Below are 70,473 nucleotides of genomic sequence, written 5' to 3'. Positions count from 1 at the left end.
GAGAGGTACTGGAGGGGAGCTGGGGAATTCCTGTCCCCTGGCCTCATCTGGCTGGTGGATGGAGGTGGGAAGCTGTTAGATGGGTAGTGACCTCTGGTTGTTGTCTGCTTATTGAGGAGAAAGTTCTTCCCTGAGAGAGTCATTGGACACTGGAATGGGCTGCCCGGGGAGGTGGTGGAGTCGCCGTCCCTGGGGCACTTCAAGGCAAGGTTGGACATGGCACTTGGTGCCATGGTCTAGCCTTGAGCTCTGTGGTAAAGGGTTGGACTTGATGATCTGTGAGGTCTCTTCCAACCCTGATGATACTGTGATACTGTGATACTGTGAACATAGTTGCTTTACAGGACCCTGAAATGACAAAACCTCTGGCACTACTACAATGCCCTCAGTCTTCCAGTATCTCTTGGCTCATGATGCCCATGGCCAGGGAGAAATCATAGCAGCATGATGCACATGTGAGCACTCCTGGGACAAGCCAGGAGAGTCTCTGAGCCAAAAATAGGTGATGGATTTGGGGTCACATGCAAATTCTTCCTGGACAGGTGCCCAGGAGAGAGGTGGGGACCAGGGCCATGCCATAGCTCCCCTTTGCCCCCAGAGACACTGTGGCTTAGCAGGACCTCAGGATCCTTTCCCACTCTGTGATGGCACCCTAGGAGTCTTCCCAGGAAAGCCACAGCATCCAAACCACATGCCCCTTGCCAACCTCCTGTGTGGGAGCAACTCCTACCACCCTCTGCTGGCACTGTCCCTGGAGGTCTTCAAGAAGAGACTGGATGAGGCACTTGGTGCCATGGTCTAGTTGAATGGATAGGGCTGGGGGATAGGTTGGACTGGATGATCTTGGAGGTCTCCTTCAACCTGGTTGATTCTGTGATTCTATGATTCTATGATGTATCTGGAGGGTAATGGGTCCTGGCTGGGGTGGTCCTTTCTCCTTTTGGGGCCCTTTGCTTTCCTGAGGATGCAGTAGAATCATAGTCATAGAATCACAGTCTCACAGTATCATCAGGGTTGGAAGAGACCTCATAGATCATCAAGTCCAACCCTTTAGCACAGAGCTCAAGGCCAGACCATGGCACCAAGTGCCACGTCCAGTCCTGCCTTGAACAGCTCCAGGGACGGCGACTCCACCACCTCCCCGGGCAGCCCATTCCAGTGTCCAATGACTCTCTCAGGGAAGAACTTTCTCCTCACCTCCAGCCTAAATCTCCCCTGGCACAGCCTGAGGCTGTGTCCTCTTGTTCTGGTGCTGGCCACCTGAGAGAAGAGAGCAACCTCCTCCTGGTCACAACCTCCCCTCAGGTAGTTGTAGACAGCAATAAGGTCTCCCCTGAGCCTCCTCTTCTCCAGGCTAACCAATCCCAGCTCCCTCAGCCTCTCCTCGTAGGGCTGTGCTCAAGGCCTCTCCCCAGTCTCGTTGCCCTTCTCTGGACACGCTCAGGCATCTCAATGTCCCTCCTAAACTGGGGGGCCCAGAACTGAACACAGTACTCAAGGTGTGGTCTAAGCAGTGCAGAGTACAGGGGCAGAATGACCTCCCTGCTCCTGCTGGCCACACCATTCCTGATGCAGGGGCTGGAAGGGACCTGGAAAGCTCATCCAGGCCAACCCCCCTGCCAGAGCAGGATCTCTTACACCAGATCACACAGGATCGTGTCCAGGAGGGTTTTGAATATCTCCAGAGAGGGAAACTCCACAACTGCCCTGGGCAGCCTGTGCCAGTGCTCTGTCACCCTCACAGGTAACAAATCCTCCTCAGTAGGAAGGTTAAGATCACAGACAGGACACTGTGTGAGATTCTGTGAGGTCATTTAAGATCTTCAGGGGCTATTTCAGTGGTTGAGATGATGATTGCATTAATTATTACTCTAGTATCTTAAATAATTAATAACCATAATTAATTGTACGAACCCAAGAGAGGCAGAAACAACTTTTGTGGTGGCTGCAACCTCTCCCTCCTCCCCTGAGCACTGCTCCCCCCAGAAGTTCTCTGTGGTGTTTTGTTTTCCCTGAGTGCTTAAGTGACTGGAGCAATGTGGGGTTTCCTCCATGTCCCCATGGGGCTCCTCCTTCTCTGCTCTAATGCTAACCCTGCAGCAGCTGTTAGTGCCCACAAACAAACCCAGATCCCCGGTACCTGGGATGAGTTAAGGTTTATATAATCCTGTGAAGATCTGAGAGCTGAAAAAGCCTTTCACTGTGCTCTGCATGAATCATTTAAAAGGAGCCTAACTGATGGGGTTTTTTTTTTGCATGTGAGTGTGGTTGTTTTCTCCCCCACCCCCCCACTCCTCATTGGCACAGAGAATCACAGAGTGTTAAAGGTTAGAAGAGACCTTGAAAGATCATCCAGCCCAACCTGCCCTGCCAGAGCAGGATCATCTAGACTAAGTCACACAGGAGTGCATCCAGGTGGGTGTTGTATGTCTCCAGAGGAGACTCCACAGCCTCTCTGGGCAGCCTGCTCCATGGCTCTATCACCCTCACAGTCAACAAGGGTTTCTTTATGTTCATGTGGAACCTCCTCTGCTCCAGCTTGCACCCACTGCCCCTCATTTTATCATTGGACTTTTCTGAGCAGAGCCTGGCTCCATCCTCCTGACACTGCCCTGCATATCTTGACAAACATGAATGTGGTCACCCCTCAGGCTTCTCTGCTCCAAGCTATGGAGCACCAGCAAATGCCTGAACAACTACCTGCAGGGAGGCTGTAGCCAGGTGGGGTTGGGCTCTGCTGCCAGGCAACCAGCAATAGAACAAGGGGACACAGCCTGAAGCTGTGCCAGGGCAGGTCCAGGCTGGATGTTGTTAGGAAGTTGTTGTCAGAGAGAGTGATTGGCATTGGAATGGGCTGCCCAGGGAGGTGGTGGAGTGGCTGTGCCTGGAGGTGTTGCAGCCAAGCCTGGCTGGAGCACTTAATGCCATGGTCTGGTTGCTTGGCCAGGGCTGGGTGCTAGGTTGGGCTGGCTGAGCCTGGAGGTCTCTTCCGACCTGGTTGATTCCCTGATTCTCCCTCAGCCTTCCTCAGCAGGGAGATGTTTCACTGCCTTCAGCATCTCTGTGGCTCTGCACTAGACTCTCTCAAGCAGTTCTCTGAGGTCCTTCTTGAACTGAGGAACTCAGAAACAAGACATAATATTCCAGATGCAGCCTCACCAGAGCAGAGCGAGAGGAAAACCTTCCTCCGCCTACTAACCACACTCCCAACACACCCCAGGCTGGCAGGAGTCCAGCTGCTGTTGGCTATAGCTGGTGTGCTCAACACCAGCCAAGCCATTGCTAAAGCCAAATGATTTCTGAACGTTCACAATGCTCTGGTGATGCCCTCATGCAACTCATGCAGTGTGCTGGTAGTAAAGAATCTACAACCTACATCACCAGATCCTCTTCCACCAGGCTGCTTTCCAGCCACTCTGCCCCAAGCCTGTAGTGTTGCTTGGGGTTGTGACCAAAATGCAGGTCCCCACTCCTGGTCTTATAAAATCTCATTCTCTTGACCTCAGGCCATCATTTGAAGCAGTCTACATCTCTCTGCAGGGCCTTCCTACCCTCAAGCAGGTCAACACTCCTGTTCAGTTTAGTGTCATCTGCAAGCTTGCTGATGGTGCCCTCGATGCACATAAATAACAAGTATATTAAACAGAACTGAGCCCTGGGGGACACCACTTGTGACCAGCTGCCAGTTGGACTTAACTCCCTTTATCAGAGCTCTTTGGGCCTGGCCAAGCAGCCAGTTTTTTTAACCCAGCAAAGAGTCCATCTGGCCATGCCATGGGCTGCAGAAGTTCTTGAGGAGAATGCTGTAAGGAGATATTTGGATCAGAAACAGAAGCTGAGAAAAGACAGAGACTTGCTCAGGCCTATAGATAGCAATGCTCTGAGTAATTAATGTCCCAAACCTGTCTGCTTGAAAGCATCTTTGCTGCAATGGCTGAGGCAGGTGTTCCTGCAGTAGCTGTGTGCTCTCATGCCTTCTGATCCCAGCCCAAGGAACTGCAGTTAAGGAAACCAAAGCTGGCTTTTTCTCCTGCCCTTTTTTAATGCCCCAGATGTCTGCTGTGGTACCACCTTGCTCCTTGGTGGATGGTTTGTGCCTGTGCAGTGGCAGCCTTCACCTGGGTGGAATCAGTAAGCCCTGGCATGCAGGGGCTGGTATAGCTCTTTGTACCCCGGGGGAACAGATGGCACTGCTTGACAAATGCAGGCTGTCCCCCCCCTTCCCTGCTCTTTGCTGCTGCAAATTGAGGCCTTAAAAAGGATTGATAGGGCTAACAACAACCTCATCTAGGCTGACTCTTTGGGGATTAATGACTAGTCGCTGAGGAAAGGTTTAATGGTCCAAAGAGATCAGCAGTCTCAAGCCAGTTTATTAATCAGCTGGGGCTAAGGCTTAATGGCTCAACTTGCATGGGGGTAGAGGAAGCAAGGGGTGGCAGTGATCCATCTCTTCACAGAAACAAACCAAACCAAGCAAGGAGATACCTGGAATCCAGCACAGAAACTCACTGGGACTAAGATTTAGCAAGGAAATGCAAAGAGGAAAGGGAGTGATGGACTTGTTCCATTTAGGCTTGACACACTGCAACTCACCTCACTTCCTCCTGTTGCTGTGGCTCCTGAGCAAGCCCACAAGCTTCCATCCAGCTCTGTCTCTAGCCACTAGACACTGCTATGATGTGGCCTGGACATTTGGGGACTATTATTGGAAGAGAAAATTTCTTTCTAACACCTTGTTCAGAGACCAGGATTCTGCCCTGGAGCATGAAACCTGAGTCTCTTATTATTTCTAATGCAGCAACTCAGTGTGCAGAAGCTGTTCCTTATTCATATAAATGTCTAATCCTGCCCTGATTCCTCCTGAGCTGTTGCATTTGCTTTGATTACTTTTTCCAGTGATAGCTAAACCAAATTTTGCAGTATAATAATCTACTTGTTAAACGCATCAGTCTCTGAGATGAGGAGAGGAGGTGCTCAGCAGGTCCTGCTATGGACATTGTCCCATCTTAGAGCTCAGGGCTGTGTCCTGGCTGTCCCACAATGTTAGATGGAGGCATGTTAGAGGCCATTTGCCTGGAGGAGGGAGGGTAGTGCTATTCCTGGACTACCTAACGTGGGATCTCAATACCTGAGCCTAATTACTTGCTTTTTGATTTAGACTCTTTGGGGGTAACCTATAGGAGGAGGTCTGAAGACAGCATAAAGATGCAGTCGTATCTCCTGGGGCCCAGTGTCATAGAATCATAGAATCAACCAGGTTGGAAGAGACCTCCAAGATCATCCAGTCCAACCTAGCACCCAGCCCTAGCCAGTCAACCAGACCATGGCACTAAGTGCCTCATCCAGGCTTTTCTTGAACACCCCCAGGGACAGTGCCTCCACCACCTCCCTGGGCAGCCCATTCCAATGCCAATCACTCTCTCTGTGAAGGACTTCTTCCTAACATCCAGCCTAGACCTACCCTGGCACAACTTGAGACTGTGTCCCCTTGTTCTATTGCTGGGTGCCTGGGAGAAGAGACCAACCCCACCTGGCTACAATGCCCCTTCAGTAGTTGTAGACAGTAATAAGATCACCCCTGAGCCTTCTCTTCTGCAGGCTAAACAGGCCCAGCTCCCTCAGCCTCTCCTCATAGGATTTGTGTTCCAGGCCCCTCACCAGCCTTGTTGCCCTTCTCTGGACACCTTCCAGCACCTCAACATCCTTCCTGAGTTGAGGGGCCCAGAACTGGACACAGCACTCAAGGTGTGGCCTGAGCAGTGCTGAGTACAGGGGCAGAATAACCTCCCTTGTCCTACTGGCCACACTGTTCCTGATGCAGGCCAGGATGCCATTGGCTCTCTTGGCCACCTGGGCACACTGCTGCCTCATCTTCAGCTACTATCTATCAGTACCCCCAGGTCCCTTTCCTCCTGGCTGCTCTCAGCCACTCAGTCCCCAGCCTGTAGTGCTGCTTGGGGTTGTTGTGGCCCAAGTGCAGAACCCTGCCCTTGGCCTTGTTAAATCTCATCCCATTGGCCTCTGCCCACCCATCCATCCTGTCAGTGAGCAATAGGATCACTGGGGAAGGAGACCTGCTCCTAAGTACCAGAGGAGCTCTTTTCAGCTGCCTCCATGCAGTGGGATTGGGTAGGAGGCACTGGCATATTCTGGGCAGGCTAGGGTGTGTGTTTGTGTGTGTGGTCTTGTGGAACAGATAGAATGAGCAACCTCCTGTGTCTGTAAATCACTTAATAAAGATGCCACTTTGCAAGGGCTGTGGCCTAAGTTTAATGAATCAGAGAGGAAAAAGGAGGTAACAGGCACAGAGGCAAGCTGAATTCATGGAATTTCTGTTCTGGAGTGCTGTGCCCAGGTCTCACTGCTTTTTATCCTTCTTTATTCCAGTCAAAGGGAATATGTGGACTCAGTTTTCTGCACTTTTGCATCCCCAGAGTTCCACACTAGATGCTTCTGTTGCTTCAGCTAATGGAGGATGAAAACAGATGTGTTGCATGCTGTGAGCTGTGGTACTATAAGATCAGTCGAAACTTGTTGATGAGACTTTGTGGCACATGGAAGAACTTTATGCCACCAGTTCAGCTTCAGAGGTGACAGTTCTGGATGATCTTCCTCTTTATGACTATAGAGACTCATGCTGTTGAGTGTGATAATGATGTTGGCAAGCCAGCACAAGGACCTACCACTGAAATGAATCCAACACAAAATCTGCTGCGTTCTGGCTCTTGAAGGCTGAAAGCTGTAGTAACTGGGAGAGCTCTAGGAATCCTTTTTATAAGGTAACTGCTTTATGTGAGCCTGAAGTCTCAGTGCACCAGTTGGAAGTGGAAGAGCAATGCCAAGCAGAAAGCCAGGCTGGGCAGTGAGTGGCTGGAGAACAGCTCTGTGGAGAGGGACCTAGGGGTGCTGGTGGACAAGAAGCTTAACATGAGCCAGCAGTGTGCACTTGCAGCTCAGAGAGCCAAGCAGAGTCTGGGCTGCAGCAGCAGCAGTGTGGCCAGCAGGGCCAGGGAGGGGATTCTGCCCCTCTGCTCTGCTCTGCTGAGACCCCACCTGGAGTGCTGCATCCAGCTCTGGAGCCCCTGGGACAAGAGGGCTGTGGAGATGCTGGAGAGTGTCCAGAGCAGGGCCAGGAGGATGCTCAGAGGCTGCAGCAGCTCTGCTGTGAGCACAGACTGAAAGAGTTGGGGCTGTGCAGGCTGCAGCAGAGGAGGCTCCCAGGTGACCTTCTTGTGGCCTTCCAGCATCTGAAGGGGGTCTACAGAAAAGCTGGGAAGGGACTTTTGAGGCTCTCAGGGAGTGCCAGGACTGGGGGAAATGGAGCAAAGCTGGAGGTGGGTAGGTTCAGAGTGGACGTGAGGAGGAAGTTGTTGAGCAGGAGAGTGGTGAGAGGCTGGAATGGGTTGCCCAGGGAGGGGGTTGAGGCCCCATGGCTGGAGGTGTTTAAGGCCAGGCTGGCTGAGGCTGTGTGCAGCCTGCTCTAGGGTAGGGTGTCCCTGGGCATGGCAGGGGGCTTGGAACTGGCTGCTCCCTGTGGTCCCTTCCAGCCCTGACTGATTTTATGATTCTAGCTTCCACACATGAAGCATGCTGACCCTGACAGGACCTCCCTTGGCCCAAACACTGAAGTTCCCTGGGAGATGAAGAACACAATGAGGAAGCTATGTTAGAAATATGCTGAACAATGTTTCAACTTGCCAAGTTTCTCCTTAATATAAATGTATGCACTGGTGCTGAATTTGAATACAGGTCCTAACCACTGTGGAACTGTTGGACACCTGTGGTCCACGTGGAATGGTGGCCCTGTAACCTCTAAATCCAGGGACACGTGTTAATGGCTTATCTGAAGTCTCTGTAGCAAACATTTCAGTCTCTTCAGGCAGGGTGAAGCAGGTGGCTTTGGGAGTATCAATGCACATCAAATGAAACTTAACTTGGGGACGGGCACCCAGGAGATCCAGTGGCATCCTGGGCTGGCTCAAGAGCAGTGTGGGCAGCAGGACAAGAGAGGTTATTCTTCCCCTGTACTCAGCACTGGTCAGGCCACCCCTGGAGTGCTGTGTGCAGTTCTGAGCCCCTCAATTCAAGAAAGAGGTTGAGGTGCTGGAAGGTGTCCAGAGAAGGGCAACAAAGCTGGTGAGGGGCCTGGAGCACAGCCCTGTGAGGAGAGGCTGAGGGAGCTGGGGGTGTGCAGCCTGGAGAAGAGGAGGCTCAGGGCAGAGCTCATTGCTGGCTAGAACTACCTGCAGGGAGGCTGTAGCCAGGTGGGGTTGGGCTCTGCTGCCAGGCAACCAGCAATAGAACAAGGGGACACAGTCTCAAGTTGTGCCAGGGCAGGTCTAGGCTGGATGTTGTTAGGAAGTTGTTGTCAGAGAGAGTGATTGGCACTGGAATGGGCTGCCCAGGGAGGTGGTGGAGTGGCCGTGGCTGGAGGTGTTGCAGCCAAGCCTGGCTGGGGCACTTAGTGCCATGGTCTGGTTGGCTGGGCAGGGCTGGGTGCTAGGTTGGCCTGGATGATCTTGGAGGTCTCTTCCAACCTGGTTTCTTCAATGGTTCTGTATGAATCATTCTGGCTCACTGTGCACTGATCACAACTCTTTCTGTGTTCTTTTTGGTGATTCTACTTGTTTGCTTTAGTTGGATTGATGCTGGTGTTTGGTTTTGTTGGTTTGGTTCAGGGTTCTTTCTGAGGTGGGGAGGATGTCCTATTGGACCATATGGCAAATGTTTGGAGAAAGGCACAGGCTGAGGGAGCTGAGGTTGTTCAGCCTGGAAGAGAAGACTCTGGGGAGAAATAACAGCAGCCTTGCAGTAACTGAAGAGAGCCTATAGGAAGGCTGCAGAGGGACTGTTTGCAAAGGTCTGCAGTGATAGGATGGGAGGCAATACTTTGAAATGAGAGGAGACTTAGATTGGATATTAGGGAGCAAGTTCTGCAGGGTGCTGCACTTTGGCCACAACAACCCCATGCAGAGATACAGGCTGGGGTCAGAGTGGCTGGAGAGCAGCCAGACAGAGAGGGATCTGGGGGTGCTGATTGATACCTGCCTGAACATGAGCCAGCAGTGTGCCCAGGTGGCCAAGAGAGCCAGTGGCTTCCTGGCCTGCATCAGGAATGGTGTGGCCAGCAGGAGCAGGGAGGTCATTCTGCCCCTGTACTCTGCACTGCTTAGACCACACCTTGAGTGCTGTGTTCAGTTCTGGGCCCCCCAGTTTAGGCGGGACATTGAGATGCTTGAGCGTGTCCAGAGAAGGGCAACGAGGCTGGGGAGAGGCCTTGAGCACAGCCCTACGAGGAGAGGCTGAGGGAGCTGGGATTGGTTAGCCTGGAGAAGAGGAGGCTCAGGGCAGACCTTATTGCTGTCTACAACTACCTGAGGGGAGGTTGTGGTCAGGAGGAGGTTGCTCTCTTCTCTCAGGTGGCCAGCACCAGAACAAGAGGACACAGCCTCAGGCTATGCCAGGGGAGATTTAGGCTGGAGGTGAGGAGAAAGTTCTTCACTGAGAGAGTCATTGGACACTGGAATGGGCTGCCCGGGGAGGTGGTGGAGTCGCCGTCCCTGGAGCTGTTCAAGGCAGGACTGGACGTGGCACTTGGTGCCATGGTCTGGCCTTGAGCTCTGTGCTAAAGGGTTGGACTTGATGATCTATGAGGTCTCTTCCAACCCTGATGATACTGTGAGACTGTGCTAAAGCTAGTGGAACACTGCAACAGGTTGTCCAGGGAGGTAGTTGAAAATGTTCAAGGTGAGGCTTAACAAAACTTTAAGCAACCTGATCTGGTGGAGCATGTCCCTGCTCACTGCAGGAGGATTGGATTGGATGACCTCTGGAGGTACCTTCCAAACTGCTGTGGAGGCAGGAATTAATGTGTGGCCGAGTCGGGAATTTTATGCTAAAATAGTTCTTTTATTTTCCCAAAAACCCACCCCCAAAACCATATATACAAAGATTAATTTAGTTTAATTAGCAGCTTCAGTCGCATGAGAATTACCTACAGGGATACCATCAATAATCTGACTATTGTGGGAGTCAGAAGTTGGAAAAGGCTTTAGCTATTAATTAATTGTGCTAGAGGTTGGAAAAGGCTTTAGCTATTAATTAATTGTGCTAGTTAGAAGCAAGCTGGAATGTTTTGGTAAAAGAACTTGATAACAGGCAGTGGAATGAAAACATGGTTGTGTCTCCTTCTCTCACAGTTACACTGAGAGCTCTGGGAAGAAGAAAGACTATTTCTCCATTTTGTCTTCTTCTTCTGCCTTTGCCTTCAGACCTGGTCACATCTCATAAACCCTGCTCCTACTAACCTTGCTCCCTAACCTCTTGGCTGCACCTCTCTTCTTCCTGAGAACTGGGGTAAGGTTGAGAGGGTAAGGGGAGGTGTTGGGGTGGTTTGAGAGCCCCTCCTGGGGACTCAGGTTTCTGGGAGGGGAGTTGTGCTTTTGTATTGTTTATCCTTTGTATATTTCTGTATATAATTGTATATAATTGTATATATTGTAAATAGCTGCTTGTAAATTCTGCTAGCTGTAAATAAATTGCTTCATCTATATTCCCAGGGTCCCTCTGAGTTAGCTGGGGCAAATACAAAGTGTGGGGGGGCGGGTAAGAGCCCAAACCATCACATTAATAGCGGGTTTCTTACTAATAAAGTTGAGCCAAAATGACTCACGGTCAGGCTGGCTTCCTGGTGGGGTTTGTCTCTCTCCTTCTCCTGCAGAAGCTGTGGCAGAGCCGTTAAGAGGTGTTCAGCTCTTACAAAGGTGTCCATGGGGAAGCAACCCTTTGAAGCTTTCTGTATTCACCTTAGGCGAGCAAGGAGGGGGGGGAGTCTCAGGCAGACACGAACGTCCAGGCAGTAACCAAGTCCAAGGCGGGAACCCCCAAAGGCAGGAAGCCCCCCAGTTTATACCCTTGCTAGGCAAGGGACAGAGTTACCACACCTTAGGCGTGAAAGCGCACAGCCAATCCCAGCCAGATCCCAGCGCAGGCACTGCATGGGCACTCCTCGTGTGGGCAGGACCCCTTTGCTCACCCCCTTCACAACCTCCAGTCGTTACTAGAACAACCTCCAGTCGTTACTAGATAGAGAGGAGAACATAGTGACAAAGGCAGAGGTGCTTAACACCTTCTTTGCCTCAATCTCCAATAGTGGGACAGGTTGTCTCCAGGACAGCTGGACTCCTGAAGTGGTGGATGGAGTCAGGGACCAGTACAGTCCCCCTCTAATCCATGAGGAAGCAGTAAGGGACCTGCTGCGTCATTTGGATCCTCACAAGTCCATGGGACCGGATGGGATCCACCCTAGGGTGCTGAGAGAGCTGGCAGCTGAGCTGGCCAAGCCACTCTCCATCATTTATCAGCAGTCCTGGCTCACTGGAGAGGTCCCTGAAGACTGGAAGCTGGCCAATGTGATACCCATTCACAAGTTCTTCACAGAAAGTTCTTCACTCCTGCGGGGCAGGCGAGGGTGAGGTGGAACCAGGCGGCTTTCCCCCTCCCCCTGGTGGTTGTGGCCAGGGGGAGGTTGCTCTCTTCTCTCAGGTGGCCAGCACCAGAACGAGAGGACACAGCCTCAGGCTGTGCCAGGGGAAATTTCGGCTCGAGGTGAGGAGAAAGTTCTTCACTGAGAGAGTCATTGGACACTGGAATGGGCTGCCCGGGGAGGTGGTGGAGTCGTCGTCCCTGGGGCAGTTCAAGGCAAGGTTGGATGTGGCACTTGGTGCCATGGTCTGGCCTTGAGCTCTGTGGTAAAGGGTTGGACTTGATGATCTGTGAGGTCTCTTCCAACCTTGGTGATACTGTGAATACTGTGAATGTCTGTGAAAGCCACGGAGAGAGAGGAATTTGGGGGTACACAGGACTGCCAGGACACAAACCAACCCATGCTATGACTCTAACAAGCCCATCAGCCACAGAAGAGCATGTACAAAGGGGCTCAGCAGAGAGGTACAAAGATAAAATTGCTGTTTTCCTCCTTAGGTAAAATGGAAGTAAAAGTCTTGCTGTGGTTTAAAATCCTCTTTTCCCTCTGGAGTGAAATGATTTATGCCCGCAGGAGGAACCTTCTGATTTCAGGCTGCCTGGCACAGTCCTGGGGATATCAGCAGCCCTGGCAAAGCAGAGGGAAGGGAGGAATGATGATGACTCACAAGAAGTTTCCCTGGCTGGTTTGATTTTGCTTTGTCGTGTTGCGTTCTCTGGATGGCTTAGGGAGAGAGAGAGGCTTTTCCCTCACCTGTAATTTGCTGCCAGTTGAATATATTGAGAAGTAGAGTACTGAGAATTCTTAGGAAGCTAATGAGAAATGCCTGCATGAGCTTGGCATGTTTGTCCACTTGCCTGATAGGCTTTCACATCCCAGTGGTGTTGGGCAGAGGGGATATGCAGAGACTTTGAGAGAGTTTTCTACAACAGTTGTGTGGTTTCTTTAGCTGCTTTGATTTAGTACTAAAATAGAACATGGAATATCATTTTAAATTAAGAGAGGGTTGATTGAGACCAGATATAAAAGACTGTTTTTAATGATGAGGGTAGTGAAGGTGTCCCAGGAGGTGGTCAGGTCAAAAGGGACTCTGAGCAACCTGACCTGGTTGAAGATGTCTCTGCATATTAGAGTGGAGGTGGACTAAAAGACCATGAAAGGTCCCTTCTAACCCAAACTAATTGATGATTCTGTGATTCTGCCTGCTTGGCCAAAGCACCAACCTGTGGTCTTCTTACTCACAGATTTAGTCACCTAGCACTGGACATATCCTTTTAAGGTATTAAATTCCTCCTGCAGCTTTTTATTCTCACATATTGTTTTGACTTTCCCCCCTGACGTGTTGATCTCTGTTGGATGCTGCTGGGGACTGGCTGAAGCTCTGACAGACAGACTGTTTGGTGAAGGAGTTTTTCTGGAGAGGAGCAACAGAAGATCTCCACTATGGTGAAGACCATGGCTGGTATGCACCATTTTCAAGATGCTGACTGTAAATATTTGGGTAGAGCACAAGGTAAAGTTTGGTTGGTTGCTGTTCCAGTTGCACATAGAGCCTGTGTTTTGTACTGAGCTGGGAGGGATGAGCTTGTCCTTTTGTTTCCCCCTTTCCACCTCAGTACAACATGTTTTGCCAAAGAAGTCACCTGTAGGAAGGCTGGGGGGGAACTATTTGTAAGGTCTTGTAATGACAGGATGAGGACTAAGGGGTTTAAACTGGTAGAGGGGAGATTGAAACTGGATGTTAGGAAGAAGTTCTTTCCAGTGAGGGTGGTGAGACACTGGCACAGGTTGCCAGGGAGGTTGTGGCTGCTCCCTCCCTGGAGATGTCCAAGGCCAGGTGGGAAGTGTCCCTGCCTGTGGCAGGGGGTTGGAACTGGGTGAGCTTTGAGGTCCCTTCCAATCTAAACCATTCTGGGATTCTGTGGTTTCTGGTTTTCTGGCCTGATGAGTCTCTGCTGCCAAATATACTCTTTGAGGCTGCTTGGAGTTTGTGTGGCTAAAAACAGGAGATGAGTGTAGGCCCTATCCTGACTTAAAATAGTTTTCAGATCTGTATGAACCTGGCCCAGCTGTCAGGATGGTAAAACACTTCTCTCTTTATGATGGTCACAGCTGAAAGCACAGCTACCAGCAGCCCTGAACTACGTGATCTTGAGAAACAGATTGCAGTGCCAGTGCCTGAATTGCTGCTACAGGTACTTCCTTACCTAGAACCAATGTGTCTCCAGGAAGAGTGACATATCACAGCTCACAGGACGTCAAGGGTTGGAAGGGACCCAAAGAGATCATCGAGTCCAACCCCCCTGCCAGAGCAGGACCATCCAATCCAGCTCAGGTCACACAGGAACACATCCAGAGAGGTCTTGAAAGTCTCCAGAGAAGGAGACTCCACAGCCTCTCTGGGCAGCCTGTGCCAGGGCTCTGGGACCCTTACAGTAAAGAAGTTCCCCCTTGTGTTGAGCTGGAACCTCCTGTGCTGCAGCTTCCAGGGAGGTGGTGCAGGCACCGTCCCTTGAGGTCTTCAAGAAAAGACTGGATGAGGCACTTGGTGCCATGGTCTGTTTGACTGGATAGGTCTGGGGGATAGGTTGGACTGGATGATCTTGGAGGTCTCTTCCAACCTGGGTGATTCTATGATTCTGTGATTCCATCCATTGCTCCTTGTCCTATTCCAGGGAGCAGTGAGCAGAACCTGTCCCCCCGCTCCCTCCTGACCCCCAGCCCTATGATATTTATAAAGATTTATTAGATCCCCTCTCAGTCTTCTCCAGACTAAGCAGCCCCAGGGCCCTCAGCCTCTCCTCATCAGGCAGTGCTCCAGTCCCCTCATCATCCTCCTAGCCCTCCATTGAACTCTGTCCATCAGATCTCTGCACCTCATAAACTGGAGAGCCCAACACTGAACGCAGTACATATGCAGGGAAGAAGTACTCCACTCCCAGATGGGAAATTTTGCCTTCAGCTCAGCTCTGATTCAGGTAGTGTTTTACCCTGAGGAGATGAAAACACCAAGAGAAGGAGAATAATGTGAGGGAGACATCTCTGTTTCACCTTGCACTTGGAAAAGGTCAGAAAAGATTGCCTTGGGAGGTTTGTCAGGGTCAGTAACACATCAGAGATGTAAATTAGCCCCGTGACAACCTGGCAATGGTTCAGCCTTTCCCTGCAGCCTGCTTGCTCATCTGTGTGACAGAAGCTATTGCAGAACTGGCTTTCTGTGTTACTGCCACACGAGGGACTTATCCTTGGGCCTTTCACACTGCAGACTGATGAGGGGCAGGAAGCTTATGGCAGCAGAAGTCACATTCCAGCAGCTGTGAAACACAAGCTGCTGCTGGGTTTTTCCATAGAGTCTGTGACTGGCTGTGGAAGAGCAACCTGACACCCGTGGGTACCATCTCTTGTCTGTAGTGGAGCCCTACATGCATTGCCCAGAAACCTCACACAGGGACACTCACCAGATGCCCTATGGATTTCACACCACATGCAAATTGTATTGATGGGATCCCTGTCTCCTCCTCCCCTGCTCCTTGCACTTGCCAGTCACTTGAGTCCAGCAAAGGGCAGTCTGACTGCAAGAGAGGTGCTGCAGTGTCACTCAGCAGAAGGGGTAGGAACCTTCTCATTGAAACCAGATGGCAGAGCCATTTGGTCATCTAAGTTGTCTGCCTTGACATGTGTTGTCCTGTGCCTCGGTTCAGAAGGCAGTCAAGAGGCCTGAGTTCACTCAGATAAATGGCTCAGCTTGGAGCACTGTAGCTTGATGTTCCTGAAGCTGCTAATCCTAATTAACAGCTTTTCTGAGTCCATTTTACAGCACTCAAGCAGCCCAAGTGGGCTTTAGAGTGAATAGAAATGACCCCATGGAGAGCTCTCTCTGGAGATGTTGCTATGCCGACCTGCTCGCAGCAGTTATTAAGGCAACCTGCTCACAGCCTTTATTAAGGCTTGGGCTGCTCTCTTCCATCCTGCACTGTTGCCATTGTCATATGGGCTCAGATGCTGCCACAAGTGCAGCTGGATGGGATGAGTCCTGGGCTCTAACATTCACCACTTCAGAAGATGCAGGGAGGAAAGGAAAAAGCAAGGAGAGTGGGGTAAAACCATGTCAGACAGCAACACAAACACTTGCCAACAAGCACTACAACAGCAAAATCCAAGCTGAAAGGCCTGAGGTTCCTCAGACAGAAAACAGCCCATTTTCTCCTGCACAAGCCTTAAAACCAAAACAGCACAAAAACAACCTCCATTTTATTATTCTTGGTTTTTTTTTTCCCCAAACACACTTATTTATTGAAGGTCTGCAGGTAATAGGGCACTTTGCCTGGGTCCATGGGTTTCCTCACCCAGTCTGATGGCAATACTGGGAGCCCCAGCCATGTTGCACCCCAACACTTCACAGCAGCTACCTCCTGCCCCTGATGGGCTGCCAGTAGCTGTGCTGTGTGGTTGGGCAATCGATGCAATTTCCCCAAGACATGACAAAGACAACAAACTGGAGCAGCGTGACAGTCATCCTGGCACAGGAGGCAGCTTCCATCCCAGCCATGCTGGGGCTGTGCAGGCAGAGGCATTTCTGTCTGCCTGCAGCACACAGCTTCCATCCCAACCATGCTGGGGCTGTGCAGGCAGAGGCATTTCTGTCTGCCTGCAGCAAGGCAGCTTCCATCCCAACCATGCTGGGGTTGTGCAGGCAGAGGCATTTCTGTCTGCCTGCAGCACACAGCTTCCATCCCAACCATGCTGGGGCTGTGCAGGCAGAGGCATTTCTGTCTGCCTGCAGCACACAGCTTCCATCCCAACCATGCTGGGGCTGTGCAGGCAGAGGCATTTCTGTCTGCCTGCAGCACACAGCTTCCATCCCACCCATGCTGGGGCTGTGCAGGCAGAGGCATTTCTGTCTGCCTGCAGCACACAGCTTCCATCCCAGCCATGCTGGGGCTGTGCAGGCAGAGGCATTTCTGTCTGCCTGCAGCACACAGCTTCCATCCCAACCATGCTGGGGCTGTGCAGGCAGAGGCATTTCTGTCTGCCTGCAGCACACAGCTTCCATCCCAGCCATGCTGGGGCCGTGCAGGCAGAGGCATTTCTGTCTGCCTGCAGCACACAGCTTCCATCCCAGCCATGCTGGGGCCGTGCAGGCAGAGGCATTTCTGTCTGCCTGCAGCACACAGCTTCCATCCCAGCCATGCTGGGGCTGTGCAGGCAGAGGCATTTCTGTCTGCCTGCAGCACACAGCTTCCATCCCAGCCATGCTGGGGTTGTGCAGGCAGAGGCATTTCTGTCTGCCTGCAGCACACAGCTTCCATCCCAACCATGCTGGGGCTGTGCAGGCAGAGGCATTTCTGTCTGCCTGCAGCACACAGCTTCCATCCCAACCATGCTGGGGCTGTGCAGGCAGAGGCATTTCTGTCTGCCTGCAGCAAGGCAGCTTCCATCCCAACCATGCTGGGGTTGTGCAGGCAGAGGCATTTCTGTCTGCCTGCAGCACACAGCTTCCATCCCAACCATGCTGGGGCTGTGCAGGCAGAGGCATTTCTGTCTGCCTGCAGCACACAGCTTCCATCCCAACCATGCTGGGGCTGTGCAGGCAGAGGCATTTCTGTCTGCCTGCAGCACACAGCTTCCATCCCAACCATGCTGGGGCTGTGCAGGCAGAGGCATTTCTGTCTGCCTGCAGCACACAGCTTCCATCCCAGCCATGCTGGGGCTGTGCAGGCAGAGGCATTTCTGTCTGCCTGCAGCACACAGCTTCCATCCCAGCCATGCTGGGGCCGTGCAGGCAGAGGCATTTCTGTCTGCCTGCAGCACACAGCTTCCATCCCAGCCATGCTGGGGCTGTGCAGGCAGAGGCATTTCTGTCTGCCTGCAGCACACAGCTTCCATCCCAGCCATGCTGGGGTTGTGCAGGCAGAGGCATTTCTGTCTGCCTGCAGCACACAGCTTCCATCCCAACCATGCTGGGGCTGTGCAGGCAGAGGCATTTCTGTCTGCCTGCAGCACACAGCTTCCATCCCAACCATGCTGGGGTCGTGCAGGCAGAGGCATTTCTGTCTGCCTGCAGCACACAGCTTCCATCCCAGCCATGCTGGGGCTGTGCAGGCAGAGGCATTTCTGTCTGCCTGCAGCACACAGCTTCCATCCCAGCCATGCTGGGGCTGTGCAGGCAGAGGCATTTCTGTCTGCCTGCAGCAAGGCAGCTTCCATCCCAACCATGCTGGGGCTGTGCAGGCAGAGGCATTTCTGTCTGCCTGCAGCACACAGCTTCCATCCCAGCCATGCTGGGGCTGTGCAGGCAGAGGCATTTCTGTCTGCCTGCAGCAAGGCAGCTTCCATCCCAACCATGCTGGGGCTGTGCAGGCAGAGGTATTTCTGTCTGCCTGCAGCACACAGCTTCCATCCCAGCCATGCTGGGACTGTGCAGGCAGAGGTATTTCTGTCTGCTTGCAGCACACAGCTTCCATCCCAGCCATGCTGGGGCTGTGCAGGCAGAGGCATTTCTGTCTGCCTGCAGCACACAGCTTCCATCCCAACCATGCTGGGGCTGTGCAGGCAGAGGCATTTCTGTCTGCCTGCAGCAAGGCAGCTTCCATCCCAACCATGCTGGGGTCGTGCAGGCAGAGGCATTTCTGTCTGCCTGCAGCAAGGCAGCTTCCATCCCAGCCATGCTGGGGCTGTGCAGGCAGAGGCATTTCTGTCTGCCTGCAGCACACAGCTTCCATCCCAACCATGCTGGGGTTGTGCAGGCAGAGGCATTTCTGTCTGCCTGCAGCACACAGCTTCCATCCCAGCCATGCTGGGGTCGTGCAGGCAGAGGCATTTCTGTCTGCCTGCAGCAAGGCAGCTTCCATCCCAACCATGCTGGGGCTGTGCAGGCAGAGGCATTTCTGTCTGCCTGCAGCAAGGCAGCTTCCATCCCAACCATGCTGGGGCTGTGCAGGCAGAGGCATTTCTGTCTGCCTGCAGCACACAGCTTCCATCCCAACCATGCTGGGGTTGTGCAGGCAGAGGCATTTCTGTCTGCCTGCAGCACACAGCTTCCATCCCAGCCATGCTGGGGTCGTGCAGGCAGAGGCATTTCTGTCTGCCTGCAGCACACAGCTTCCATCCCAGCCATGCTGGGGCCGTGCAGGCAGAGGCATTTCTGTCTGCCTGCAGCAAGGCAGCTTCCATCCCAGCCATGCTGGGGCTGTGCAGGCAGAGGTATTTCTGTCTGCCTGCAGCACACAGCTTCCATCCCAGCCATGCTGGGGCTGTGCAGGCAGAGGCATTTCTGTCTGCCTGCAGCACACAGCTTCCATCCCAGCCATGCTGGGGCTGTGCAGGCAGAGGTATTTCTGTCTGCCTGCAGCACACAGCTTAATACATTTTTGGCCACACTCATTCTCCAAAAATTCAGTCTTTCCAAAGCCTATAAATCTGAGGCATTAAGAAAAAGCCAAAGTATAGTAAATGTATTTTAGGAGTAGGGTAAGTGACATTATATAACTTCCCCATCTCCCTCTGGGCCTCTGCCCTAGGGCAGCTGGACACCCTCAGTCTTCTTTAGAACCAGCACCTTCCCTTTGTGCTTCAAAGACAAACAATGACACTTCCCATTGGCACTCAAAAGTGGAGAAAGGAGGGGGAGAAAATCATGTCAGAAATAGAACAATTTCATAGTTCAAGGCCTGAACAGTTTCCACGGCGACACGGGGGAGTGGGGGCTGCCAAAGCTTCCCTTTGTGTGGGGGTGCAGCATTAGCCCACATGCCTTGGGAAAACCCTAGATGGCCTGGGATGAGGTCACGGGCAGAAAACTTGCCCCCAGGTAAGGATTAAGGAGAGGATATAACATAAAGAGGTGGGGAGGGTGGTGTGGGCTGCAGTCTCTTGGAGATGGCTCAGCTCTCCCCCATTCAGTGGGCCAGGTGGGCTCCAGCCTGCCCCTGTTGTTCTCTGTCCCATCACAGAATTAACCAGGTTGGGAAAGACCACTAGGATCACCCAGTCCAACCTATCACCTAACCCTTCCAATTAACTAAACTATGGCACTAAGTGCCTCATCCAACCTCCTCTTAAACATCTCCAGGGATGGTGACTCCACCACCTCCCCAGGCAGCCCATTCCAATGCCAATCACTCTTTCTGCAAATAACTTCTTCCTAATGTCCATCCTAAACCTGCCCTGGTGCAGCTTGAGGCTGTGTCCTCTTGTTCTGTCACTGGGTGCTTGGGAGAAGAGCCCAACCCCACATGGCTCCAACCTCCTTTCAGGCAGCTGCAGACAGCAATGAGGTCACCCCTGAGCCTCCTCTGCTGCAGGCTGCACCCCCCCAGCTCCCTCAGCCTCTCCTCACAGGGCTGTGCTCCAGGCCCCTCCCCAGCCTTGCTGCCCTTCTCCAAACACCTTCCAGCACCTCAACATCTTTCTTCAATTGAGTGGCCCAGAACTGGACACAGAACTCAAGGTGCTGAGCACAGGGTCAGAACGACCTCCCTGGTCCTGCTGGTCACACTATACCTGATACAGGCCAGGCTAGGATGCCATTGGCCTTCTTGGCCACCTGGGCACACTGCTGGCTCAATCATTGGGAATGTCTGAGATGTCTTCCTGACGCTCGCCCCTCACATCTGCGTGAACATGAAGGAGGTCACCCCTCAGTCTCCTCTTCTCTAAGCTAGTGCCAAGCCACTCTCACCCCAAGATGCCCCCAGCCACTTGGGGAAAGATTGGTATTTTCTTTACAATGGCAACAGACCGAGGGGCCCAAGCAAGGGCTTCTCTTGCTTTAGAAACAAGGATTTGAATGCTTCTGAGCAGGGCTGCTTGGAAGCAACTACTGACTGTCTTTAATAAGACACTCAGAAAAATCCCCCACTCATCCCAAAAATATCAGGCCAATATTTTTCCCTACAAGATACTTTTCTCAGGGGAAATAAAAATATTAACAAGCTTCATTAACCCCATCAAGAGACAGATTGGGGGGGGGACACACATCGATTTTTAGCCTACTTACAAGGTGTGGAGAGACCAGTGGTGTTGAAGACAGTCCATACTGTTGTTTAGTGTGGCATTGAGTCAGTCATCAGCAAGTTTGCAGATGACACCAAGCTGGGGGCAGATGTGGCTGGGCTGGAGGGCAGAAGGGCTCTGCAGCAGGACCTTGACTGCCTGGACAGATGGGCAGAGTCCAAGGGGATGGAGTTCAATAGCTCCAAGTGCAGGGTGCTGCACTTTGGCCACAACAACCCCATGCAGAGATACAGGCTGGGGTCAGAGTGGCTGAGAGCAGCCAAACAGAAAGGGATCTGGGGGTGCTGATTGATACCTGCCTGAACATGAGCCAGCAGTGTGCCCAGGTGGCCAAGAGAGCCAGTGGCATCTTGGCCTGCATCAGGAATGGTGTGGCCAGCAGGAGCAGGGAGGTCATTCTGCCCCTGTACTCTGCACTGCTTAGACCACACCTTGAGTGCTGTGTTCAGTTCTGGGCCCCCCAGTTTAGGAGGGACATTGAGATGCTTGAGCGTGTCCAGAGAAGGGCAACGAGGCTGGGGAGAGGCCTTGAGCACAGCCCTACGAGGAGAGGCTGAGGGAGCTGGGATTGGTTAGCCTGGAGAAGAGGAGGCTCAGGGGAGACCTTATTGCTGTCTACAACTACCTGAGGGGAGGTTGTGGCCAGGAGGAGGTTGCTCTCTTCTCTCAGGTGGCCAGCACCAGAATGAGAGGACACAGCCTCAGGCTGTGCCAGGGGAGATTTAGGCTGGAGGTGAGGAGAAAGTTCTTCCCTGAGAGAGTCATTGGGCACTGGAATGGGCTGCCCGGGGAGGTGGTGGAGTCGCCGTCCCTGGAGCTGTTCAAGGCAGGACTGGACGTGGCACTTGGTGCCATGGTCTGGCCTTGAGCTGTGTGGTAAAGGGTTGGACTTGATGATCTGTGAGGTCTCTTCCAGCCTTGGTGATACTGTGAGACTGTGATACTGTGATAGAATCCAGAACTCTCAGTTAAGGATCAAGCCCTATTGTACTAGCCCCTGTACAAACACACATCAAGAAGTCCCTACCTTGAAAAGCCTAAAAATGGTCCCTTACACAGCATAGTTTGGAGGCAAAGAATAGGCATAGGAAGCAGGTGAATGGGAAATCAACCTTTTTCCTGACTTCCTTTCATCTTCCATAAAAAAGAAATGCTTGTGATCATCCTTTCCAGTCTGTCTCTAGCAGGATAATTGAATCATAGAATCATTAAGGCTGGAAAACACTCAAGGTCATTGAGTCTCACTGCAAACCTCTAAACACTGACAAGTCCACCACTAAACCATGTCCCTCAGCACCACTTCTACACAGCTTTTAAATACTTCCAGGGATGGTGACTCAGCTGCTTCCCTGGGCAGCCTGTTCCAGGGCTTGACAACCCTTTTGACAAAGAAATTTGCCCTCATGTCCAATTAAAAACCTTCCCTGGCATGACTTGAGGCCATTTCCTCTTGTGCTGTCACTTGTGCTTGGGAGAAGCCACCAATACCCACCTCACTACAGCCTCCTTTGAGGTAGTTGTGGAGAGCAATGAGGTCTCCCCTAAGCATCCTTTTCTCCAGACTAAACAAACCCAGCTCATTCATCCCCTCCTCATAAGCCTTTTTCACTAGCTCCTTCACCTGCTTCGTTATCCTTCTTTGAATACACTTTTAACACCTCAATGTCTCTTCTGGTGAGGGGTCCAAAACTGAACACAGTGTTTGAGGTGCAGCCTCACCAGGGTCAAGTCCAGGGGGCCAAGCACTTCCCTAGTCCTGCTTGCCACACTGTGGCTGATACAAGCCAGGATGCTGTTGACCTTCTTGGTCACCTGGGTGCACTACCAGCTCATACTCATCCAGCTCTTAGCCAACACCTCCAAGTCCTTTTCCACCAGGCTGCTTTCCCCACACCTGCAGTATTGACTGGGGTTGTTGTGACCCAAGTCCAGGGCCTAGTACTTGACATTGTTGAACCTCATACAGTTGGCCTTGGCCCATTCATGCAGATTCCTCTGTAGAGACTTCCTAGCTTGGTTTCTCCTGCAAAGGTACTGGGCATGCACTAGATCCTCTTGTCCAGATATTGATAAAGGTACTAAAGAGGACAGGTCTTGTTACTGAGCTCTAAGTGGTGCAGGAAGGAGACAGCTTGGCAGTGAGTCACACTGCTGATGTTGATGCCTCAAGAATATGGTCCCCAGGTGCTGCTCTTCCAGCTGCAGCAATGACAGAATCCTGCCAGACTTCCTGAACAACTCCTAGTGGAGTGGCTTTACCTCCAGCTACCCTCATCCTCAAATCTTCCTCCAGGCTGTCTTGGCAGATTCCAATCCTGTTTATCCCAGCCATAAGACCAACCCTCTGAGGAAGGTCTTCTTCAGCCTCTCAAAACTAGGTTAACCAGCTTTGTATTCCTCTCAGTGGCTGCAGAGCTTTCTGCCACAACTGATGATCCTCTGCTTGGTATCTCTGGACTCTTGGCTGTGTCTGTCTCTACCCTAATGGGGAGATGTTCCTTCCCTTTGGAAGTGGGATTTTTTTCCTACCATAGTTCAGTTTTTTGTTTCTTGAAATCAGGAGAACTGTTCTGCTGAAGAGCTTCTAGTTGGCACCACTGCACTGCTTGCCTTCAAAGGACAGAAGACAATCAACTTGTCCAACAGGTTTTGTGCCAAAGGCTGGACTTGTGGCACTGCTGGAAACTTTTCCCAGTCCACAGGACAAAAGTTATACTCCTCATGAGGTTTTCAAGGCATCTGAAACAGCACAGATGTTCACAGCTTGGAGCAGAGCCTAAAAGCAGATCTGGCAGATGAGTTCATTGGCCACTTCGTCCTGGAAGCTGTGGAAATGATTGCCCAGCAAGAGGTGGAAGTGACCATGTTCACAGCCAATTGCACTAACTTGGGATGCTTCTTTTGCTAGGGAACAGCCGTGGTAGCCAGTGTCATGCGCTCTCATGCCAACAGCAAGGATCCTTGTCATGTAGCAGGTGTCTGACAGGGCAAGAAGCTACCTTGCTTGTCCTTGGGAGGGGTAAGGAGGTGGTGAGTGAAGCCCACTGCCAACTTGGCCTTTGACTTGGTTCCTTTGTGAAGTTTCTGGGCTGGGAAGTCCAAATCTCTAAAAGAGGAGGTGGCAGCGCAGCCACCCAGGTGTCTTCTGGTCTCCCAGGTGTCTCCATGCCTCCTGCCTGGCACAGCACTGCTCAGCCCTGTGTTCCTGGGCTGTGTCCCCTGGAGCGAGCTTATCAGATGCTGATGAAAAGGCAACAGCTGTGCTGGGCTGAGAGACACTGTGGTGCCACACCTGACTCCAGTGTGGCGGCAGAAACTGCAGCATGCAGAGAAAGGCAAGTGATTTATGCTGGACTAGGAGGGGATCATTGGGCTTGGCTCCCACTGCCTTGGGGAGCAGATCCACACAAGGCAACTGGAGGTCCCTGTGTCCTGGCTCCCCAGGGGAGGGCAGGGAAACCTTCCTTTTAGGAAACTGGAACTGAAAAATGGTGGCTTTTTCTTTCTGGCTTTTCTTAGCTTTCCGTTTTTGAGGTACTGTAGAGACTTAAAAACATGATTGAATTTGTGCATGCCTTTATTTATTGAGCTATTTAGGATGGGCATAGATTTCCCTAAGCCAAAAAGCCCCCTCCCTCCTCCTTCCCCAGCCTTAGTAATCAGCTTCCTTGAGCTGCAGCCCACGCTAGGCTATTTTCATCTGTCAAATCTTCCATCATTGGTTAAATTGCCTTAGGTGTGTGTTGGCTTTGTCATTTTTGGTGAAATCTTATAATCTTTCAAGACTACTTTGCCCAAGTTCCTACTTCTCTCATGGTTGATTCTGTAAAAGGTCCCACTTGCTCTCAGTGTCACTTGCCCAAGTGACTTGCCCAGTGTCTCACTTGCCCAAGATGATTGTCTGTGTCCATCTCCTGCCAGAAGATCCCAGAGTCAAGCCCAACCAGCATCTGGATGAGGCAGAAGAAGGCGATGATGGTTCCATTTCCTCCCAAATGCTTCAAAGCTGCAGTGAACTGCAGATGTTTGGACTCTAACTTAGATATGGATGGCAAATTTTGGCCCCCACCACCTCTTTCTCAGATGCTCTCCTTTCCTATTTTGCTGCCTGCATTTGCTGCAGCCTGCACTGCCTGCACACCTTTCATACCACTGCACTCCTAATGAGCACATGCAGCATGGGCCCTGGCTTGCTACCAGGGTGCCCCTGCCCACACACACGCTGGAAGCTGCCTTCTGACACACGAGGAGATGTTTCACTCGGAGTCTGTCGTGCGAGCCAGTTCCAGCCTAGGACGCTCTTTCCTTTTGACTCTCCACAGAGATCACAGGACCCTGTTTAATCTGGCTCCCTGTTGGAGCATGGTTGAGCGACAGCAGATGTTTCTGTTGCTACATCTAACAGTGCCTTGCTATCAGGAGCAGAACACCAGCCTGCTTGGCTGGGAGTCGGTGCTGTCAACCAGCAGCTCTCCTTGTCTGGAAGTTGTTTTGATTTCTTTTCTTAGACTTCTCCCTCTCTGTGTCTTTCTCTCTAAAACATTAATTTCCTCTAATTAGAGCCTCCTTAACAATTCTTTCTTCCCCTCTCCTCAGTTAATTTCCTTTAATTAGAACCTCCTTAATAATTCTCTTGCTAAGTCAATTTCCTCAGCTAGAACCACCCGCCATAATTTCTTTCCACCCTTTCAAAAGCTGTCGGAGCAGCCAAGTAAATTATGCTTCTGGGTAACCTTTATCTCTTACTTGGTATTTTAAAAGCACTGCTGTAACAGGTTAGACAGGCATAATTTCCCTTCCAGAGCTATGCTGGTCTGACCCCATTAGGTTATACTTAGCTGAGTGTTGTACCATTGTATCCCTAATTAGGAGCTCTAGCTGTTCCTCTGCAACCAAGGTAAGGCTGTGTTTGTGAATGAATTAAATATGACATTTCATTATTCAGATCAGATTTAACAGTGTCAAAATCTGTCTTTAAAACAGATTAAACTGCTCTTGAAGAATATGGAAAGCCTCCTGCCCCCATTAGCTGTCCTGTGAGCCGCTTGTTCCCTTTGCAGCCATGGCAGCTTTCTTCTTGTGACAAGCCTTTCCAGTGCTAATGGTTTCTAAAACATACTGTTTTAGAAAGGTTTTGTGTGTATATGTAATTTACACTGCAAGTAACTACTCACAGCACATGTTTTTTTTTCTTAAGCATGCCATGGACCACATCAACAGTTGGTATGAATGGGGAGGACATACACATAGAATCATAGAACGGCTTGGCTTGGAAGGGACCACCAAAGGTCATCTAGCCCAGCCCCTCTGCAGTCAGCAGGGACATCCTCTACTAGAGCAGCTTGCTCAGAGCCTTGTCAAGCATGACTTTAAATATCTCCAGGGATGGGGCTTCCATTATCTCCCTGGGCAACCTGTTCCAGTGTTCCATTACCCTCAAGGTAAAGAAGTTGTTCCTAATATCCACTCTTACTCTTGCCTTCTCTCGTTTCAAACCATTGCCCCTTGTCCTGTCACTGTAGGTCTTTGCAATCAGTCCCTCTGCAGCCTCCCACACAGTGCTGCAGGTGAGGTCTCACCAGAACAAAGTAGCAGAAGCCCCTCTCTCCGTCTGCTGGCCACACTTCTTTTGATTCATTCTAAGATGCCATTAGCTTTCTGAGCTGCAAATGCATACTGTTGGCTCATGTCCAGATTCTCATCCACCAGCACCTCCAAGTCCTCTTCTGCAAGGTTGCTCTCAACTTCATCATTCCCCAGCCTGAACTGATATCTGAGATTGCCCCAGCCTAGGTGCAGGAGCTTACACTCTGCCTTATGGGCTTGAGTTTCCTCTCTGTATCATGTAGTTTCTTTCCAGTAGAGATTTTACTATCCATCTCTCTACCCATTTAAGATGGACCATAAGGAAACATCTCGCTGTCTGACCTTCCTGCAATCTACCAAGGATGACTTGTTTCATTTCCTGATTTGGGGAAGCAGAGGGCCAAGTATTGGTAGCAACTTGGAGGTGCCATATGGTTTTAGTGAAATCCAGGATTCTATGTAATTATGAAGAAACAGATCTGAGCTGCAGGAATGCTCTTTCTCCCCACCACTAGTAGATGCAGCTGACCATGTTCCTGACCATGTTCCTTTTTCTGGTACCCCTTTCTCAAGGTAGCACCTAACAGCGAGCGCAGGTGTCATTGTGAAGGAGAGCACTGCCCTGCTGCCATGCAGGGTACAATAGGGCCCAGCTCACATGGGACAAGTCAAAGCTACCTCACAACAGGCTCATGAGATTGCTTCTGGTCTTTGTAGCACAAAGACACTCTCCCTTTTCTGGCTATGCCCAACATAAGGTACATAGCTTGCTCAAATTCCTGATCACACAGCATAATATCACCCTGGGCCCTGAAGAGCCTGCTGTAGTGAGACAGATGGGCCCTTTGGACTTGTGAAGTCCTTTTTACCACCATCTGATGGGAATCAGCAATGCCTCACTGGGTCGATGCTTTGGGTACCACTTGGTACAAGTGGAGCAATCCAGGAAGCTCCACATATTCTATGGAGAGCCACTCCATCCTTGTCAGTGCCACTGTCAGCTTTCTGGGAAGGTCCAAAACATTTTAGCCAGTAAGATCTACTTTAATTTCCATGGTGGTCATGATAATTATGCAGAAAACTCAATTTGCCATCACTTCCCATGGAATTTTAGAGCAGAAGTGGATGGAAAGATGCAACTCATTAGGGTTGTCATTTGAACAAAAATCCCTAACGTTTGAGACAGGAATAGGTTGGGTTTTGGGGGAATCTTACAAGGAGTAAACTGCTGGTGGTGGACAGGGGATTGTTTGGGAAGGGTAGATTTTCTAAAAAGTGATGTTAGAAGGCTAAAAAAAAAAAGCTGTCTGCTTCTTCTTGGAGGAGATGAGAGAGCAGGAAGAGGGAATCACCAGGTCAGGTTGTTCGGACCAACAGCTCACTACAACGGAAGAGATGCTGTTCTCTCCGCTCCTTGGGAAGCCCATCTTGCTGGTCCCCAGTCCATTCCAGATGAGGATAAGGAATGGCTAGAGATAGAGATAGGCAATCCAGTAGACAATGTTGAAGAGCAGGAAGGCAGTGGGGAAGAAGACGCGAGAGTAGGAGTCCAGGCGGGAGATGTGAATGCGGACTCTCCCCTCGCGCCACATCCCTGTCTGACAGTCCTCGATGCAGCAGAAGAACCTCTCACATTCCTTTCCTTCCAGGCATGGGGAGCCAGGATCATCATCCTCATCCTCCTCTATCTCTGGGGGCCAGTGCATGATGTTGTTGATGTTGATGGTGGTATAGGATGGCATCACCTGTGCACCAGCTGGTGGCTGTAATGGAGAAGGTGGATTAAGGGGAAGGAAAAGGCAAGAAAACATGTTCTAAACACCAAACCCCACCCAGTTTGCAATATGTCAGTTCACAGCATAGGTGCAGTTCAATGAAGTTGTCCCTCCTTCTCTGCACTGGTTGTAACTCACCACTTTGTCATTCTGTGGGGACTGGCATATCACTATGTGACTGTGAGATTCCTCCCTCACATCCTAGAGCATAGCCTTAGCCAGCAAAGGTCTAATTACTCTGATTCCCCATCTCAGAATCATAGAATCAGAGAATCAATCAGGTTGGAAGAGACCTCCAACATCATCCAGTCCAACCTAGCATCCAGCCCTAGCCAGTCATCTAGACCATGGCACTGAGTGCCCCATCCAGGCTTTGCTTGAACACCTCCAGGGATGGTGCCTCCACTACCTCCCTGGGCAGCCCATTCCAATGCCAATCACTCTCTCTGCCAACAACTTCCTCCTAACATCCACCCTATACTTCCCCTGGCACAACTTGAGACTGTGTCCCCTTGTTCTATTGGTGGTTGCCTGGGAGAAGAGACCAACCCCCACCTGGCTACAACCTCCCTTCAGGTAGTTGTAGAAAGCAATGAGGTCACTCCTGAGCCTCCTCTTCTCCAGGCTAAACAACCCCAGCTCCCTATGCCACTGATAGTGCAGAAGCAGCATCTGTTTGGTGTCAGGTGTGCTAACCTCATCCCTCATTCTCCTTTTGTTCTGCTGTCTCTAAGGATGCAGCACCCATTCCAGGTGTGTCCTATGCTTGCTGTCAGTTGCTGGTAAAAAGCTGGGGAAAGGCTAGAACCTCTTGGCCCAGGAGAAGCAGCCTACCATCACCCTCACAGAAGCTCTCTCCACCTGTGCAGGTAAGTAAGGCTGGGACAGAGGAGATCTGTCTTTTCTCTGATTTAGTTGTGTCCCAGTTCAGAGGCCTGCTTCAGATGATGTGTCAGAAGTACCTGATGTGAGCTTGGGCAGCTCTCGAGAGAATGAGGACCACTCTGGTTTCACTATCCCCACTCTCAGGTGGTCTTGTGACAGGCAGATGACAGAAGAAAGTATGTGTTTCTGCATCTCCCTGACCTGTGATACCTCTGTAATGCACAGAGATCAAACTGGTACAGGTGGAAGAACCTGGATGTGGATCACTCTGTCTTAAAATGGACATGGTCACGTCAGACATCCTAAACTGTACTGGCCAAGTAGATCTCCAGCAATTCTAAAGACAGCATGGGGAGCCTGGCTCTGATAGACACCTTCTAGTTTTAGAGGAGCCTCAGCTGCTTCTTCTAGTGATGTCTCACCTTCCAGGTGCTCAGACCCAGCACACAAAGCAGTTTGAGTACCTTATGAACACAGTCTAGTCAGACACTTAACCACAGCAGCAGTTTCAAGTGCAGACTCAGGTGGGATAGTTCTAAATAGCTTGGAGTTCTAACAGCATCCACCTCTGCTGACCCCCTTGACCTACCAGCCTGGCTTTCCTGTTGTTGTGCTCAAGTGGTTTCTTGTTCCCCACCAGGTAGTTGAGTGTAGCATATTCCATGAGAGCTGCAAAGACGAAGATGAAGCACACAGAGACAAAGAGGTCCATGGCTGTGATGTAGGAAACACGGGGCAGGTGCTTGCGGGAGATGGTACTCAAGGTGGTCATTGTTAGCACAGTTGTGATACCTAGGAGAGAGAAGTGCTTTAAGTACTGAAGGGGAGCATTTCTGTCTTCTACATGCAACCAGACCTCACAACATTCCCATCTCCCCTATACTGTGGGACAGAAATTCCTCTGGTTGTCTGGTCCCGTTTTTGATCTGCTCAGCCAGATTCTGGTCTTGAGGTGCCCTCTGACAATGTTGCCTAGGAAAGAAAAAGCTGTTGAAAACCCAGATGTTATGCAGGCCAGCAATATGGATGAGAGGAAACAGCCCCAAATTGCACCAGGAGTGGTTTAGATTGAATATTAGAAGAAACTTCTTCTCTGAAAGGGTTCTCAAACACCGAAACAGGCTCTCCGGGGAGGTGGTTGAAGAATCAAAGCTGTGATGCTGAGGACCATGGTTTTGTACCAGACTTGGCAGAGTTAGAAAATGGTTGGTCTTGATGAACTTTAAGGCCCTTTCCAACCAAAACGATTCTATGATTCTATAAAGGAGCAGGGAATTTGGACTTTGCTTAAAGCTGTACACAATCACAACTGCTCACGGGAGGAGAGCTCAAAGGAGAGACATGCTAAGAGGCAACAAGACTGGATGGGTGGCTTTGGGCAGGCAATGGGTGAGCTGGGAAGCAGTTGCAATGGCTAGCAATAGGCATGGCAATATCTCAGATGACACAGGACTACTATTTCTGTCTGATGTGAATCAGAGCTGGAATGCAAAAGCGTTCCAGGCAAAGATTCTTGTTCTCCTATTGTCTTTCAACATTTACTCCCAGGATCAATTCAGCCCAGCGCAAAGCTCATCACAGAATCATAAAATAGTCTGAGCTGGAAGGGACCTTTAAAGGTCATCTTGTCCAACCCCCTTGCAGTAAGCAGATGGGATGTGCTTCCTGTATATTTGAAATGCCAATAGAGTTTACATCTCTCTACTGTAGGCTGGCGGGCTGGAAACGCACTGTAGATCACCTGGATTAAGTACAACAACAGGGGCTGTGAGTGAAATCATCATTCACAACGTGCTGAGGTCCCTTCCCATAGAAAGGGGAAATTCAGCTTTGTTTTTTGAGGCAGCCACCACAGGGGGGTCAGCTGTGCAGAACATTTTGCCTCTTGTGACTCATTCCTTTCCCAGCCATAGACTATGGCACACCCTCACCTCCATTGGAAATGACATCCCACTCCTCCTCCTGCTCTCCTCATGAGAACCAAATAAATTGACATTGATAGGGAGGTGGGGAGAGGTGGTCTGAATGGATAGCCTTTACTGATGCTGATGGCCCCTTGCCTCACTCTTCCCAAGAGGCCTGCAGGCAAGGCTGGAAATGCTACCTCCAATTAAGGGGAAAGTCAACAGAGCCGAGGGGAAGGACAGTGCTGGGAAGCTGAGGTGGCTGCAAAAGGCAGATACAGCCAAACTGCATTAAAGAGTTGTAAAGGCCTCTGTAGTGCCTATCAGAGCAGAATTTAATCAACAAACTTTTTTTTTCCCCACCTCAAAGAACCACTGCAGGTTGCTGAGAAAGTCTAGACAATAGATCACAGTATCACAGTATCACAGTATTATTAGGATTGGAAGAGACCTCACAGATCATCAAGTCCAACCCTTTAGCACAGAGCTCAAGGCCAGACCATGGCACCAAGTGCCACGTCCAGTCCTGCCTTGAACAGCTCCAGGGACGGCGACTCCACCACCTCCCCGGGCAGCCCATTCCAGTGTCCAATGACTCTCTCAGGGAAGAACTTTCTCCTCACCTCCAGCCTAAATCTCCCCTGGTGCAGCCTGAGGCTGTGGCCTCTCGTTCTGGTGCTGGCCACCTGAGAGAAGAGAGCAACCTCCTCCTGGCCACAACCACCCCTCAGGTAGTTGTAGACAGCAATAAGGTCTGCCCTGAGCCTCCTCTTCTCCAGGCTAACCAATCCCAGCTCCCTCAGCCTCTCCTCGTAGGGCTGTGCTCAAGGCCTCTCCCCAGCCTCGTCGCCCTTCTCTGGACATGCTCAAGCATCTCAATGTCCCTCCTAAACTGGGGGGCCCAGAACTGAACACAGCACTCAAGGTGTGGTCTGAGCAGTGCAGAGTACAGGGGCAGAATGACCTCCCTGCTCCTGCTGGCCACACCATTGCTGATGCAGGCCAGGATGCCACTGGCTCTCTTGGCCACCTGGGCACACTGCTGGCTCATGTTCAGGCAGGTATCAATCAGCACCCCCAGATCCCTCTCTGTCTGGCTGCTCTCAGCCACTCTGACCCCAGCCTGTATCTCTGCATGGGGTTGCTGTGGCCAAAGTGCAGCACCAGCACGTGGAGCTATTGAATCCATCCCCTTGGACTCTGCCCATCTGTCCAGGTGGTCAAGGTCCTGCTGCAGAGCCCTTCTGCCCTCCAACCCAGCCACATCTGCCCCCAGCTTGGTGTCATCTGCAAACTTGCTGATGACTGACTCCATGCCCTCATCCAGGTCATCTATGAAGATGTTAAAGAGGATGGGGCCCAGCACTGAATACATCCTGGACTCTCCCTGCGGTGTGACCAGAAAAGAAAGGCTGTACCTACAGAGCTTCCACATCCTACTGGAGCTTGAGGCTATGGATATAGCTGCTCATTAACCTACAGCTTTCATTGCTGCAATGCCACAGCTCACCTCTTCCCCTTCTTTTCTGCGTGAGTGAATACTAGGCTGTCAGCTTGGAAAAGGCTATGTCCAGGTCTCAGACTAAGATATGAGAGTGTTGTGTTATCCTGAATTAATCCAGTAGTCCAGGTCAGCACAGCTGGATACTTGAGGGTCATGTCAGAATGATGGAGAAATGGAATACCCTCCATTAATCACAGAAGCACAGAACATTAAGGATTGGAAGGGACCTCTAAAGATCATCCAGTCCAACTCCCCTGCTAGGGCAAGATCATCTAGAACAGGTCACACAGGAATGCATCCAGGTGGGTTTTGAATGTCTCCAGAGAAGGAAACTCCACAACCTCTCTAGGCAGCCTGTTCCAGGGCTCTGCCACCCTCACAGTGAAGGTTCTCCCTTATGTTCACAAGGAGCCTTCTATGCTCCAGCTTGTACCCACTGCCTCTTGTTGTATCATTGGGCATCTCTGAGCAGAGCCTGGCTCAGTCCTGACACTGCCCTGCACATCTTTCTAAACATGAATGAGGTCACCCTGAATGATGCCTGAAAATGGCTAAGTGCTTTAGGAGATTTTGTACTCCAGCACTGCCAGGCATCTAGCCTTGATTCAACAACCATCAGACATGCAATGACTTACCCAGAGATGTCCTGGCTGGTGTAGAGTCTCTCTTGATCCAGAAGGAAACCCAGGACAGAACAACAGTCAGGATGCAGGGAATGTAGGTCTGGATGGCAAAGTAACCCATACGTCTGCTTAGATCAAAAGAAACTGTCATCACCATGTACTCCCCTAGGAAGGAACAAGAGGCATTGGAGTCACACACTGATTCCTAAAACATGAAACCCAGCAAAGCTTCAGAATTTGGAGTGTCTCTGGTGAAGTTTTCTTGTTGTTTAGGGTGCCTGCCTGCCTGGCTTTGTGTGGCTGGCTGTGCAGGCTTGGTGACTTGCTGATGGTGTGGTTGGCTTGCTGATTTTGTGGCTAGTGGACTCTGTGCCTACCTGGTTGGCTTTGTAGCTTTCTGCCATTATGTCTTTGTGACTAATTTCAGAGCTGATTTGGTGGTTGTGCAACTGACTATCTACCTGGCTAGTTATGGGGCCTCTAGGCTGCAATTTTGGAACACTGAAATGGGTTGCCCAGGAAGGTAGATGAGGCTCCATCCCTAGAGATACTCAAGGGGAGGCTCAACAGGGCTCTGGGCAACCTGCTCTGCTTAGGGCAGAGGCCATTGGACTAGGCGACCTTTGGAGGTCCCTTCTAACCCAGACCATGATTTGTACTGCCCTGTCCAGGCACATCAAAAAGTAGACTACCTGGAAAAGTTTCAGGGAAGAAACTATGGAGAATATTCATCTTCAGCTGACTGCTGCAAGGGTTTCTTTTCCACAGAAGCTATTTAGCTGTAACAGGCTACCTGGCCTGGCTTGCTAACTACCTGGGCTGTGACAAAGGAGCTGTCCTTCAGTCACTTTCATTGAGACTGGTTCTGCTCTCAGAAGAGGCACTGCACATCCTAATTTCTCATTTGGCAGCTTGAAGCTCAGGTTCTTCCTCTTTTTTCAGAGGCTCCTAGTGAGTACTGGAAGAAAGCCACCTGACAGCTCTAGGGTTAAGATGGAGCTGGCAAGCAATTACCAAAAAAGAGAATTACAAATGTCAGACAGTCGCTGGTGCATTCCAGGCACTTTCACTGCATCACTTCTGCTTTTGGTTTGTGCTGCCTTTCTACCCCGATTAGAGGCTGGCTGCTAGGGCTAGCAACAGCAGCTTCCTGCAGAGAAAAGAGCACTGCTTGACCTTGCTTCTTCAGAAGGCTTAAAGATATGAGCTCACCCAACCTGCAGGAATTCAAAGAGGCTTTCCTCAGTTGTCTGCAGGACAGAAAGGGGATGTGAGCTATTATTAGGAGGTGGAGCTGAAGAGCCTCTATTCTGTGGTTTCTTCACACATGCAGCCTTGTTCCTGTCTCTTACAGCACAATTCAGGTGTTCGTCAGCCCCTCACTTTGCAGAACTTCACAGACCTGCAAGCTCTGATTTCCTGACCCCTGTTCCAATTATAAGGACCACCCAGGGATCACACAGAAAGCACATCCTGCTGCAAGAGGGGATCTGAGCTACATCTCCTCTCTCAGCTGACTCTTTGGTTAGGGATAGCGTCATTTGCATCAGCGGTGTCGCCCATTAGTTAACAGATGTCAGTGGTTATGGCCTAGCCCTGCTTCATCTTCCATTCACCCTTCATCTCCATCACTTCTGCTCCCTCTAGCATGCCCTTCATTCTTATGTTTTCCTAACTCTGCTCTTGTGGCCTTCCTCCTCCACCACACTGCAGCTGTCTGTTGTCTCCTTTGCCTCCCTTGAGGTCATCATCACGCTCGTGTTTCTGTGAGCTGTCTCCCTTTGCCTCACCTGCCCCAGTCCTGAGAACTTCTGAGGTGTTCCTCAGCCCTGTGAAGTCAAACTGATAGAGCCTCCAGGTGCGCTGGTCGGAGACCTCAATGGAGTAGCGCCTCCAGCGATAGACAATCTCCTCCCTCGGGTAGCCATCTGGGGAAAGGGGCAAGGACATCAATGAAAGAGTACACCATCTGCTTCCACCTCATGCACCACCCTGACTGCAAAGCACTGGCATCTCACTCTGGCTGCTTTGTAAAGATGATGCCTTTTGTTCAGCTTCCCTTAAGCATCCCCACATAAAATAGCACCAGGAACAGCATCTCCCCTTGTGGGTGGTTCACATACTAGGTCTGGGAAAAGCAGTGCCACAAATGGAGGCTAAGAACTGCACTGGTGGGAATGAGACTTGGGTTGCTGTAAGACAGCTCCCTCAGTCTGAAATCTTTCAGGGCTTTAGTTCACTGTGACAGCATGGGGCCTTCACTACTGCTGACAACCTTCCCTTCCCTGGCATGGGTACCCCAAGGAATACAAAGCTGCCAACATGGGAGGTAGCTTGGCTGTGGCTACTCTGACTGCCTCTCTGCCTCTTGCCCTGCAAACTAATCTATGTATGGAAAAAAGGGAACAGTTTCCAAGGAGAAGGAGACCTGACTCCTGCAGGCTGGAGCACAGCTTCTCCTGGCTCTGGCTTATTCAACAAAGAATCGAGCCTGCTCTGAAGCAGAAACCTCAGCATCTATGAGAGTTCCTCAGAGGAGGAAAGGAGCAAGAGCTTGGCAGCTAGAAGTGTATTTCTAATTATCAAGCACTCATGGCATGTACTGTTAATTAGCAAAGAATGGGAGATGGTGGGAGATGAGGGGATGCTCAGCATGCTGCCTTCCTCCAAAGCACCCCAGAGCCAAGTGATCTGCATCTCTTCGGTGGCAGGAGAAGCAGGAGATGCAAACCCGAGCTAAGATGACTAAATCAGCTTTCCAACCAACACAAGAGGACAGGAATCTCTGGGTGCAGAAAGGCTCCCTGCAAAACTACCAGTGGAGATGTGCCAAAAGCTGCAGCCCTCTTTGCTGATGAGAATGAACAGGTGGGGACTGAGAGGGGAGGTCTGAGTGAAGGCCTCTGCTAACCCAGTAGTGGGAGGATGGTTCAGAGCATGGTGAGTAATGGCCCAGGAAGAGAGTCATAGAGATGAGGTGAGAAATGCAGCTAAAAGACAGGATGGTGTCTCCAGAAGAGCTTTGCTCTGCTGAGGTTTCTCTACTTGCCTTCTAAAACTATGTGAAAAATACGTATACTCACAGCTGGAAAAAACCAAGGGGCAGGAGTGAGTGTCCATTGGGAAATTCTGTAGCTGGAGCAGACATTCAGCCTCAATTGTCAGCCTGAGAGATGGAGAGAGAGAGGGAGGCTGAGATTTCGTGCTGGTGAAGGCGCTTTGATTCCAACACCACACGGTGATAGGGAGATCCTCGGTTCCTTGAGAAAGAAACACTAATTTCCTGCAGATCACTCTGTCTGCAGGAACGTTTCAAAATCAGCAGCATAACAAAACTTCTCTCTGGGTGTTTTTGAAGTGAGAGAAAACATCTCATTTCCACATCCAAAAAAGCCTTTTTTTATGTGGCGAGCTCTTCAGATTCATTTGTGAGAGCGAGAATTTAGCAGAACAAAAGCCAAGTGCTTACTCCCAGAGTGAAATATTTGCACTGGTCCCATGAACTTTTGGTTTAGGAAACCATTTGTAGTTTTGACTTTTCTGTTTTCTTTTCTAGCTATGCCATGAGGATGGTGGAACACTGGAACAGGTTGCCCAGGGAGGCATCTCCGAAAGTGGAGATATTGTGCTAGTTTGAAGCAGGGTAGAATGTTTTGGTGAGAAGAAAGTAGATCAAAGGCTGTGAAAGGAAAACAAGGGTGATGTCTACTCCCCTCAGAGTCTTGCTGAAGAAGAAAGGAAAACATTAGATAACACTCTGCCTTGGGCTGCTGACTGAACTGCATCTCCCTAACCTCACCTTCCACTGACCTTTGCTTCTTAACCTCTTGGCTGAACCTCCATTCTTCCTTAGGACTGGGATAAGGTTGAGAGGGGCAGGGGGAAGGTGCAGGGGTGGTTGAGAGCCCCTCCTGGGGACTCAGGTCTCTGGGAGAGGAGATGTGTTTCTGTATTACCTTTTACCTTGTATATTTCTGTATATAACTGTGAATACCTGCCTGTACATTGTGCTAGCTGTAAATAAATAGCTTCATTTATATTCCAGAGCTGACTGAGACTAGTCTGGGTGATTTCTAAAGTGTGGGGGGGCGAGGTACACCCAAACCATCACAGATATTCACAGTCAGGCTCAATGAGCCTCTGAGCAGCCTGATCTGGTGGAGGATGCAGGAAACTGGATGACCTTTGAAGGTTCCTTCCAGCCTGAACCATTCTATAATGACACGGTAAGAAAAAGCAGTTTGATCTGAGGGAAGCTTTCATCCTGTGAAGAGGAAACCCATTCTGCAACCAGCACTGCACGTGCAGTCCCACCAGCACCAGGAGACATCTCCACTACTCTGTTTCAGGGTGCCTGTAAACCAACCCTGCTTTGACCAGCTCCTTGTTCCCTCTCCTCGGCAGCCAGCTACAGTGCCTGCTGGATGTACCTGAGCGTGTAGAGCACTTTTCCATCATTCCAGATGCGGAGGAGCTGATTAGGAGTGGTTATCCAGTGGGAGTCAGCCCTCTTGGAGTTCCTAAAAAAGGTATCTGGGATCCAGATGCGGCTCACCATGTTGGTGTTGAGCGTGAGGGCCTTCAGGGTGCTGTTGAAGCGAAGCCGACGGTCGTACCACGTTTGGGCAAAGAAGATATCGATGGTGTACTCCTGTGACAGGGGAAGAAGGTGTCTGCCTGAGAGGGGTCCCAGCAAGGCATGGCCCTGCCCTCCCATCTGCAGGAAACCATCACAGTATCACAGTACCACCAAGGCTGGAAGAGACCTCACAGATCACCAAGTCCAACCCTTTACCACAGAGCTCAAGGCCAGACCATGGCACCAAGTGCCACGTCCAGTCCTGCCTTGAACAGCTCCAGGGACGGCGACTCCACCACCTCCCCGGGCAGCCCATTCCAGTGTCCAATGACTCTCTCAGGGAAGAACTTTCTCCTCACCTCCAGCCTAAATCTCCCCTGGCACAGCCTGAGGCTGTGTCCTCTTGTTCTGGTGCTGGCCACCTGAGAGAAGAGAGCAACCTCCTCCTGGCCACAACCACCCCTCAGGTAGCTGTAGACAGCAATAAGGTCTCCCCTGAGCCTCCTCTTCTCCAGGCTAACCAATCCCAGCTCCCTCAGCCTCTCCTCGTAGGGCTGTGCTCAAGGCCTCTCCCCAGCCTCGTTGCCCTTCTCTGGACACGCTCAAGCATCTCAATGTCCCTCCTAAACTGGGGGGCCCAGAACTGAACACAGCACTCAAGGTGTGGTCTAACCAGTGCAGAGTACAGGGGCAAAATGACCTCCCTGCTCCTGCTGGCCACACCATTGCTGATGCAGGCCAGGATGCCACTGGCTCTCTTGGCCACCTGGGCACACTGCTGGCTCATGTTCAGGTGGGTATCAATCAGCATCCCCAGATCCCTTTCTGTCTGGCTGCTCTCAGCAACTCCGACCCCAGCCTGTATCTCTGCATGGGGTTGTTGTGGCCATTTTGGAGTCACAGCCAGAACATTTGTTTTTTAAATATGGGAGCAGGTGTTGGTGACCTTTCCAGGTTCCTCTTTAGTTTGAGGTCAGGACATCAATGGCATACTTAGGAAGAGCCAAAGATAGGTGAGCTGAGTCCTAGCAGGTTTGGCCTGATCCATGACTGGAAAGTCAAAACCATGCAAACAATAGCTTGGGCTTCCTCTTGATGGGCAGCTCAAGCCAAATATTCCTTTTAAGAGCAGGCATGAAGGGGTAGCGTTGGACGTTGGCTGAATCCAGCCCTCAGTTCATCTATGCCTTCCCAAGAAAGGCAAGGGAAGCTGCTCACCAGCTTACCAGAGAAGGCAAGCAGACAGCTCTTTCTGTTAGTTATCAGCAGACAGACAGAGAGTGCTTCATAGACCTGATCTCTACATGCAGCACTAGTAGTGCTGTGCATAAACCTGGTGAGAACCCATTCCTTGCTGCAGGACTTACCCTGAAACCAGTTTAGATGAAAAGCTGGAGCACTGTGTGTTCTTGGGCAGATAGCCCTTGCTGAGGATGAGTAAAAGAAGCTGGGGCAGGGGTTGGTGTGGACCCAGATTTTGGTGCAACCAGGCCAAAATTGTGAGGCATTTGCAGATCTAAAACAGTTTGCATCATAAAGAGGGCTTTCAGTTTTGGTGAGAGGTTGTCCTAATCCTGCCATAAGTAGCCTTTCTGGGAGGCATCTGCTTTCTGGATTGGACTGGCAGTCCACATCACCAGCCCACCATTCTGCTGCTTGCTGCTGCAAGACAATTTGCTCCTCGCCCTCTTCTTCACCCTGCCTGAGAAGGTGCTAATTAGTGCCATGCAGGAGCGTGTCTGGCACTCAGTGGCTGTCTGAACCAGACCCCCAAATACAGTTGCATCAGCCTGTACTGGAGGCTGTCACCTGCTCTTGATGGCTCCTCTTGAACTTGAACTTTACTCCCTGTTACTCCTGTGAAACCCCTATGACCATGGAGGCTTTGTATCCCCCACTCCCTGGGCAGAGAACACCGTCTGGCTTTGCCATCTCTCCCTTTCATTCTCCTCCTCCCTCTATTGATTTATCTTGGTGGAAGTTTTATGACTGCAGCACGTCCTCCCTCTGCTGCCCTTGCTGCTGGTTCAGAGCTGACTTCCCAAACCATGCTGTTAAAATAGATGCAGCACTCTTGGCGTGCTTCCTTGGACAGCATGTCCCGCCGGGGGCAGGCAGAGCAGGGCAGCACACGACTCCCCGCTTCATTTTCCTCGCCCTTGCTCCACTGTCAGCCAACCAGTAATGAGTGATTGCTACCAAAAATGTCCTTTGCATAGGAATGAGATCATAGGCAAAGAGCATTTGCCATCAAGTGGTCAAGTCAGTCTCTGGGCTGATCCTTCACCCTGCTTAGACAGAAGGATGAGCAAAGATGACAGGGATGAGGCTGTAACATCTCTGTAAATGGGGACAGATGCAGCATGTTGAGAGCAGTGGCATTGCCTCTGCAGTTCCTCCAAGACAGACGTGTAGCACACAGCACAGCAGCAGCCAAGTGCACAAGCATGGCCATTGCCTGAACACAGGAGATGGGAAGAGCCCATTCCAGCATCTGGATCACACTGGGTGCTGCTTGGACATAGGCTATGTAGTGATAAATGCATGGATCAGGTTATGAGATAGGGAAATAAAGCCCACAGGTGGGCAAAAAAGCATTGGCCCAGCAGGTCCAAGGTGGGTTAACAGCAGCCCAAGAAAACAAGGGAACTGGAGAGGGCTGACTTTATCCTGCTTGGGGTCATTTCTGTTGCCTTAACAGCTGTTGGGGCCAAAATGATGCAACATTTGACATACTCTTCCCTACCTGTGCAAACTCCTGTTTGAGCCAGTGTGACCTTGCATTGCTCCCCCTAAGCAACATCTCTCCTGTAGGAGAAAGCAATCAAAAGTGCCCTGATAAATCCACATTAGATGCTGCTATCAGTCCTAACTCCTAACAGGAATCACTTGTGAGATCCTACTCTTGTGCTGGCTGCTCAGGTTAGGTGTCCTGCTGTAAAGTTCAGCACTCAGGTCTGGGATGCCCAATGCCAGTGTTTCAAGAGAGCTGGAGGGTCAGCTATCCCAGGGGGTTAGTATTTGTTGTCAAGCCCAGATTTTCAGGAGGGATCAGCATTAAAGAGCTCCCTCTGTGCTGTTCACAGACAGGCTTTGCAAAAGGTGCCATGCACGAGTCATCCAGCTCTTCTGAAATATCTGAGCTGTTATTGTCACTGTCCTGTGGCTTGATCTAATTTCAGTGGCTATTATTAGCACAGCTATTCATGAAGAAGAACTTACTCGCTGAGCTGGTTCCCTCGCCTCTAGGTGGGGAGCTCATTGGGAAATGCTGGCATTTACAAATGTATTTTCATTCAGAATTATCTGAGGCAAGATGATCTACACAGAAAATGCTCCAGGCTTTGGGAGCTGTTTTCTCCACCTCTGATTCTCTCCCCTAGCCTGCTGTGGGGGAATGAGGCAGTGGCTATGTGGTGCTTAGTTGCCAGCTGGGCTTAAACCACAATAGTACCTGAAGACTGATCTCCTTTTATGATCAGGTTACCTGCCTGGTGAATGTGGGGCAGGCTGTGGATGGAGTCTACCTGGACTGCAGCAAAGCCTTTGACACTGTCTGCCACAAGAAGCTCCTAGCCAAGCTGGCAGCTGATGGTTTGGACAGATTCACTCTGTGCTGGATCAAGAACTGGCTGGATGGCAGAACCCAGAGAGTGGTGGTGAATGGTGCCACAGCCAGTTGGCAGCTGTCACTGGTGGTGTTCCCCAAGGATCAGTGCTGGGCCCAGTCCTGTTCAATATCTTTATTAACGATCTGGAGCAGGGGATTGAGTCCAGCATCAGTAAGTTTGCAGATGACACCAAGCTAGGAGCAGGTGTGGAGCTGTTGGAAGGTAGCAGAGCCCTGCAGAGGGACCTGGCCAGGCTGGATGGGTGGGCAGAGGCCAATGGGATGAGATTGAACAAGGCCAAGTGCAGGGTTCTGCACTTTGGCCACAACAACCCCAAGCAGCACTACAGGCTGGGGACTGAGTGGCTGGAAAGCAGCCAAGAGGAAAGGGACCTGGGGGTACTGATAGATAGTAGCTGAAGATGAGGCAGTAGTGTGCCCAGGTGGCCAAGAGAGCCAATGGCATCCTGGCCTGCATCAGGAACAGTGTGGCCAGAGGACAAGGGAGGTTATTCTGCCCCTGTACTCAGCACTGGTCAGGCCACACCTTGAGTGCTGTGTCCAGTTCTGGGCTCCTCAATTCAAGAGAGATGTTGAGGTGCTGGAAGGTGTCCAGAGAAGGGCAACAAAGCTGGTGAGGGGCCTGGAACACAAACCCTATGAGGAGAGGCTGAGGGAGCTGGGGGTGTGCAGCCTGCAGAAGAGAGGCTCAGGGCAGAGCTCATTGCTGTCTACAACTACCTGAAGGGAAACAGCAACAGAACAAGGGGACACAGTCTCAAGTTGTGCCAGGGCAGGTCTAGGCTGGATGTTAGGAGGAAGTTGTTGGCAGAGAGAGTGATTGGCATTGGAATGGGCTGCCCAGGGAGGTGGTGGAGGCACCGTCCCTGGAGGTGTTCAAGCAAAGCCTGGATGAGGCACTTAGTGCCATGGTCTGGTTGACTGGCTAGGGCTGGGTGCTAGGTTGGACTGGATGATCTTGGAGGTCTCTTCCAACCTGGTTGATTCTATGACTTATCTCCTGTTCCCATCAGGTGAGGTTTGCACTGATGTTGAGGAACCTTGCGTGACTGCAGTGCTGCACTGGCCAGATGTGGGACAGTGATCAGACCTTTCTCTGAGCATTAATCAGATCCCACTTAGCTGAAGGCATCTGGCTAAGAAGATAAAAATAGGAGGTGTTTGACTAGGGGTTCTATAGTCACATCACAGGATAACAGGATGTTAGGGGTTGGAAGGGACCCAAAGAGATCATCAAGTCCAAACCCCCTGCCAGAGCAGGACTATACAATCTAGCTCAGGTCACTGGAGAGGGATGGGCAGTTCTTGAAGGAGACCCCAATATGAGACAATCCAAGTTGTCTTCTGGAAACATCTCACACTCTTATTGACCTTATTCAGGCTGCTCAAAGCTGAATAGCTGAAGTCTGTGAGGATGAGTTCAGCCTGAAAATTAAGACAATGCTGCCTCTTGAACCCCTGCACCCCTGTAGTTTCTCTCTGCCTGATTCATTTCCAAGCTTCAGAAAGATGCTTCCTAATACCTCAATTCCCCCATGTGGAAAAAGGTTATTGTGAAATATGCCTCCAACACTGCTGTACCATCTGCTGTGCAGCACATGGAGAGTGATAACTTCCCTGGAAAAGCATGGGCTTTTTTAGTGCTTCCAACAGAAGGACTTAGCAAAGTAAGAGGCATTGCTCTAGCAGCTAGGTCACACCATGTGGATCACACAGAGGGTAGCACACACATGTTGGCATGTCAGCAACATGGCATAAAGCTTCAGCTGTGAAACACTAAACCAAACTACCTGTGGGGCAAACACTGCAGGCTGCCTGCTCTAAACCTATCCACACGAGTTTAGCTAACACTGAGGAATGCCCTGCAGTGTCACCACTGCTAGCTAGATGGGCCTGTGTTCAGCTCAGCCCTTTCATATGTCCCCACTGCCCCTTGGTCACTGTCATCGCCTGGCACTGCCAGCTCGAGAAGCACAGAGAGCTGCTTGAGAGAGCCCAGCACAGAGCCACAAAAATGTTTAAGGAAGTTGAACATCTTCCTTATGAGGAGAGCCTGAGGGAGCTGGGACTTCTTAGCTTGGAGAGAAGGAGACTAAGAGGTGACCTCAACCATGTTTATAAATATGTGCAGGGTGAGTGCCAGCAGGATGGAGCCAGCCTCTTCTTGGTGATGCCCAGAGACAGGACAAGGGGCAATGGGTGGAAGTTGAGGCATAGGAGGTTCCATGTGAACCTGAGGAAGAATTTTTTCTCTGTGAGGGTGACAGAGCACTGGCACAGGCTGCCCAGGGAGGTTGTGGAGTCTCCCTCTATGGAGATATTCAAGAACCATCTGGATGTGCTCCAGTGTGATCTGCTCTGGTTGATCCTGCTCTGGCAGTGGGGCTGGACCAGATGAGATTTTGAGGTCCCTTCCAGCCCCTGACATTCTGTGATTCTATGATATCACTGAGCAGCTCTCATTTTCCTCATCTGGGCAGCACAGATGTTGGTGGAAACCCAGTTCCAGAAAACAGTAACATTTGGAAAAAAAAAACAACCCACCAGCCCTGGAAAAGACCATTTGTGGCAACTGAGGGGATGTGGAGCAGACAAGAATAATCCATCTGGGAAGAAAAAAGTCAAATAACAATATAAAAACATAGAATCAACCAGGTTGGAAGAGACCTCCAAGCTCACCCAGCCCAACCTATCCCCCTGCCCTAGCCAGTCAACCAGACCATGGCACTAAGTGCCTCAGCCAGGCTTTGCTTCAACACTTCCAGGGATGGTGACTCCACCACCTCCCTGGGCAGCCCATTCCAATGCCAATCACTCTCTCTGCCAACAACTTCCTCCTAACATCCAGCCTAGACCTTCCCTGGCACAACTTGAGACTGTGTCCCCTTGTTCTATTGCTGGTTGCCTGGGAGAAGAGACCAACCCCACCTGGCTACAGCCTCCCTTCAGGTAGTTGTAGACAGCAATGAGCTCTGTCCTGAGCCTCCTCTTCTGCAGGCTGCACACTCCCAGCTCCCTCATTGTCTTCTCCTGGAGATGGAGAGGCAGATGAGAGCAGTAGCCTAGCAGCAGGGAAATAGCCCTCAGATGAAGCCAGTGGAGCTCAGAAGAGGCCCTGAATGAGCAACGCTCACTGCCAGCTGTGGAAGCTGTGCTGCACCTGGGAGATGAAAATCACAAGCTACAGTGGGCTAGCAGTGGGCTACAGTGGGCTAGCAGTGGGCTACAGTGGGCTAGTTGACTCCTGATGCAGCACAAAGCACCACAGAGAATATGGCCTCAGGTGAGCAGTATGGTTCAGCTCTCCAGGCACCAGTAAGCCAGGGTGACACCCAAGAGAGGGCCACTTTTCAAACCCCGTGCTCCTCTGTCCTCCTCCCACTGTGCCTGAGAAAGCACAGTGCCCCCTGGGATGCCATCTCTTGTATAGAAATGCCTGTGCTGGCCAAGAGGAAAACCACTCTTTGCCTGTGCAAACTCCTTTCTAATCCTTCTTCTCAAGGAAGAGAGTACATTAAAAACCCCAGAAAGTTCTGCTTTCACAAAAGGGGAGGAATGGTTTTGTGGCCTCTGCAGAAATCCTCACTCCTGACACTGGTTTCTTCTGGCCTCAGCTGAAGGAGGTGTGGGCAGTGTACTCCTGTACTCTGCTCCACTCACCCTTCCAAGGAAACTTCTTTCGTCTTGTCTTCATAGAATAATAGACTCATAGAATCAACCAGGTTGGAAGAGACCTCCAAGATCATCCAGTCCAACCTAGCACCCAGCCCTGTCCAGTCCACTAGACCATGGCACTAAGTGCCTCATCCAGGCTTTGCTTGAACACCTCCAGGGACGGTGCCTCCACCACCTCCCTGGGCAGCCCATTCCAATTCCAATCACTCTCTCTGACAACAACTTCCTCCTAACATCCAGCCTAGACCTACCCTGGCACAACTTGAGACTGTGTCCCCTTGTTCTATTGCTGGTTGCCTGGGAGAAGAGACCAACCCCACCTGGCTACAGCCTCCCTTCAGGTAGTTGTAGACAGCAATGAGGTAAGATTTTACTGCACTCCTCTCCTGGGTTTGAATAAGATGGAGCATGAAGACTTGCTGAGCTTATGCTACAGTATAATAACAACAACAACAATAAGAAGAATAATAAAATAATAGGTGGGATAGAGTTAATTTGCTCCCTTGGAGGTGGTGCAGTGCAGCGGATCCTATGTGAGAAGAATGCTGGTAACACACTGATGTTTTGGTTGTTGCTAAGTAGCTCTTAGATCTGAAGTTAAGAATGTTGTTCCCTGTGCTCTGCCAGTCAGCAGGTGCAGGAGGAGCTGGGAGGGTGCACGGCCAAGAAAGCAGATCCAAACTAGCCCAAGGGATGCTCCACACCAGAGAACATCATGCTCAGTGTATCAACTGAGCAGTTGCCTCAGGCATCAGTCAGTGGGTGGTGAGCAAGTGCATTGTGCCTCATTTATCTTTTCTCAAGTTTTATTTCTCTCTCTTTCCTCTCCCCCCCCCTTCTATAGCAATTATTATTACTATAATATTTCAGTTTAGTTATTAAACTGTTTTTATCTCCTCCCACAAGTTCTTCCTCCCCACTTCACTGGGATGAGCGAGTGGCTGCATAGTGCTTAGTTGCCAGCTGGGGTTAAACCAAGAGAACTCTCAAACCCTTTCATTTCTAAAACATAGTTTACATGAAAAGCTATGGAATTTGCACAAGGAGTTGAAAAGTAATTTCAAAGACAGCCTGGAATTTTCAATCTAAAAGAAAGTAAACAGGTTCAGAAATCAACCTGTCCCCAGCACAAGAGAGCTGGGAGCTTGCCACTGTTCTCACTATGTACTACCTTGAGACTAGCTGCTTGGGCCACCTCAGCCACAGCCTTCCTGGCCCTGCTCCTCATCCTCTTGTCACAGTATCACACAGTATCACAGTATCATCAGGGTTGGAAGAGACCTCACAGATCATCAAGTCCAACCCTTTACCACAGAGCTCAGGGCTAGACCATGGCACCAAGTGCCACATCCAACCTTGCCTTGAACAGCCCCAGGAAGGACATCCAGCCTGGTCCAAGTTAGCTCCTCCCTCATCTCTGTGTGTATATGCACACAAATGGGGAATCAGCCCATATTGCCAGTCAGATTTGGCCCCAGGAACTCTACTGCAGACTAAGTTCCATGTTTGGGTTCGGAGCAGATAAGAGTTAGTGCTACCCAGCTCCAGACTAACAGCTTAAACCCATGGGGTTAGCCTTACACAACTTGAAACTAGCAGTCTGTATTTTCAGATTACCTTACATACAAAATAAGCACAGCTGTGCACTGCCAGAAGATCCTTTTAAAATGGCTTAAAGCCATTTGTTTGTGTGTGTGCAGTTACCTGACCTCTCTCAAGGATGCAACTAGTAGCATACAGGGGAGCTGGTACACTGTGGTCTCTCTGTCCTCTCCATCTATGAGCTTCTTAGTGCTCTTTAAGAGCTCAGCTCTCTGGCAGATGCCAAAGAGAGAGGCAAAGCCATGAGATGAGGATGTCTTAGAAGTCTTTCTAAACTGGAATAACATGAAGTATTTAAAGGTGTTTCTTTCCCTGCAACTTCACCTGTGTTCCACACCAACTAGAAAACTTCCAAATAAAGGAGGCAGAGACCTGCAAATAGCTTACTCCATTTTCCACTGCTAAAGAGGCAGTTTGGGAGAACCCAAGCAGCAGTGGGGCTGAGTGATCAATAGCCTAGCCAAACTTCTTCTAGATCTTATTGCTCTGATATTTGCTTTTATTTATAGAGTCCACTTCCCTCTGCACCTCCCAGCAAGTCTCTTGCTGCAGTGCAGGAATGCAGATGGCTGCCCTGGGAAGCATGGGTAGCATTTCATGTGGGCTGAGGGGACACCAAGCTAGGAGCAGGTGTGGAGCTGTTGGAAGGTAGGAGAGCCCTGCAGAGGGACCTGGCCAGGCTGCATGGGTGGGCAGAGGCCAATGGGATGAGATCGAACAAGGCCAAGTGCAGGGTTCTGCACTTTGGCCACAACAACCCCAAGCAGCACTCCAGGCTGGGGACTGAGTGGCTGAGAGCAGCCAGGAGGAAAGGGACCTGGGGGTACTGATAGAGAGTAGGCTGAAGATGAGGCAGCAGTGTGCCCAGGTGGCCAAGAGAGCCAATGGCATCCTGGCCTGCATCAGGAACAGTGTGGGCAGCAGGACAAGGGAGGTTCTTCTGCCCCTGTACTCAGCACTGCTCAGGCCACACCTTGAGTGCTGTGTCCAGTTCTGGGCCCCTCAGTTCAAGAGAGATGTTGAGGTGCTGGAAGGTGTCCAGAGAAGGGCAACAAAGCTGGTGAGGAGCCTGGAGCACAAACCCTATGAGGAGAGGCTGAGGGAGCAGGGGGTGTGCAGCCTGGAGAAGAGGAGGCTCAGGGCAGAGCTCATTGCTGTCTACAACTACCTGAAGGGACATTGTAGCCAGGTGGGGTTGGTCTCCTCCCAGGCAACCAGCAACAGAACAAGGGGACACAGTCTCAAATTGTGCCAGGGTAGGTCTAGGCTGGATGTTAGGAGGAAGTTCTTGCCAGAGAGAGTGATTGGCATTGGAATGGGCTGCCCAGGGAGGTGGTGGAGTTGCCGTGCCTGGAGGTGTTCAAGCAAAGCCTGGCTGAGGCACTTAGTGCCATGGTCTGGTTGACTGGCTAGGGCTGGGTGCTAAGTTGGACTGGATGATCTTGGAGGTCTCTTCCAACCTGGTTGATTCTATGATCCTATGAATCTGATGGCTCCATACTCAGTTCCAGAGCTAGGAAAAGTAAGTACCACAGGAAAACTCTGGGGTGCTGCAGGTCAAGAAAACCTTAGGAGGAGACCTAGAAATGGGATGTATTTCTTTCAAAGACTGGTAGGTTGGTCTGGGCAGCTGAAGGCAAGCCACAAAACCTCCCCTCTTGTCCCTATCTTCTGCAAAATAGAGGTCAGCCCAAGCACCCTCCCTTCAGACAGAACTGCAGTCAGCAACTCTACAGCCCCACAGCCCTTCATAGGTGAGCATTTTCCTCCTCTCATCCCAGGAATCCCCTCCCAGTCTGTAAGCATCTCTTACAAAGCCCAGACTGCTCCCAGCAGCTGGCTCTATGTTCCAGGAGACATGCTCAGCAATGTCTGGGGACACTCTCTGGACTAAATTAACCAACTAAATAAAATATCCTTATTTCAGAATGGTCTTCACATCTGATGCACAACTTCTTGCCCTCAGAAGTCGTGTGCAGGAGTGTGCTGCTAGCACTCTCCAAAGGCAGCAAGCAGAGAGGCTGTGGACTGGCAGCTCATCCCTGTCACTGACCACTTCAGTGAGCAGCTGGGCAGCTGCAGGCTTCTCTCAGTTCTCCCATTACTGCTTGTGGATCCCTTGGTGCCCCTGCTCTGCTTGAGTTTTGTCTCCCCAGCAGAAAGAGCAAAAGGACGAGAACAGAAGTTTCATTAAGCTTCCAAAGTCCTCTTCCCAAGTCCAAGCCTGGAGAGGTTTCTGGGAGTGGCTGAGGATGCTAACAAGGACAAAGGGAGCAGAGCTGCTGATGTGTGCTTTCAAGGTGACACACTGAACTTACCATCTGTTTCACTTCTGCAGCAGCACCGGTAGCACTGTCCTTGTCTGAATGTCTTTTGCCTCTGCCTAGGGAATCTCAGCTGAGACAAAGTTCTTTTTCTATGACAAAGTCTCTGCTAAAAGCCATCACCGTGCCCTGTGCTTGTGCCAGGAGCCTTCTAACAAGACAGGCTGCACATGCTACACTGCTGATGGCAAACTCTCCACTCAGAGCTTGCTCATCCTTGGAGCCACTGCAGACAGGAATGGGACAGGGCTTTCAAAACCAGCTGCTGGCTTCTCAGACTGCTACCTGACTGTTCCCACACATCTCTGCTTATGCCTGTTCCCGTGCATGTGCAGGCAGGGACATCTGAGAGGCAACCAACCACCCGGGACTGTTTCTTTCTCCTCTGACCCTTTCCTCTGAGCTGCTCCCTCATACCACTGCTGCCTTCACTTCAGTGCTGATTGCTATGGTAGCTCTTCCTATTTTTATGGGAGCATCACCTGGCACCTGGGCACTGTGAACCCTGGGTGCAGATGACCTAGAGGTGTGTGTTTTAGCAGCTGATTAACAGGCATTCCCAAAGCATCATGGAGAGTCCTTGAGCCGAGACATGACATCAGCCACATTCTGCTTTATAGAAGCACAGTCTGTCTGCACTGCCCCTGGTGAGGTTATTGCTGAAAAGGCAGAGACATGGACACAGGAGAAGTAGTCATTTAAGGGGAAGAAACTGAACACTTCAATGAAGTGTTATGAAAGAAACACTACAGGGAAGGAGCTGCCTTCTAGAAAGCCTCTTGCAAACAAGGATGCAGTTCAGTTACCATACCCTGATCTCTGGAAAATGCCTGGGCTGCTTGCAGAGCAAAGGCACGTTTGTCCAAAGCCTTGTTTGCATGTCAAACCTTACTGCTAAGTGCTTAAATGCTCCCCATGTTGTTTGGCTTGAAGCAACTTTGTGCCAGAAGGAAGCAAATGGGGGACGAGAAGAGGTGAGGAAAGCAGCAGGCAGGATAAGTGGGAGAGAGTACCTAGCACTCCAGGCAGGTGCTTTTGTTTGTTGGTCCTTTAGGCTTGTGGGGTGTTTGATGAGACAAAAAGACATTTCCTTTGGAAGGGCTAGAAGATAAACCTTTTCTCTGCATGCAATTAACTCCCCAAGATAGCTCCTCCAGGACAGCTTGGCAAAATTCAGATGAGAAGCAGGAATTTCTTAATTGCACTTCCCATTCCCATGCCACCCACTGTGATTAAAATGAAGCATTGGGATGGGCAGTCTGATACTACCCAGGACTGGGAGAGCAGCTGCTGCCTCTCCCCATAGGCACATAGGAGATCCCACAATCCAAGATGTCCAGTCCTAACTGGTCCTGGGGAAGGGTATCTGAGATGGTCAGCTTGTCCCCATGGAGACACGTGCAAATCTACTGTTGCCTGGGAACAGGATCTGTTTCTCCAGCTCTGAAATGCTCCTTGCTCCATCCCTCTGCCCTTACAAAATTCATGGCCCTGTGCTGATGGATTCCCATCAGCTCGCCTGCAGGCTTCTGCTCAGTTGAGGAGTTGGACACTGCAGCCTCATTGTCTTCTCCTGGAGATGGAGAGGCAGATGAGAGCAGTAGCCTAGCAGCAGGGAAATAGCCCTCAGATGAAGCCAGTGGAGCTCAGAAGAGGCCCTGAATGAGCAACGCTCACTGCCAGCTGTGGAAGCTGTGCTGCACCTGGGAGATGAAAATCACAAGCTACAGTGGGCTAGCAGTGGGCTACAGTGGGCTACAGTGGGCTAGCAGTGGGCTAGTTGACTCCTGATGCAGCACAAAGCACCACAGAGAATATGGCCTCAGGTGAGCAGTATGGTTCAGCTCTCCAGGCACCAGTAAGCCAGGGTGACACCCAAGAGAGGGCCACTTTTCAAACCCCGTGCTCCTCTGTCCTCCTCCCACTGTGCCTGAGAAAGCACAGTGCCCCCTGGGATGCCATCTCTTGTATAGAAATGCCTGTGCTGGCCAAGAGGAAAACCACTCTTTGCCTGTGCAAACTCCTTTCTAATCCTTCTTCTCAAGGAAGAGAGTACATTAAAAAACCCCAGAAAGTTCTGCTTTCACAAAAGGGGAGGAATGGTTTTGTGCCCTCTGCAGAAATCCTCACTCCTGACACTGGTTTCTTCTGGCCTCAGCTGAAGGAGGTGTGGGCAGTGTACTCCTGTACTCTGCTCCACTCACCCTTCCAAGGAAACTTCTTTCGTCTTGTCTTCATAGAATCATAGAATCATAGAATCAACCAGGCTGGAAGAGACCTCCAAGCTCATCCACTCCAACCTAGCACCCAGCCCTGTCCAGTCCACTAGACCATGGCACTAAGTGCCTCATCCAGGCTTTGCTTGAACACCTCCAGGGACGGTGCCTCCACCACCTCCCTGGGCAGCCCATTCCAATTCCAATCACTCTCTCTGACAACAACTTCCTCCTAACATCCAGCCTAGACCTACCCTGGCACAACTTGAGACTGTGTCCCCTTGTTCTATTGCACTGGCAGAGTTTCTATGTCCCAGAACCACAGGTTTGTCAGTCCACCACTGTCAGATCATGAAAGCAAATGGTTGTCTTGAACACTGTGGTTCTTTTTGCTTTCAGCTTTTCTCTCCAAGGAGCAAATGGAGAGAGGATCAGACAGTTATCATCTTAACTTCACCCTCCCACTTCTCTGTGGCTGCAGCAACAACCAACCTGACTCCCACAAATTTTCCCCACTTCTCTGCCCTGTTGCTCCACTTCCTCTTCTCATCGTCACCACACTACTAAGGTGCCTGTGGAAGAGGATGATAGGCCAAGGGACACAGGTCTGGTGTGGGAGGTGCAGCAGGTACACTGGCAAAGTTAGAGGGAAAAAGAAGCAAAGCAGGGGGAGGTGTCAAAAACAAAGCTCACAACATTTGCAGTCCCTGCTCTGACCCTCCCCAGGCACATGGAGACAAGGTGTTCCCCCACCCACGCTCCTCAGAGTTTTGGTTCACACATCCCATGTGCATCTGCCCGTGGGTAAGCCATTACCACTGCCTGCAAAGCTGATCAGATGGCTAGAACCATTCCCAGATCACTGTAAGCCAGAAAACAACCATGGAAATCCTCTCAGCAAAGCCCTCTGGGCATGAAGACAAACAAGCAAGGCTTATACCAGGGTTCTAAGCTGCCACCAACTCCATGCCACCAGCACACACCAAACCCAGCACACAGCAAGCCCTGACCAGCATTGTGCCTCTACCCACAGCGTCCCATGCAGCCATCACGACCCCGAGGAGCTGTTGCCTTGGGGCCAGTCTCAGCAACTCTGATGTGGAAGGGCTGCAGTGTCTGCAAACCCACGGCAGGGAAGAATGGGCTCCCTCCACCAGAGGACTGTGAAGATCTAGCTGCCCGTTCACCTGCTGACCCTAACTCTATGAGCACAGCAGACACAGAGGCACTGAGGAAGTGCCTGGAGACACAGAGTTGATGTGAGTGGTTGCAGGGAGGAGAAGCAAAGCACTGCCTCAGCCCAGCCAGACCCCATACCACAAGGAGACTCCGGCTGGCAGCAGCATCACTGTTCCACTGCTGCTTGCTTGCGATTTGTATCATGGGCAATTAAACCCTTCCTGTGCACAGAGATGGGAAGCATTAGTCTGAATATTCAGCCTTTAACATTGAGGCATGAAGAGGTTCTTGCAGCATATTGCCTCTGGTCACCTAAAACCACTGAATACTGAGAAGTGAAATCCATTTCATAACACATTTATAGCAGCAAATTTCCAATCAGCCTTTCAGGGGAGATGTTAGGACTGGGGATGCAAGAAATAAATAGAACCAATTTCTACTGGGGAAAAAAAAAAAGAGAGAGAAAGAAGTTTTGTTGAAAATAGAATCATAGAATGAGTCAGGGTTGGAAGGGACCACAAGGATCAGCCAGTTCCGACCCCCTCTGCCATGCCCAGGGACACCCTACCCTAGAGCAGCCTCATCCAGCCTGGCCTTAAACACCTCCAGGGGTGGGGGCTCAACCACCTCCCTGGGCAATCCAGTCCAGCCTCTCACCACTCTCCTGCTCAACAACTTCCTCCTCACCTCCAGCCTCACTCTCCCCACCTCCACCTTTGCTCCATTCCCCCCACTCCTGCCACTCCCTGACAGCCTCAAAAGTCCCTCCCCAGCTTTTTTGGAGCCCCCTTCAGATCCTGGCAGGCCACAAGAAGGTCCCCTGGGAGCCTCCTCTTCTCCAGCCTGCACAGCCCCAGCTCTTTCAGGCTGTGCTCACAGCAGAGCTGCTGCAGCCTCTCAGCATCTGAATTACCTCAACTCCACAATTTCACTCAGAAATTTCTTTTTTTTTGCTTTTCCACAGTAAATATTTTTGCTTTACCTTTATCTGATTAACTTCATTTTGCCTTTTATTTCCAACTGCTCACTTTCACGCTTGCCATGCAGGACAGAGTTTAATCACCTTATGAAAAGCAAAGCAAACTGGTGAGACTAAATGTGAATATATTGATTGTCTCTAACCACATTTTCCCTCAGAACTGCTTAAGAATTCTCCCTTACAATGCTGGCTGCTTACCAGCCTCTGATCAGCTCTGTGACTTAGGTCTCACACACCTGAAATATCCAGCTCTCTCTGGTGGAGAGATCTAAAGCCTTCAGCTCAGATCAATCATCTCTGCCTTAAAAATAACCCAGCCCATCAAGTGACAAAATATTGCTAGGGCTCAGAACCTATATCTTTCAAATTTGACACAACAGTGCTTTCCCTTTGACTTGGAAGAATCAAGGTAATGAGGTTCAGGGCACGGATCAGCACTTGGCTCAAACACATGCTTCCAGGCCTGCCCACCCACACATGCCTCCACTCCAGAAGTGGGGGCATTGGGGAGCCACAGAGCAACTCCATGAGCTCCATGGTGATGGCCATGGCTACATCCACACTTGTCTTTGCAAGATGAAGCTGCATGCTGCAGCTCCAAGTCTGAGCCCACGTCTCCCAGGCACATCCCTAGCAGCATATGATGGGCAAGGCTGCATTCCCACTGCCCAGAGATTACAGCCATGGCCACACCTGTGCATCAGAACAAAGCTTCTTTTAATGCCCTACCAGAGGGCAAAGCTTCTACCAACTTAAGAGAGTTGCTACCTGCCAGGGTTGCCAAGGCAGTCGCCGTACCTGGAGCTGTTCAAGGCAGGACTGGACGTGGCACTTGGTGCCATGGTCTGGCCTTGAGCTCTGTGGTAAAGGGTTGGACTTGATGATCTATGAGGTCTCTTCCAAACTTAGTGGTACTGTGACATCCCTCCAGCCTAGTCCAGGCCCCAGTGTGGAGACTGTCCTGACCACTGGAAAACTGTCATCCTGGTCTATCAACAAGCCAGCTGCTGGCATACACCTCTGGAAAGGGAGGCCAAGCACAGCTGCTGTAGTCAGTAGCTTAGAAAGATTTAGTGTGGGTACATGTGAGGAATTATGAGGTATAAGAATCTCAGGATGGCCACAGTGAGCAAGCACATCACCTTCTTGGGAAGCACCCACAGTTAAGCATCTTTCCCAGGTTGTCTTCAAGGATTCAGACAAAAAAAAACCTCCTTTGCATTCATCCTGGCTGAAGAGATCATAGAATCATAGAATCAGCCAGGTTGGAAGAGACCTCCAAGCTCATCCAGTCCAACCTATCTGAATTTTCTCCAAAGTCTGTCACAAAACCAAAGTGAGATTGAGACATTCCTGCCTGCAGAAATCAGACAGGTGAAGGAATTTGCCAGGGCTGCTTTTGGTTCATCACAAACGTGGACTTCCCCCTTGCTGCTGGAGGACCAGAGGCTGCCCAAACTGTGCTGCCAGAACTGATGCTGCAGCTGGGAAACCTGACTGAGACAGCCACGTTCTCCATTTAGCACTGGACTGAGGAGCACAGATGTTAATTAACTTTAGAGCTTTGCTCTCCAGAAATGCCTCTGAAGAGAACTGCTTTTCCCCACAGGAGGCTGCTGTCCAGATTTTCATATTTCATTTAGGGCCAGATTTTTCAAGGCAAAACTCCAGCTTTTTTATTCCACCTTCCCTGATAACAGGCTCTTGGTGTTTTCTGAATAAGCAGCCTATAAATAAAATACCAACATCCATGGCATGCAGAAAATATCTGGAGGGAGTTGGTGTATGTTCTGGATTAACAAAAGGAGCTGGGTGAATTATTTATAGTGAATAAATCAGCCCTTTTTTAAGCTTGAGAGTAGAACCTGGGACTTGAAGAAGCTCCTGGGATGCTTTCAGGATGGGAGTAACTCATTTAGTCCAGAGAAGGGCTGTGAGGATGCTCAGAGGGCTGCAGCAGCTCTGCTGTGAGCACAGACTGAAAGAGTTGGGCTTGTTCAGTCTGGAGAAGAGGAGGCTCCCAGGTGACCTTCTTGTGGCCTTCCAGCACCTGAAGAGGGCTCCAAAAAAGCTGGGGAGGGACTTTTGAGGCTGCAGGGAGTGTCAGGAGTGGGGGGAATGGAGCAAAGCTGGAGGTGGGGAGAGTGAGGCTGGATGTGAGGAGGAAGTTGTTGAGCATGAGAGTGGTGAGAGGCTGGACTGGGTTGCCCAGGGAGGTGGTTGAGCCCCCACCCCTGGAGGTGTTTAAGGCCAGGCTGGATGAGGCTCTGGCCAGCCTGGTCTAGGGTAGGGTGCCCCTGGGCATGGCAGGGGCTTGGAACTGGCTGATCCTTGTGGTCCCTTCCAACCCTGACTGATTCTATGATTCTGTGATTCTATCATAGAATCAACCAGGTGGGAAGAGAGCTCCAGGCTCATCCAGTCCAACCTAGCACCCAGCCCTATCCAATCAACCAGACCATGGCACTAAGTGCCCCAGCAAGTCTTCTTCTGAACACTTCCAGGGACAGTGACTCCACCACCTCCCTGGGCAGCCCAATCCAATGGCAAATCACTGCCTCTGGGAAGAACTATTAGACCTCCTGTAGTGGTTCATGGATTGTCCTTCCAGACTTGTGATTGTTTTCTTCTGAAGGCAACAATGAGTGATGGCTACAGGACGATGGCTGCCAGATACTGGCTACCCATCTCTGTGTACCAGACCTCATGGGCATGATGAGCTGTGTGAGGAATTCTGCATGTGGGCACACAGGGCTGGGCTCAGGTGACTGCTCCTGACCATGAAGAAACCAAGAGACACAAGTGCTCTCCAAGCAAATGAGTATTTGTGGAGGTCTTATGAATGCACCTCGGGCTCCAGCAGCACAGAGCCATCACTCAGGCATGGAAGCTAACAGCCAGAAAAAGCAATGAGGGCCTTAGCAGGCAATACACACATCCCAGTGCTTTCAATTTCTATGCTATACATCTACAGCAGGGACCAGAACCCGACCTAGCTCATTAGTGAGCACATGTCCTGTGCAACTGCACGAGTTGCATGCTGCTGCCTGCCTCCTCCTGCACACCAGGCGGGCTGAGGAGAGGGACCTTGGCACAGTACTGCTGTGTGCTTCAGGCACTGCAATCCACCCTATTAAGTGGGTGCATCTGGGCTATTGCCTCCTAGACAGATGATTTGTGAAGCATTTGTAAGTCCTTTCAGTCAAGAAGTGCTGTGCAACCACTGGAGTCTATTATTACCAGGGAAGAAGTGTGGGGGGGGGAAGGTAACAAATTTCCTTTACCTATAGACTTATCTCATGCTCCAGAGCAACATATTCAAGCCTTTTAAAAAGTGCCATTTTCATTCCATTTCCTTCCTACTTATATCCAAAGCAGCCAAGACTAAGGATAATCAAGCCTTAAGTGTTCCTCAGAAGTAGATGATTATTCCCAGTCTCAGTTTCCCCACATATTAGGAGAAGTCAAGGAAACGAAGCCAATCCTTGCAGTGGGACACCAGGGCTAGAGCTTAGGGCTTCCCACTCTGGCTACCACACTAATTGTGTTTCAACAACAAAGCACAGCCACTCTTCCTCGGGATGAGGCTTCCCTTCAGCAGGGAGATGCCTGAACTGCCTCAGGGCTCTCATGAGGGTGGCTTAGCCCCGTATGGCTTTTGCAGAGCCCAGTTCCTTCCTTCAGGGTCTTTGCCCCTGCTGCTGGCACAGCTCAGCCATTCACAAGCAGCTGCCAGCCTGCTGCACACTCTGGGAATGGGGCATCCATGGGGATTTTACTCAGAGAGTCTCGATTCATCTGCTCATCCACCCTTAGCTCTGAGTGGGAAGGAAGCAAGGCTTGGAAGAGGGTTCTGCAGGCAGCTGCTGCCTCCCTGCCCTGCAAAGCCATTCCTACACAGAAAGCAGCTCCAAGCAAAGTTCATAGAATCAGAGAATCAACCAGATTAGAAGAGACCTCCAAGATCATCCAGTCCAAACTAGCACCCAGCCCTAGCCAATCAACCAGACCATGGCACTAAGTGCCTCATCCAGGCTTTGCTTGAACACCTCCAGGGACGGCAACTCCACCAGCTCCCTGGGCAGCCCATTCCAATGCCAATCACTCTCTCTGACAACAACTTCCTCCTAACATCCAGCCTAGACCTGCCCTGGCACAACTTGAGGCTGTGTCCCCTTGTTCTATTGCTGGTTGCCTGGGAGAAGAGGCCAACCCCCACCTGGCTACAATGTCCCTTCAGGTAGTTGTAGACAGCAATGAGCTCACCCCTGAGCCTCCTCTTCTCCAGGCTAAACACCCCCAGCTCCCTCAGCCTCTCCTCATAGGGTTTGTGTTCCAGGCCCCTCACCAGCTTTGTTGCCCTTCTCTGGACACCTTCCAGCACCTCAACATCTCTCTTGAATTGAGGGGCCCAGAACTGGACACAGCACTCAAGGTGTGGCCTGACCAGTGCTGAGCACAGGGGCAGAATAACCTCCCTTGTCCTGCTGGCCACACTGTTCCTGATGCAGGCCAGGATGCCATTGGCTCTCTTGGCCACCTGGGCACACTGCTGGCTCATCTTCAGCTACTATCTATCACTACCCCCAGGTCCCTTTCCTCCTGGCTGCTTTCCAGCCACTCAGTCCCCAGCCTGTAGTGCTGCTTGGGGTTGTTGTGGCCAAAGTGCAGAACCCTGCACTTGGCCTTGTTCAATCTCATCCCATTGGCCTCTGCCCACCCATCCAGCCTGGCCAGGTCCCTCTACAGGGCTCTCCAGGTCCCCAGGCTGGCTTTGCCACAGCAGCCCCCTTCATCACTGCTACCCCTTGTCAGCTTTAACTGCAAAAGCCAAACCTTCCTCCCTGGCTCCTCTGGATTTACACCAGAGCAGTCAGTGGGGAGTTCTCTTCATTCATGCTGGCCTTATAGTTCTAAATTATAAAGTGTGTCAAATGAGGATTTAATTTATATTTAACAAGACAACGTTTGTAAATTAATTATTCATCAGCTGATAATGAATAAACATCTTCCCCTTCTCTGCCTCTCCCTTTTTCACAGTGTTTCCACAATGCACCATCCATGCAAATCTCTTAAATCTATTCTGCAGTATTCTGGACGTGGGAAAATCTGTTCTTCATCCTCAATTTTGTTAGGGTGTTGCATGGTAACTAATGCAGCCAGGCACAGCATTCTGAATTTAATAGTGCAGAGCATCTCTTTCCTAAAGCAGGAAGGAGGAAATATTCAAACACATGCATTTGGACGGATCACCCTCTTCAGGTTCCAGCCCCTGACTCACTGGCAGAGATAAGAAAATAATTTGCTGTAATAACAGAGGCAGGAGCTTAGCCCTACCCCCTGGAAATCACAGGCACTTCAGAGGCAGCACTATCCCCCCACTTGGTGAATGATGGGAGGCCAATTTTTCTCTTTCCATCTTTATTAAGTAATGAGATTGAGGTGGTGCACAGCCCCAGAGCAGCTGTTGTCAAGCTCTGCTACAGAATTTGGCACACAAGGGCATTTCCTCATGCATACTAAAGAGTGGGGGCTCCAGCATCCAAGCTAGCCCTGACTGCACCTCCTCTGATTCCAGACACCTGAAGCAGGTAACCCAGGCAGGTCCTGGAGAAGTGGAATGTCTCCATTCATTTGGGCCAGGAGGCTACCACAGTGTTTGGGTTATAATCTCAATGTTCAACTCCTTGGTTTGGCACAAGAAAGAAAGAAAACCTCACTTACATCACTTGCTCCCTGGGACAGGACAAGCAGCAATGGATGGAAGCTGCAGCACAGGAGGTTCCACCTCAACACAAGGGGGAACTTCTTTACTGTAAGGGTGCCAGAGCCCTGGCACAGGCTGCCCAGAGAGTTTGTGGAGTCTCCTTCTCTGGAGCCTTTCCAGGCCTGTCTGGATGTGTTCCTATGTGACCTGAGCTAGATTGTGTGGTCCTGCTCTGGCGGGGGGCTTGGACTGGATGGTCTCTTTGGGTGCCTTCTACCCCCTGACATCCTGTGATTGTTCGGCTCTGACCTCTGGGAGGAATCTGAGAAGCTCTGGGCAGGACTTGCTCTATCCCTAAGCTTGAAACAGAAACACTTTTTCTGCTCCCAACCATGCTGGCTCTCATGGACACTTCACAGACATCCTCAGGACTGAAAGACACTCAGCCCCAAGAGTTGGCAACAACTTTACTTCTACAGCATCATTTCCTGAGAGTTAAGCATCCCTAAAGGAAGGTGATCCAGAACTGTAGGTGCCCTTGACACCAGTTAAAGCTATAATCTACAGCAATAAAGCCATTACAAAACAAAACCAGGAGCAAATCCTTCCTGCAAACAACCAGCCAGCGGAAAATTTCAACCAGAAGTCTCCTCTGTTGGCCCCTGCTGCTGGCATTTCTGCCTGTAAAACACACTTGGAGAACCAAAGTGGGTCTTTGCACCAGCCTCAGTTCAGTGATAAGCCAAGGACAGCTAAATGGTGTCTGTAGTAATGGGAATCTAATGTGGGAATGTAGATCCGTGACATAGCTTGGAAAGCTGGAGCGCTTTGGGTGATAAAGGCTTGAGGTGCTGCTGGCTGGCACCCAGTGGCAGCAGCTGGTTCTGGAAGGGCTCATGGCCTAGCATACCCTAAACACAGCTTCCCACCACCCTGAGAAGCACCAAGTGCCCCAGCCCACCCAAAGACAACAGGCTGGAGGGGATGAGGTGGAAATCCCAGCCCATGCAGTGAGGAGAACACACAGCTGTGAGACCTGACGGTCCCACTTTTCTGCACCTTTTTCCTCCTCATCCCATCTCTTTTAACCGAGCTTTGTCCCACTTCCTACCGTTTAGTCATCTCCTAGATTTATTTCTAGTAACTGCCACATTTTGGCTGGCAGAGCACAGAGGATCCTTTCCCCAGGGAGAAGAGAATGCAAAATTTGCCCAAGTCCCTAAGTGGGAAACAAGGCTGCCTTTCTGCGCTACCAAAGCTACCGGGAAATCACTCCACATTTCTTCCCTCTCCAAACCTCTCTGCCTTCTGCTGACTCCTGAATGTTAATGTTATTTATGACAAGTGATTGATGAGGGGGATGCAGAATTCACACCGAGAGCAGGGCATTTTCAAATCACCTATTCATTTCTAAGGACCAGAATCAGTTTTGGATCCTGACATGATTTATCATTTGGAGGTTGAGCAGCGGCTACGCAGGACAAGCTTCCAAGCCCTGACAGAGCATCCCCAGGCTGAAGGCAGCAGTGAGTGCTTAACTCTTTGAGAGGTGAGCAGAAGACCACAAGACATCAGTACTCAAACTACACTGCTGAAGTTGGAGCCCTCTATTCCACCAGCATGCCAGGTCCATTCTATAGCCTTCAGCTTCAGAGGCACAGACCACGCTGGTCCAGGCTAACAGCCACAGTAATGCTGCTATATATATTCAAAAGAGAAGTAGGTGTTTATCATCCACATTGCCTGGCTCTGTGAAAGAGAAATATTTATGTAAGGTGCTGTCATTGCAGTGCACCTAAGAGAGATGGATGGGATGTTTCCCCTCCAGTGGACCTTCCAGCCTACGTGAGCCTTTCTATCTGCAGCAAAGAGAATGTTGCCATGGGTCTGGGAGAGACTTTGCTCCGAGTCAAAATCTGATCCCTTCCTTTGGAAATCTGCATTTCCTCAGGTTGTGTGTGGGAGGAGGGAACCATCAGGTACATGGGAGAGGGGACAAAGTGGCAATGACACGTCCTCTGCAAAGACATTCTGTACTGTACAGTTGATGCCAGCCTGCCAGTGGCTGGCATGACCCATAGAATGACCTCATTTATTATATCAGCATGGAAAAGTAAGCAAAGTGGGTGAAGCAGCCAAGGCTAGAGGTGACACTGGGGCAGCTTTCTCACAGTCCTTTTAGCTTGCTTCAAGGGACAATACAGCAGGATACAGCCTTTCTCATGAGCAGGGGAAGGTATTCAGAGCATAGATGTCAGAAAGCTGCCAGCCAAGGCTATGAGACCTAGGTCTGGCTGTTCTCAGGATCTTTAAAATCAGCCCAGCACCTCAGGAAGAATGGTTTTAAAACTCAAGGGCATCACAAACTCAAGTTTAGTAAGGGCACAGGGAAGGAGAGATGCCTGTAGAAAGTCTCCCCAGGGAGTCATCAGGGACCCCTGGACTTGTAGCATCTGGGCACTTTGGAGAGATAGTGCAGCCAGCTGTGCTGCCACAAAACCCCCCAAGCTGCCTCTATGTCAAGTGGTTTCCTTCCCTGCCTGAGCAGCTCCTCACCATGCTGTTCCCAGAACTAGCAATACCTTCCTCAGGTGGGGAGGCTGCAGATGGGTAGATTAGCCCCACGGCAGCACCTTCCCCAGCACAGCCCTGAAGGCTTTTGCCTTCACACTCCTGGCTCACATTAAGTATGCCCCTTCACGAAGCATAGAAGCTTCTGCTGACTCTTAGAAAGAGCTGAACACGAGTTGAGCTTCCCTAGGAGTACTGAGAGCTGTATTCAGAACTGCTCTCCCACATGGTTCTCCAGTGGCAGTCTTTCCCCTGGGTGAGGCTGGCTGCTGTCACTGCCTTGCATCCTGTATTCACAAAAATACTGGAGATGGTGAATGTGCCTAAAGCTCCTTTTCCTGCAGCCATCCAAGGTCTGTGCTAACCCAGTGGAGCTAAACCACTGAGAGGCTGGGATGGACGTAGATACTTTCTCACATACCCATCACCATGGCATAAGCTGTGTTTCTTAGGAAACCAGGCTAGCAGCAGTGCCTGGTATCTACATTTAGGAGAAGAGATGAACTCTGAATGCAAGACTGGATTTTATAAGCCACTCTTTACTGCTACCACCTGCATGGCTACGTAATGCACTGGCGACAAGGAGGGGAGCAGAGCTTCCAGCAGAGGTGGAAAGGGGTAAAGAGGTGAAAGGGAAAGAGAAGGAATGAGGATGTGCACTGTGTTTTTTCCTGGCTTTCCTGCTCTATCCTCGGGTGGGGCAGAAGAGATAGGATACCCACCTATAACATGACTTATCTTCTACTCCCAGGCATGGCAGTTGTTGGGCAGGTCAGCACCTCCCATCCTTGCCCCTGCACTGCTCCTCTTCACTCCATGGCTTCATGTTCACACACCCACACAGGGTGGAGGAACTTGTGGTATCTTAGTGCCATGGTCTAGTTGATTGGGTAGGGCTGGGTGCTAGGTTGGACTGGATGATCTTGGAGTCTCTTCCAACCTGGTTGATTCTATGATCTCCTGGCAGCCAGGGATGTCATCCCCATGGGCTTGGACTGCAGCTGTCCTCATGGAGACTAAGCCCACAGAAGCAATGAAAGAAGCAAATTTTTTGCCTTCAGGTCATCCCTACTGGGCATCCTGGTGGTGCCCTCTTTATGCAAGTAAGCACCCAGCCAGGTGCCCATCTGGTGGCTTGTGAACAGGCAGTACTTGGAGGCCCACTGCGGTGGACAGTCAGAAAGGCTGCTTCAAAATGCCTTTTGGGGGGGGAAGTATTACAAGTACAATGCCAGGTCCCCATCCCCAGAGGTGTCTGTTCAGTGGCAGTTTTCTGCCTGGGAAATTAAAGCAATGTGTGCACCCTGAGAACTTGCTTTTTCCTCGTTTAAGGGGGTTCCATTTTTTTCCCCCTGCTCTGTTTTGCATTGAGAGAAGTGAAGGAAAGAAAACTCCAACTGCTCTGGCTGCACCTCTCCTTTGTCCTCTCCACCCTGTTGCCAGTGAAACCTGTCAGCAGTTAGGTTTGTCTTTTGCTAGAAAAGATGAAATAAATCACTTCACAGGGAAAATAATAGTGGAAGTTCCCTGTGAAAATCAACAGTTGCTCTCCAGTGCATGGCCTGGAGGTTTTTTGTCTAGAACAAAGAGAATCCTGTTGAGTGTTTCCACAGTTCCCAGTACAGCTGGGTCCTGAGCCATGTGCAGAAACTGTCACAGCTGTAGTGGCATCAAAGCTGCTATGTAGTGGAGAGGAGCTGGCACACTCAGGACATGCTGCCTGCCCCTTCCTGCAAGGCCTGGGCACACAAGCTTCACACCATCAGACCACTGCCACAGAAATCATCTCCAGACACATATTTCAGTCCTCCTGGGAAGAAGAGCACTACTTTCCCTCCCAGCCACCATGGCACTGGCTCCACTAGGGTAGTGCATCCTGGTGCCCACATGCTTCACAGGCAAGAGGCAGCTAAGACACCACCACAGCACTGGCTCCATCAGGGTGGTGCGTCCTGGTGCCCACATGCTTCACAGGCAAGAGGCAGCAAAGACACCACCACAGCACTGGCTCCACTAGGGTAGTGCATCCTGGTGCCCATATGCTTCATAGGCAAGAGGCAGCTAAGACACGACCATGGCACTGGCTCCACCAGGGTGGTGCATCCTGGTGCCCGCACGTTTCTGAGGCAAGAGGCAGCAAAGACACCACCACAGCACTGGCTCCACCAGAGTGGTGCATCCTGGTGCCCATATGCTTCACAGGCAAGAGGCAGAAAAGACACCAGGCAAAGATGTCTGTCCACATATTGCCAGTGGAGAGCAAAGAACATCATCATCATTCTTCTGCCTGAGATCATGAGTATGGTAGAGTTGCTGAGCTCATGAGGACCTTCCTCCTAACCAGGAATAGCTGTCAAGTCCTTCTAGCTCCAGTTCTCAGCAGACCAGAGCATCTCTTCCCAGGGGAAGGGAAACAAATCCACATCTTTTCATGACAACACCACCTTCACACCATGTCTAGCCAGAATGGCACAACCTGCCAGCAGCACAGGGCCAGCTACCTCCTGAGCTCTCAGCTGAGGTGATACCACAACCCTGCAGCAACATCACCACTTACCATCTGGATGACAGACACTGGCCCGATGCTGTTCACGTAGATATCCACATCAATGAACGTAGGCTTAACTGCAAAGAGAATAAGAGGAGGTGGAGTTAGGATCACCTCTGGAGGGCTGAGGACCAGGGGAGCATCTGGGATCAGCATGGTTCCATCTAGCCAAAAATCCCAAATAGAGTAGCCAAAAGGGTATGGAAACCAGAAAACACAGCCAGGTTGGGTCACCACCCGTGACCCCAGGGAGTTTCAAGGGACACTTACTGCCAATATCAGGCCTCAGCTTGTTGTCATAGTTCTTCAGCAGTGAGTTGAGGATCTGTGTGGCATCAGTCTCCTGTGCCTTGGGGGTGAGGACCCAGGTTTTATTGATGCTGAGGTAATCATAATCATATTCCTCTGTGCTGTCACACCTGGAGAGGAGAAACATGTCACTGTGTCAGTTCTCTGCAGAAATAGGAGCACAGATGTGTTTCAGAGATGCTGAAGGTGGAAGATGCAGCCCTGCTAAAAGGGCAGAACATTAAGGAGCTCAGAAATCTTCTTTCAGCCATGCTGCTAAGACACAACTCACCTGGTGTCTTTGCTCACTCCATGGTCCCCAGACATGCAGGCGCCTTGCTGCTTGTGGTCAGGACTAGCAGGCATAGGGTGCACCACGCCCTCCCCAGCTCTCTTTGGAAACACACTGGAAACACCCAAAACTGTGAGCCAGTCCCTGCCCTTCTCCATCACACACCTGCCCACCTCTCTCCTGGCCCTCATCTGTTGCCAGCAGCTCCTGCTCCTGTATCTGCATGTTAGCTCCAAATACCTCAGCTATGCTTGCATCTGAAGAGGACTTCCTTTGGGGAAGACAACAGTGACCAAACAGCATTTCTGTGAAGCAAGGGATTGATAATAATAGCATTTCAGACAAAAGAGATCCCAAAACTACCAAGCAGGCAGCAGGCACGTCTGGCTTGCCAGAAACCCAGCCATCTGCCCTGCACAGACCCTCAGAAATTAAAGCCTTATGCAAGCCCCTCTACCCTCAGGCCAAGATCTGCCACAACCCATTACCTGTACTCACCAATCCTTCCTCACCAGCCTTTGGCATGAGCTCCGTTTAAAGATGCTCCATCCTCCTATCTTCTAGTTCCAAGCCAGGCAAAGAGAGCTTACAGCCTTCTTTAGACATGATCCACTTAGCAACAGCTTCTCCCATTGCCTTTCAAATCTGCCCTGCCTAAACCTTTCATACTTCTCTCTTTGTCTAAAGCCTCTAATTAAATGCGGTCCACATGGTCACCTGGGAGTGTCTAACCACCTGCAGCTGCTCTGGGAAGCTCATTCACAACATTGTCCCTGGAATGACACAGACATATGTGGCAAAGGATGCCAGGCAATTCCACACCCAGCACGCTCCCTCCACGTCTGCCTTGCTAACTTGTCACCTACTCCAGGGCCAGAAAGAGTCTTGCAGCAGGAGCTGCCACTGTGTTGACACTTCCCAGCTGGAGCCTTGCAGCTCAGAGGTGCAATGGGGCACCACGGACATCTCTGTTCAGTGCCCAGCAAGGCACAGCCTGGCAAAGGTACACAAAAGGGGGGAAAAGCATTAAATGGACACGTTGAAGACAGTTTATGCTCTTCTAAAACCCCAGACGAAACTTGCTTTCAAAAGCACTTCAAAACTCTCTGCATCTCCCCAGCTTTTGGGCACCCGGATGCGTCCCCCGACAAGGGCTGGGCTGCGCGCAGCTGCCTGCCTCCGCGCATTAGGTGCTGGTACATCAGCTTGTTGTTTCCTGCCTGATTGCGCCGCACTTGCTAAGGATGCTTAAGGAGTCTTAAGCGACGCTGTCAGGATGTGCTTCCCTGTCTGAGCAGCGAGAGTGAGGGCTCACCTGGCTGTCATGCAGTGGAGTGCCTTTGAAACGCAGCCGTGCAGGCAGCTCCGAGGCTTCCAGAGGCTGCAGGAGGCACAGGGGACCACCCCTGCACTCACCTGAAAGCTGGCCAGAGTCAAAATCTGGGGCTGGCACAAAGAGAGAGGTGTGTCGCTGTCCAGATGAAAGCAGGGATAGCAATCCTAACTGTTTTCCCTTGCGGCCAGTGCTTTGAGTGACACAGGCTGCCTTAGCAGAGTGGGAACAGCTACACTGAAACCTTCCTACAACCTACACTGTTCCCTTCACTGTACTTGAAGTTAGCCCAAGACAGGTCACCTGCCAGCACTGAACTCTCTGTCCCACTGTCCTGCCAAAGTCCAGCTACTGCATGCCATAAGGCCACAGTAGAGTCCAGAAACATCCTTTTGGGACAGATCAAAACCAAGATGCTCTGACCTCAGCCTTTTGTCTAACTCTCTGTTTAACACTCTTAGGACATGGGGTAGCATTTCCAGGGAGTCATATCCCCATTATAGATGCAGTGGCACTACCAAAAATATGCTTTTTGCTAATGCAGCTAATGCTGGGCTACTAAACCATACTAAGCCATCTTAGCATAAGCAAATCAGTTTTGCTGGAAAGAATATGCACAGACAGACACACACCAGCTCTTGCTGGTCAGGAATATGACTCTCATGCCACCTTATGCAATCCTCTGCCTCCTCCCCAGTCTCTTTTCCTCAGTGGCTCCACTTCAAATCAAGAGGGGAAGAGTCCAAGAGCCATTGCAGAGGAAAGGAATTAAGGTGACATGTGCATGTCCCCCCACAGCTGCTAAAGGAAATGTCACACTGCAAACCTGCAGTGATTCGCAGCGTGCTGTGAACACTTGCTGGCCCAGCGGCTCCGTCTCCCCATGCAAAGCAGCTGGCTTGGTGACAAGGGACATGCAGCTCTCATATGTCTCTGTGAAGCCAGGAGGAAAGGCAGGGCCATGTTTCCTCAGCTCCATTTGTTGAAATGTCACAACACCTGCCTCATAGCGCTCCTATGCTTGGGACACAGTCACAGGGGCTGGGCAGGGGAGATGACACCAGGAGAGAGCTGAAACATTCGGAGGAAACCTTTGGGCTGACAGACACGGTTGGAGCCGTGGCAGCTCCCACTGGTGCCCAGGGCAGGAGGCCTGCACAGCAGGGAGGTGTCCTTTCAGATGTGCTCATGTATATCGATGGGGTTGGACAACCCTCCTTGGGCAACCCATGGCATTACAGCAGGATAATGCTCTGCCTTGCCTCTCGGAGTCTGTCCTGCTGAAGCAGACACCTGTTTTGCTGAGGTTTCCAAGCACACTAATGGTCAAAGCAAAAGCTACCCAAAGAGCTGGTGGCTGACTTCCTTTCCCAGTGCCCAAGCTGTCTGACAAGGGTTTCCTTGGTAGAAGGAGGGGAAGAGCAACCTGTGCCACGAGCCCTTGAAGACTTTTCTGCTCCTTGCCTGTTAGGATAGCTGATAGTGCTTGTCCAGGATGCATACCCACTACGATTTGCAACCTGGTGTGTTGCTAAAGTCTGAGACCAGTAAAATCTTGCACTGAGTCTTGCACCCACCAAGGAGGTAACACACACACACTCTCACACATCCCTAGCCCTGAGGCAGGAACAGATCCCAGAGCAGATGCAGATACTGGTGCTGTGGGTGTCCACCCCTACCATAAGCACAGCTCAAAGCCTCCCCTGCTCCAGAGCAATAGACAGCAACAAAATGCAAGAATAACATTTGCCTTGGTTGGAAAGCACTGTGGTCAATCCTAATTACCACATGCTAATGTGTCCTTCTAGCCACCCATCCCAGTGCTTCCACCTGGGACACTCAGACAAATTACTCTGAATTAGAAGCAGGCAAAGGATTTAAGGACAGGATCTTACTGAACTGTACCCTACACTTTTCACGTGTCTCTGTACCTTTCCTTTTAACCATCAGTCAAGCTTTGCTTTCTGTTAGTGTGATGCTGTGCAGGCACCTTGCCTTCAGGACTCAGAGGTGAGTGCCTTGGTCCCAGCCAAGTCAGTGCCCTAGCAAGTGCAAGTGAACTGGGCTCTGCAGTGAGGGGACCATCTGGGGAGTGCTGAGTCACCTGGCACAAAGCATCCAGCCCGCTCCAGCACCAGGGGAGAAGTCTTGCAGCTTGTGCTGGGGGAGCAGCTTGCAGGCAATATCATCTGAACTGGGCTACTCACCCCAGCACCCACTATAGAGTGCAGGGTAGGTAAGATTCACCCTCAGCTAGCTGCAGCAAAGTAGAACAAGATCCTCGTATGACTTGCACCTTTTCTTCTTCTCCCATAGGCTTCCTCTCCTGCTCCATCATCCCTATAACATGCACAAACACTGCTGCTAGCAAAGAGGGGCTCAGGAAAGAGGTAGGCATGAGAGACTGGACAGAAGGGAAGCCAGGACAGCTATGGGGTAAATCTTCCTGCTCAAGGGCATATGAACACACGACTTAACTGCTCCTCTGCCTGATCTTGCTGCTCACGATTGACCCTCCCAAAACGCAGTGCTCTTGTGGCAGTGTGCTGCAGGGACAGCAGAGCACAAGAGCCTGGACCACTGTGGACTCCCCTCTTGGCCCTCAAATGGACCCCATCAGCAGCATGCTGGCAAGAGGCTGAGTGCCAGGGCACAAGCCATGGGGCAGCTCTCATCATCTTGACCCTAGGAAGCCAGAGCTTGGAGAACGGTGTCAGGGACCGACTTACTGCCCATACCTGAGGTTGGGAATCCTTTGCCAGAGCAAACCATTAGTAGGAGGATTCATGCTCCCTGTCCCTGACTGCATTTGTAATGGGATTTGATCGGCTTTAAGGTGGCTTATTCTGCCAATTAGCTTCAGCCAGTAAAATCCCTCTCCCTCCGAAACCCTGGGGGCAACAATCTGCTGACAACATGTTCTTCCCCTGATCTAGCCATTACACTCACCAGCAGGGCCAGGAATCGTTAAAAAACCAAACCAACCCAAAAATCCAGGCAAACACAAAACTCCACACCAACAAAAAACAGAGAGAAAAAGAAACTTGCAAACCCCTGTTGCGTGGGGCCTTTCATCGCCGGCACAGAGAAGCGGTGCAAGCGCCGGCCCTGAGTGGGAAGGGAGCCGTCGGAATCTACCAGCCCCACGCCTCCGCTCGCCGCTTCGCCTTACTGCGCTGGCGGCATGGGGCCGGCGCAGGGCTCCCAGCCGGCGGCACCCGGAGCGGGGCCAACCTGTAGAGCAAGGCAGGAGCCTTGCTGCCCTCCTCCTGCCAGGCTGCAAGCCCTGCAGGCGTTTTCGGGGTGTCAGAGGCAGGAGTACCGGGAAAGGGACGCAAGCTCCTTCCCGCCTAGCTCGGCTCCGCACGGAAATGCCCCGGTGGTGGCTGAAGTCCCCTAGAAGATGCCAAGCTCCCTCTGGATCTGCTCTGAGCACTCCGGAAGGGGCTTAGCGCCCGGCAGGATTCTGCCAACGAGGTGATGGCGGGGGTAAAATGGGGTGTCCTCCTGATTCCTGGCATGAGAAGGGTGGACTTGGAGTGCAAAGGACAGACAGGCACCGGGTGCTGCCGCGGCCAAACCCGGTCCTGCCTGGGGGTCGGCTGGAGGGAGCCGCTAGGAGCTCAGAGGTGCCCAAAGCGCCGCTGAAGCCCGGCTGTGGGAGGCTTGGGGAGAATCGCCGCGACTCCAGCCCCCTCCCCTCCTACTGGCCCGACGGTTAAACTGAGGCGGGGAGGGGGAGTCCCGGGGTGGAGGCTCACCTGGCACGCAGGACCGGCCCGAGGGCCAGGCAGAGCAGCAGGACCGTCCCGGGCATCTCGACGAGGCGAGGACCTGCCCCGGGGCGGGGGGGGGGCGGCGGTGGCGGCGGCAGCCGCCGTGCGCCCGCCCCGGCGGGGCTCAGCGCGGGGCCAGGGCGGCAGCGGGGCCCCCCCGCTGCCCGCTGCGCCGCGCTCCAGCCCCGCCGCCGCCCGCCCGGCTCCGCGCTCCGCGCCCCTCTCCGCGCCGGCGGGAAGGAAAGGCAAAGTTGGGCATCTCTTCTCCGAGTCCGCGGCGGGGAGGGGCTCGGCTCAGGGCCCTACCTCCCCCCGCACCCCCTGGAGGCTGAGCGCCAGCGGGGTGTGCGCACGGCGGAGTCAAACCCGCGCAGCTGCTGCCGGGGAGCGAGCACCGTCAGCTGGTGTAAAGATCTCTCGCTCACTCTTTGCGTAACGAAGCGCTCGATTTCTCTTAATAGTAGTCTTCCCCCTCCCCGGTCCCCCCCCCCCCCCCCCACCTTAATGCACCGCAGTTGGTTTTTTTCCTTAAAAAAAAAAAAAAGGAGTGGGAGATAATTGTTAAAACAGGCAAAGTGATTGCTAAAACCCGCAAAGTGCTGGTCCCTGCCTCGCTGAGCGGCGAGGGAGCGGGGGCCGGGAGAGGGTCCTCTCCCACCTGTTGGGGTTGCTGTCCCGGAATAAAATAGCCCGGAGGGTGCGTGGGTAGGAGCCGTAGAACGGCTGGGGTCGTGGGTGGGCCCTGGGTTTTCAGCCTGTTACTTTCTGCTCTCACGGTTTGCCAAGCTACACTTGGGCATTTCTTTTCACTTCTGGCATCCGACTTGTAAACAGAAATGACAGATTCCTTCTTGGCGAGTTCCGGGTGAGAGTCGCTTAGAACCAACTTTGTGACAGCTACATGAGGTACCAGCGACTGTCCGTCATCTGGTTAACAGCCCTGAATCGCAGGAGCCCATCCCCGGAGGATCCTGGCCCTGCATCTCCCAGAGGGTC

At 51.2% G+C, this 70,473-nt stretch overlaps 1 protein-coding gene across 2 annotated transcripts; it reads right to left on the bottom strand.

The window, feature by feature from the left end:
* Positions 1 to 24,059: 24,059 nt before the first annotated feature.
* LOC135184094 (gamma-aminobutyric acid receptor subunit gamma-4) lies at positions 24,060 to 69,567 on the bottom strand. 2 transcript variants are annotated; one of them, XM_064159613.1, is made up of 9 exons: positions 69,463 to 69,567; positions 64,059 to 64,207; positions 63,798 to 63,865; positions 37,208 to 37,428; positions 35,861 to 35,943; positions 34,568 to 34,705; positions 32,790 to 32,942; positions 29,336 to 29,538; positions 24,060 to 27,849 (listed from the first exon to the last, which is right to left on the bottom strand). In XM_064159613.1, exons 1-9 carry the CDS (start codon positions 69,516 to 69,518, stop codon positions 27,556 to 27,558), a joined length of 1,365 nt encoding a protein of 454 aa, XP_064015683.1. In that variant the 5' UTR covers positions 69,519 to 69,567; the 3' UTR covers positions 24,060 to 27,555. The 2 variants fall into 2 exon arrangements, with proteins under 2 accessions (XP_064015683.1, XP_064015684.1); XM_064159614.1 differs by lacking the exon at positions 34,568 to 34,705.
* Positions 69,568 to 70,473: the final 906 nt, after the last annotated feature.

Source organism: Pogoniulus pusillus, chromosome 19 (assembly GCF_015220805.1).
Source record: "Pogoniulus pusillus isolate bPogPus1 chromosome 19, bPogPus1.pri, whole genome shotgun sequence".
Taxonomy (NCBI): Eukaryota; Metazoa; Chordata; class Aves; order Piciformes; family Lybiidae; genus Pogoniulus; species Pogoniulus pusillus.
The sequence above is the reverse complement of the archived record's forward strand: the minus strand, read 5'-3'. Positions and strand labels throughout refer to the sequence as shown.

Coding starts and splice junctions, on each gene's coding strand:
- LOC135184094 (XM_064159613.1), bottom strand. CDS start 69,518: ATGCCCGGGACGGTCCTGCTGCTCTGCCTGGCCCTCGGGCCGGTCCTG. Junction 37,429..63,797: donor CAGTGTCTGTCATCCAGATG/GTAAGTGGTGAT, acceptor CCCCTGTCACAG/GAGTACACCATCGATATCTT. Junction 27,850..29,335: donor ACAACAGGAAAGCCAGGCTG/GTAGGTCAAGGG, acceptor TCTCCATTACAG/CCACCAGCTGGTGCACAGGT.